We start from the raw sequence: 72,089 nt of genomic DNA on the forward strand, positions 1-72,089 counted from the left end.
AGTGTGTAGGACCAGTATTTGGGGTCTGAAGGACCAAAGCTCAGTTTCCTATTCTGTCTGATTTACACTGAGAACTTCCAACGTGTAAGGACTCCTAAACATTGCAAACCAAGTATTTGGAAGAAATCATAACCCATACTTCGTACAGCTCTGGGGATAAGCTAAGCCATTTAGGGAGAAAAATGATATGGCAGCAAGAGACAATTCTCTTTTTAAGTTGGTTATATATAGAGATCCTAGAATCATCCAGAAACATTGAACGGTTTGGGTTGGAAAGAAGATTAAAAGATCACCTGGTCGATCATAGAGATGAATGTGGTACAGATTGCTTGAGAGTTGCTATTTCCCATTCTCTCCTGCTAGCTGTATGAGCAAATGTCCCATGATCTAGCTGTGTGATATAAGTAGTTTGCTGTAATTGTTCTGCTTTGGACATCTAAGTACTTTGTGTAAAGTGTAACTGCTTCAAGAAGAGCCATGTGCTCTGACTTGGCTTCAGAATTTTGAAAATTATAAACTACAGTGCTTAAGATGCACTAAGCCATAAATGTTTTGATATCTTAAAGTGCAAAAAGGTAGCACTCCCTAGTGTGCAAAAATATCTTAAAACATATATCAATTTTGGTATCTCATCTCTGATATCTGTCACATCCTAGATCCTTTAGCAGATGTAAAGGAGAAATATGACTACACAGAGCTCTCCTGAATCTCTTTGGTTTTTAATTTAGTCTGCAGGTTAGAAAATGCACAACTTAAAAATAATATATAGGAGAGAGTTGTCTTCAGAGGCTTTTCAGTAGCAGAAGCACATTGCCACCAGAAGACATAAACACCAGGCATTATTTCTCATGAAAAACTTTCATTTCCATTGCAGACTACACCTACACAACCCAATGGAGTGTTACTCAGAGAATTATTTTTCCCAAAACCAAATGGACATATTATAGCAGACCAATAACAAAGCCATCAAACTGCTTCTAAGCTGGAGCAGCTTCACACTTACTTTCCAGGGTTGACTGAATGCAGGTCAACATTCTCAGGTGTTTCTGAATCTCAGTCCATATCACAGTTGCTGAAGTGGTCTTGTATAAATCAGATGGGAGTAGTTTTCCTTCTAGTGTTCCCATAACTCTGAGAAGGGTGTTAGTTCATGTGTATAATTGTAGACCTCTAAAGTTTAGTTTTCTACATCTAGGTGAATCTCCTTTTGGGTTGTGTTTTTTTTTTATATTCAGTGAGGAGAAAAAGAAAATTTTATGTTCCAATTTATCTCATCCAACTGAAATAGTTCAGATGGCTTGCCAAAATATGCCTTTTTCTGTCCATTTAAAACAAAGAGAGCATCTGTTCAGCAGCAGATACTTATAATGTACTTAGGTTAGAAGACTCTAAATTTAGTTTTCTGTGACTAGGTTTGCAGCAGTTGCATACCAAGGACACATCACTGTCTTGGTCCTGACTGTTTGAATGCTATAGGGAGAATTCCCTGGGGCACTGGAGATTGAATAGCACAGTGGAAATTTGTAGATGTGAAAGAGATAATGTAATAGTGTGGATCTGATATTATGGGCTGGTAATGCAAGAAAGCAAATAAACAGAACTGCAGAGAGTGAAAAGGTTCCTATGTGCTGACACGCCTGTCCTGGCATGTCAGTTTAGCATTATCTACCCTACTTGCTTTTTTCACCCTATTCTTCAATTCTCCCTTCCAGAAAGAGATTTAGGTATCTTTTTATCTCTGTGAGACTGTACTTCAGTTACCTTCATTAGTAACTTATTCCATATGCCTCTCTCTGAGAGTGAAGCAACTCGGCCCAAGTCCCTGTTTCCTCATTGTTACCTAATATTTCAATTTAGTCCTTTAATTTTCCCTTTTAAGTAGTTATAACAAAAGCCCTCCCTTTGATTTCTTTTGTATTTCCATTCATCTCCCTTTCTTAACATGGAAAATTTCAGCTATAACCCCTCTCAGGGGTTTTGGTTTTTTTCCTTGGAGAATAAGACCAGTTCTCACAGATTTTTTTCATTTCATTAAAATAAATAAATAAATAAATAAATAAATCTGTACTAACATTGGAAAAACACCCATTTTTTTTCTTTATTATAGTGAAAGATTCTGATCTTGCAAGACACAATCTTTAATCAGATGACTAATGCAATTAACACAATATATAATGAAAAATGTAAGGGCTTCTGGATAACAGCCTGGAGAACCCAGAAACAGGACATGCTCTCATGTTAGGCAGTCATAACATATGTGCTTCTCCAAGTCACATCACAAGGAATACATGTAATAGCATAATATAGATAGACAAGCAGGAAAGAAGAAATGAAAGGTCTGGAAAACTTTGACATTTCTTCTTGGAAGGAAAAGTTATTTTAAGCATTTTTGCCATTAGACCTGGTGCTAATGGTAAAATATCAAATTTTCTTATCTAAAGAATTATAGTGAGACATTAAAGCACTGGGGCACCAGGATAAGTCTGTCTCTCTCCATATATATAGTTTTGGCAAAAAATATGTTTAGTATAATTATTTTCATGTACTTTCAAAGAGGATCAAAAATGAAGAATTAAAAAATAGAAAAGGAGACAGGAATAAGAAAATTTTTACTGCCTGATTCTCTTTGGTCTTACACATAGCTTTGATTTACACTGGCATCTCTCCAATGGGTTACTGGTGATTTATATCTGCATTTGTGAACTTCAGGCTCTGAGAAGAGGCTGTTATGGTTAATACACTAAACTCAAATTCAGAAAACCTGATTTTAATTCCTTGTTTTGCCAAAATGTCCTAAAAAGAACAGTCTATTAAGAATTATGTTTCTGAAAGCAGATATTTGATTTGGGAGCTTCCTGATCATTTTGCTAAGTGGTTTTGATAATTAGTCCGATTATTTTTTCTTGAAATACACTTGGCTAGAATCACAAAGAGGTTTTTAGACTTGCATCTTTAGATGCAAAAATCAAAAAATTGAATTCCTCTTGGACCACCTTGTAAACTGCTCCTAAATTTGTAAGTATTGTAGGCCTGTTTCCTTCATTTTAACACGATATTTTACAAACAACTATAGTTCTTCATAAGAATCTGCCTCAACTTCAGCTGTCCTCTCCCCTCTTCCATGTTCAGTTTGGAGACCAATACCTCCTGCCCTGTAGGGTTGAATCCAGTTAGTGTTCTTCAACATACTTTGAATATGGGATTGTGCACAAAATAGCAACAAAGATATTGCATTCCCAGGCTCTGCCATTAATGCATAGATCAGGGCTTAGGACACTTGCATGAAAAGTAGAAATTCTGAAGCTGACTTTCTTTTTAAATATAAAGAATTTTAACTTCAATTGCCACATTCTTTTTTTTTTAATCTGCTCTGCTTTACGTAAAATAATTAAATATTAATTGGACCCAAGACAGTGAGCCAGTTTACCTCTAGCCCTTGCTCTATGAACTAGTAAATGTGAAACAAGATTCTTTTGTTCTGACCTAATTAATATTTAAGTATTCCATGCAAAATACAGCAGTTTCTACAGGACATAGAGGCATCAGCCTTACAGTATCTGGGTCATGTCAAATACTCCTAGAGGGTAGGCACAATGAATCCACATTCCTGTAGGAACTATTAAAGAATAAAACACATTTTAAAAACTAAAAAAAAAGAAAATAACTGCAAGAATCCCTCCAAGAGTCACATATAAAATGGTGTGTATCTGTGTCCCAAAGCCTGTCAAACTCAATTTTATGTGGCTGTATTTTGAAAACCAAAATCTGAATAAGACCCAGATTCTCATATGACGAGATCATGCTTGTCAACCCCATGCAGAAAGAGACCTTAGAGACCAGGGTAAGGTCATGTCATTGGAGGAGGGAAGTATAAAACATAACCTGGTTTTAATATTTCTTAGAGTCCATATTAGGTAGTCACAAGCTAGGGGATCTCAGACATTAGAGCATATTAAGGATGCTTATATACCAGAGGTGACATATTTTACATGTATAACCTCCCATGTAATTCACAGCTTAAGCAATAATCAGATCATCTTCTCACACAGTGCAGAGAAAAAATAGAATATAGAATTCAGAAAACACAGAACTTTGAGCAATGAAGTGCCTACAGCCAAAAAGGAAACCCTTAGGAGATGAGGATAACATAAGCAGGGAATCCTTTCACACAGAAAAGAGAGTAAACCACTTTCATAGTAATAACAGCACACAGAGCTGTCTGGTATTAGGTCAGATAGCTCAGATTCAAATCTGATGTACAATCTGATGTTCAAATCTTACAATAAACTATTTTTACAAACAATTTGAACAAATCAAGGTGTAGCTCTTGATGAAATTTTCCTGCAATAATGTCTGAAAGAGAAAAGAAAATCACTGTCAGGAACCGGGATACCTTCTTGAGAGACAAATTTAAATCCCTACTTTAGTAAATACTTAAACCCTTCATAAGAGGTGAAAAAACTTCAGCACAGACTCTTGAATCAGAAATATTTGTTCTGACAAAAGGGCAGGACATCACTGAGAGGAGGACATGAACTAGAAGTCCTGTTCTATGACACCTGAGCAAACTCATGTTCATGGTTCTGGTCTATGGCTCAGCACGTCTACACCTTCAAAGAACACACTCAGAGAAGCTTATCCCTGAACACATATGGTAAATTGCCTACGTGAGTTAATTATTTTTCCCATTTCAGTATAGAGGAATCAGGAATATGTAGTTGAGGATCCTAGAGAATGTTCTCCTTAAGGTCTCTGCATCCCATAAAGTAAGAACGATGCTTTGTTCAACATTTTTCTCTTCCAGTTTCACTTCTTTCCACCCTCTACTTCCCAACAGTAATGTTGTGGTATTTCCAAAGCTTAAAGATTGTGACAACCATTTGCTATTGTAATAAAAATGCTAACAACAGGATCATCTCCTTGAGTCAGTGATTCTCCTCTTTTCTGACTCGTCTAGGATTTCCGTGGGCCCAAAGTCACATAATTAATGAATTTTCTATCACAGCTTTTACTTAATTTGGCAACAGCTGATGAAATTTGACTATATTCTGTGAGCTGGTTCTGTTATGAAGTGGTTCTATAATGTTTTTATAGAAAAAAATCTTAGTTTGTTTTTCATTATTTAATTGTACCATGATTTATATTTAACACCTCTGTTTTCCATTGTCAGTAAGACCCAGTACTTCCAAATGTTTCTTTAACTGAGCAGAATTTTATGAACAGTACAAAAAAGCTCACAGCAAGCTGGTGTTCATTACTAGAAGTGCAGAATTTTAAGATTGAATTTATAGTTTAATAACTCACTGATATTTTCACCAGGAATGAATTCGCTGCTGGATATCCAGTTAGGTTTTTAAATTTAACCCAGTCATCAGAAATAACTACTTGCTTTTCTGAAGTTAATTTGATTTATAAACTACAGAGGACACACACACACACACGTCCACACTTTGTATCATCTTACACAAAGTGCAAATGACATGTGACATGACACTGCACAGCGTGTTACTTTAAATCAATATTGTCAGACTCTAACAGTTCAAAGCAATGGCTTACAGGGATTCCAGTAACACACATTGTGTATTGTTTCTTTGACTTCTGATACTGAGCTCACAGTTTCAAGCCTTCACCAGTGATGGAGAAAAACAATAAGGGTGTCCCCTACCAGCAAATGAAGTAATTGACAGCAATATCTTCTCATTGATGTAATCCACTTGGCCTACATAATACAATATTTCATGCTCCAAGATACACATGTTCATATATACATGAAGAAATATAAACATATACATACATGTCTACCTTTAAACCTGTTAACCAGCTCCACACTGAATGAAACAGTTCTACAAACAAAACCTTTTAATCTAGTATAAATACATGTAGCTGTGCTGTATCCAACAGAACTGTATCAGGTGACACTAAATAAAGTTTTGGCCCAAGTCTTCTGAGTTTGATTTACACAATGTAATAGCCTCTTTTGTTATGCCAGCTGCTAGGTTTCAACTCGTGTAAATAATTACTGATTCCACTGATACCCTGATGAAAATATTTGGGGTTGAATATTGCTTAATTCTTGTAAACCTGAGGTGACAAAGAGCAGTCTCTACTCATGTTTCCTTCAGTTCAATGTTCTTAGTAATGAAGTAGGATGGGTTAAATCAAGGTATAAGTGAACTGTAACAACTGAATAATCCATGTAGGAACAGCTGTGGTTTTAAGCACAATTTTTAAACTGCTGAGGAATTTAATGTAATGTTCTATAAAAAATGGAAACAAATTTTCCTTTCAAATATATATAAAGAAATGTTCATTGACAAATAGAAATTATCTGATTTGAAATAAACACTTATTTATTTATTTAGATTTACAATACAATTTAGCAACTTAAAGACATGTTAGAAAAATTTTTAAAAATTAAAATGTCAAAGAAACAAACCCCACAAAAAAACACAAAACCCAACTTCCACCTTTTTTTCATTCATTTACATTCATTTTTGAGGCTGAGATGAGCTGTCTTTTTTTGGCAGATATAAGCAAGTCTATTGCAAGACTCCACCTTATTCAGTTACTGGTGTCTTTAACATTCTTTCTTCTACAGACTATAGGCATAAGAAGTTTAAGAGAGATCTCATTCAACATGTGATAAGTGCAATTTTTATGAAAACTATGCATGTTTTCCTGATATAAACCTAGATGCAAAACTGAGCTGAAATTGGTGAACATTTTTTATTTGAAAAAAATTCTGAGATAGGTTTGATTTCAGACTGAGTGAAGAATCAGTTACTCACAGAACCAAATTACCAGTACCCTGGGCATAGGTCTACTTCATTTAAAAACCTATTATCTTGAATTTAAATAATTGAGATCCATACCACTTGCCCAAGTAAATGCACGCTAGGAAGACACAATAGTTACAGTCTTTATTACTAGGTAATTACAATCTTTATTGACTTATCTGGAGAAAGCTCTAAACACCATGAGGATCAGAACTGAGGGTTTATGGATACTTATAGTAGACCAGCAGAGGCTGGTCAGCAGGCTGTATTTACCATTGTGGCTCATTGGAGTTCATAGTAGTGTTTTATTTCAATTACAGGCAGGTATAAATAACCATCCAAGAGGAATATAGGCCATCAATTATTTCTCTTCCTCTCCTCAAGATGAAATCCTTAAACATACATTTCCCAATCAGGATCATATTCATTTAAATCTTTAGACTTGATGTGTTTCCACTAATTCCAGTCAATCTGTTTTAGACTTCATTTTTCTGGAAAGCATCCAATATACCACATGTTTTCTTTTTCCTTCACATCAGTTATTCTCATGCAAAGAGGAGATATGAAAAGCCCAGAGAAGTTCCCAGTATCACTTACTTCTTTGCACAGTCTTTTACCCTCCCACACTGCCTGCTGTGCTCAAAATCCCATCTTCAGTTACATAGTTAGCTAAATAGGTTTCCTTTAATCTTAAACTGTTTCAAATTTAAATCTTGAAGGGCATGAAATTGCACCCATTGAAGTCTTTCCAATGTGTAAAGATGTCCCAGCTACAGAAAAACATTACTAATGAAAGTTGGACACAGCTGGGGAGATAAAGGCATTGAACTGTAGGCTGGGTAAAGATGAGTGTTACATGAGTGACTGTGTTCAAATGTAGATGGCAATGTTGTACTTCTTCTGCCACTGGATCTCAGAAGGGCAATCTCTATGAAAAACTTCACTTTATCATCATGTTCTTATGTGCCCAACTGATCGATAGCGAAATTATTTTTAATGAACTCAGGAGAATATAAGCAACACACTAAAGGTATTTTACCCTTGATTTTCTCACAAAGCTTTCTGTGAAGATTCCCCATTGCCAGTTACCTTAGACCTGGAATAATGGGACTCCGAGCCTTTCACCTTGCACACAGTGATTAAACATCTGTATGAACGAGGCTTTAAAATCGGGAACTCCAAACCAGTGAATATTTCTCTGGCGACTGTTGTAAACCAAAAAACTTCAAAACCCCAAAGCCTTAGAGCCTACAGTTCTTATTGATTTTACTTCCTCTAGTCTTAGCCTGCCTTGTTAGAACAACACAGAAAAGTAAAGTACTCTAATGACCTGTATGGTTACACAGGTCAGCTGAGATTTCAAGTATTAGAATATTAGAAAGAAAATGGAACTAAGGGTTCATTGCTAAGGAAAGCATAAAGGAGAGGCAATAAACTCAAGAGTAAAATCAAGAAGGCAGAAGTTTATACTGAGTTTGAGATGTGAAACAGCAAGCTAAAAAGGTTGGGCAGTCACATCACAATTCAGGTAAAGGAAAAATCTTGTCCACTCCCTCACAGAGAAAGCGGGCAAAGACTGATAAAGATAAAACTGAAGGATTCACTGCCTCCACCATGATCGTCCTGATTTGAGACAGGACAGAGCAATTTATATTTTTTTTAGTGCATTTACTTTTCAGTTAAATCTTTTCTAAGTAACTGCAGTTTCTAAAGTTGACAGCATGTTTTCCACTCAGCATCTGCTTCTATGAGCAATAACACTTAATGTTTAAAGTTAGTGTTGCAGAACGTTATGCAAAAAGGACCTTGCTTACATTTATTCCTGTAGAAACCAAGGTCACTGCTTGGTTCTGCTAAATGTCTGATTGGAAATAAACACTGGAAATAAACAAGAGTATAGGGGTCATACCTAGGATCTTCCTTTGGGGAGCAGAGGACCAGACAGGTAATAAAAATTGACCAAATGAAGCATTCCATCCCAAATGTGTCACATCCTGTATAAAGCTGAGGGACCTCAGTAGTTAAGTTCTTATTCATTCATGGTCACCTGCCTTTTATCCCCGAGTACAGTTCCTGTCTTTCACTGAGTCCAGGAGTTCAGTCCAGGGTCTGCCTTGCAGCCTAAATTTTGTGGTGAACGTTTAGCAAGGTAATGGTTTTGTGTATATTTGCATGTATTTGTACCCATTTCATTATTTTCCTTTTCAGTATTGTTTTGTTACGGCTGTGCAATTTAGTTCCTAACCCTTAAGTCTCTCTCTCACTTATTTTATTTCCTCTCCCTTTCTGGAAATGGAGAGAGGTTAATATAGAGCAACTGTCATTTGTTTAATTACCAGCCCAGCATTAAACATTAATAATGTCAAAATTCATACAAAAGAACACAGGAAGCAGAAGGATTAAGCTGCATGATTACATCAGACAGTTATAAAATTCACTGAAATACATGATTTACTGTGTACTTGCATCTCTGGATTTCCATAATTTCATTTTACAAATTTCAAATAGGATTATCATAATTATGTTAGTTAGGTTATTTAGCAAAACCAGTAGCTTCAACATCAAACACTAATCTGTCTTTTCAAAATCAAATAGTAATTCCTTCCTATAAATAGACAAGCTTCAGTGTGCATGAAAGGCATTTTCAGTATACTGATGCTTTGTCCAAATGACTCAGACTTCTGGACCTTAAAAGAACCAAAAAATATTATACAAAACCTTGACATACAAATCCAGATCTGAAATTTATATACACAAAATTTCAGATCACCAGTTAGACTGGAGGTCTCAGGATTACATTTGAAGTACTATTTCATACTTTCTGCTATGTGTATCTTTAAATTCAACATTTTTACTTTTTTCATTTTTCTTTCTTTCTTCACTGTGATAAACACAAGAGTATCAAACAGACATATCAGCATTTTGTATAGTAAACTGATTCTGGAACTAGAGTCTTAAGGAAAAGTAATTCATATCATGAAACACAATACTTTCTGAAGAACTGATGCTGCTGCTCACAGCTTGAAAAATGTAGTAATTTTCAATGGTCCATTCAGTAGTTAATGACACTTACCAGAGCTCTATGGTACTATTAATGTTCCAGACATTTAGCTTAATTTTTTTAGTCCTATGAAACATTTTCACATGCTTTCTAAAATAAAATAATAAGATCCAAAAGCAAACACTTGGCTGTATCATATAACTGACATCACATAACTGATAATGCAGAGAGGTGTTTAACAAGAATTTTAAGCAACTGGAGTAGAGTTATTCATATGACTCCTCCTCTCCAGCTAGCTTAACTCCAGAGTGAAAAGTAAGATTTTGTACCACTGATTCATAGTTGATGGATTTGCTCTCCCCATTTTGTTATGCTATGGTACATTTGGAAATGGAAACCTTGCAAGCCCATTAATTTCATATCACTGTTAGGATTCTTATACACCTCTTTCCCAGAGCTTGTATGGTGGGGTTTTTTCCAGTTAATGGCATATAATAAATATTTTCTGAAATATAGAACATTTCTGTGGTTTTATTAGGGGATGTTTAAAAAATATACAGCTCTACAGCATTTCCTGAAGGATTTATCCTTGATTCTCTTCAATGAACAAGTAATGCTGCTCACAAAGCTGAAATGTATTACTGTGGATTTTCCAGTGGTTTTAAAACACCTTTTCTCCAGACACTTACTTTAAAAAACTATTGAAAGAAACACGTCCTGGACCCTGTATTTACTTCCGGAAAGCTGGAAGCAAGCATGTTGCTTTGGTCACCATTTTTAATGCTCAAAAATAGTCTTTTTTTAAAAAAAAAAAATCTGAACAGAAGCAAAGTTGTCCATTCATTTCCATAAAACCAATTAAGTTTGTAAGAATAACAATTCAAAAATGTATTTTAATAAAATAAAAAGAAAAAAAAATTCTTACATAAATTTTTCTCTTGGTATAATTCAGGAATATAGAGATGAGCCCAAATCACAGAGTCATGTTAGTGCAGAAGGAACCTCCAGAGTTCATTTAGTCCCACACCTTATCCAAAGAAGATCTAGATAATGTGAGTGCTCTGGAGCTTTTGTATCTTGGTGTTAAATACCTCAAAGTGCAGAGTCTGCATAGCATCCTGGATTTATTTCTAGTGTTTGACAATCTTCCAGACTAAAAAAAAAAATAAATTGAAATAATATATATAGATATATAAAACATATATAAAATAAATACATCATTCTATTAGGTATATTTAGAATTCCTATGTTTGAATAAACCAATTTACTTTTAACAGGTCATATGTTTCACTGCTAGTTTCACTTTTATGTTAAACCTATTATAAATAAGAAGCATAACCCACTTTGTACAAGCTTTAGTACAAAGAGGAAGCAATGGGAACTTTCAGCATCTGTAAATTACACCTAATTAAATTACACTCTTGCCTTGGATCATGAAATCAGCCTTGTTTTTTTGCTATGTCATGCATAAGCTGTTTTGTTTGGGTTTTTTGGTTTTATTTTCAGATCATGCGCAGGTGAGACTCATATAAAAATCTTATAAAATTCTCATATATCATATATCTCTTTCTCATATCCTTATTCTCATATATCTCATATATCCCTTTATTTTCTGTAGAAGTGAAGCTCTACAATGAGTGTCAACACAGCCGTAAGGGGAACAATTGTTTGTTGACTGTTTCATGTTCTTTGGTAGTCGACAAAGTTACATGCAATAAATAGAAAGGTCTGTTCAGACCACAGAATTTTATGGTCAGTAATTGAAAGCAACATTGTTTTAACAAGAAGTCTTTATCTGTGTCTATCACTACCATAATAATAGAAACAAATAGATTGTAGAGAATCAGATGATAAATTTATTTAAGTTTTTTCTTTAAAAATTGGAAATTTCATAGGGAAATTGCATTATAAACTGATCTTCAGTTTTTAAAAGGAAATATAATCTTCCCAGAATATACTTTCAGATCCTTGGGCTCATGACCCTGTGAGGAAAAAACAAATTCTGTACTAATTTATTAAAGTATAAAAAGAGATCTAAGAAAGTACTGATAAAAAAAAAATGTTAGCAAAATTGATGCAGATAAGTTAATATATATCAGCACAAGATCTGGTCAAAATTATTTCCTACAAGAATTACAGTAACTTTTAAAAGGTCAAATTACTCTCTTCTCCTGGAATTGTATGGAAAATGTTGTGACATTCAGAGAAAATTCTTGGAGAGAAATTTGGTATTTCCTGATTCTGGATAAGCTGTTAAGCTCATAAAAAAACCCATTTCAAGCCAAACATAGTAAATGTAGAAATATAAACACATAACTGATCTCCATTTTCTTCAGTCTCAATGAAAAAATTTCAGCTCAGATGTCCATGAATTCTGATTTGTTTCTTTATCCTGGAAGCTTTATCTGTCCATCTGTTTACCTATAATCTTGAAATATATATTGTATAATATATTTCTGAAGAAGAGATTGAGGGAGTTCATGTTTAGGAAATAATTAACCACTCAAAAACTAGGCTTGTGATTGCCAAGGTTAATATTTCTCATTAACTTGGTTTTTGGTTTAAAAAATTTCACTTAAATTGTAGGCTCCTTAAAGCCAATGGGATTGTTGGCATTGTTTTCCATAGCTCTGGAACTTCAAACTCCCTTTAAATATATCTTGTAAGATTAGAATCTTTCACTAAAAGCTACTTCTATCTAATTGAAATTCTACCTTTTTTATTATGATATGTTCATTTTTATCTTTTGCTTAGGCTTCAGACTGCCTTTGGGATACATTCTCAGAATTACCTTCTATTGCTTCTTGTGAGGTGACATGACAATAACTGGTTTTTCCATTGATTGCTCTCTCTGTATTAAATACGTGTTGAGATGGAATGATTAGAAATAAAGCCTTGTGTTTACCAAGAACCTAAGGGACGCAGCATTCTGCCTCTTTCAGAATTCAGTAGCAATTATGCACCTAATTCCTTTAGGTTCTTTTGTTTATTTCAGCCTCCAGTTGGTAAAAAAGCAAAATTTTTTGGCCTCCACCACAATATTCTATAAGTCAGAGTACTGCAAAGCAGTTCTTTCAGTCTTCTAAGTTCCATAATTTCATCCATGTGCCTCTGATCAGTGTCTGTAGCCTGACTGAGAACTGCAATGTGTATCCTAATGTAACTGTAGGATGGGATTTCAAGGCCTATCATGCTTTAAAACTTCACTGACCATCAGATGTTCTCTGGAACTGTTTTTGACTTCAACAGGTACAGGGATAGATTCAGAGCTGACGTTACAGTATGTTCAACTTAACTCCCTCTCTCCTTCTTTTATTTAACCTTTTTTCTGTTTATTTTTTTTTACAGCTCATACATTTAATTCCATAGCATCTATATGGCAGGTTCTTAGCTCTGGGTTTCTGCAATCAAGTGTTCCCTGAAGCACTCTAAATTCAGTAATGCTTGAGAAGGTTAGAACAACATTGTAACATCAGGGCCCTCTCATCTGCTACTCTCTTCTATTTCATTCCTGTTTGTATCTCCATCTTGACACACCAACTTGCACTTCACTGCCTATTTGTAAAGACAAAACCCTCCAACAGAACAGCTTTCTGTCAAAAAACACTGCTCCATCAAAATAAAAAGTTTATAACCAATCTCCCAGCTAAATATGGTTTGATTCATGCCAATATTTTTAGAAGAAAGAGATTCTATCTTACATTTAGTGTAACAAATAAATATATATGCTTCATATAGTGATTTATTGATCCATGGCTCTTGTGCATTTTAGAATAAAGAGAATTGGTCATGTATAGATTTTTGTTAGTGTGTTGTTACATAGTTAGGACAAAAAGTCTCATTAGAACAAACATATGGGATACTCAGGACAGATAATCAAGCAGAGATTAATAAGCAGAAAAGTTTTTCACTTGCAGTTCTAAATTACTAATAACATGTGTTGAGCAGAAATTTAAAAAAAAAAAAAAAATACAAAAGAAACCCCAAACCCACATCTATACTTTTATAGTGGTCTGTCAGCTATAGTCAACAGATCAGATGTCCTGGGATAAAATTGATGTTCTCCATATTTTTGGCATGTCAGAATCTTATTTATAGTGACTTGAAATTGAATCAAGCATGGCAAAAGGACCCTGAGTCCCTGTATCGTATTTCTCCAATTTTATCAGAGTAAACAGCAATCTCTTTTCAAGCTTATGATATATTTCTCCACAAAATACATCCTGGTCATTGAAAACTTCTTCCTTAAAGCACAGACTTTTTTAAGAACTGAGCAAGAGCAGACACTGACAGAAAAAATTTTAAAAGGATCTACAACTTTACTGAAAAATGGTACTTAGGCAGTGGTACTTTTTTTTTAAGGGACACACACATTCTATCCCAAAAAAACTGATGTCACCCAAGACGAGCTGTTATTGCTGATTATGCTTCCTGCCCAAGATTCAGAAAAAATGGAGCAATCAACTATTTTGTCTTTCTAGGCATCATTTAAATTGACTAAGATAAGGGAGACACTACAGGTCATGCAGTAAATTCTGAGTTTTCTGTCAAGCCCAGCAACACTGATGCACATTGCAAGGAGCACTCCCTCTAAAGGGTCCCATTAACAGGGGGATTGCCCTGTCAAATCAAAAAGGTCAATCATGAACCTATAACAGGGAAAATAATGTCAAGAAAAATTATTCTAGATGTCAGTATGTCCCACAGGAAATCTCTCCTGGGCATAGCCCATGATTTTTGAGCAGGAGAAGATATAATAGCCTGTGATAGGATACTTTACAATTGACAACAGTGGCATAGAGATGGACCAACCCTGTCTGCTTTCAGTGGCCTCATTTAAATTTATCTTTAAATTAGGGACTTGTGACATCTGAATAAGTATCATACATTTTTAATAAAATTTTTGAGAACCTCCCTGTGAAAAAGCAGAGGATAATTATTTTTCTTATTTTACTTTCTGACTACAGAGCATAATATCTTGGTGTCAGGTCTTTCAGTCAATGCCTTCTTTCAAAAGCTGCCATTGGTTCCTATATCATCTGTATTTAAAGCAGGAATTTTGCAAACACCTGGAAAAATAAATCATTAAATTGGAAAAATAAAGGTTTAAAATTAAATAAAAGAGACTGACCTAAACCACAGTGAACTATTTTTCCTTCCCCACAAAAATGTAAGTGTGATTGGGTTTTGAGTCTCCCAAAGCTCATACAATCCCTCTTTACTGTTAAATTCTTTCATGTGTCAAAATTGTTCTAGTATCAGTTGAACCTGTTCGAACTCCGCAACCAAAGAGCCTTTGGCAGTCTTGACTTTCAGCTCACATGAGTGAATACACCAAATAATTAGTCTGTTATTTTACTTCTACATATTAAAAAAATCTGGGTTATGTCAAACAGTAGTAAGATAAATTTCTCCTCTTTGAATGATTTTGGTTCACATTCTCTGTTTTGCCTCAAACCGTCTGTGTGCAGAGAAAATGTGAATTTTCAGTCTTCAAAAGATCACGGTGATCATGTACATTCATCAAACATGAAATGATATGACAAGGTAAGTGTAGGTGTCATTGGAATACCTGACACTTAAGATTATTATTTTTTTCTCCCCAATTTTTGGTCAAGACTCGTGCTCTTAATACAAACAGTCAGAATATATTGCTAGAATTGTCCACTTGAGTAGCACTGCCCACTCAGGGAATACTTAAATGAATCAAGTTAAGTGTTAGAATAATAATTTCCAGGAGTAAAATACCTTTTTTGAGTGTTCCACTATCCCAGTCCTGGAATATATAATGCCTTCCATTAAAATAAATTCAAAGAGTTTTAGGTGGGGTTTTTTTGTTGGTTTTTTTTTCCCTTTTATATTTTATTTGGCTTCGTGTTTTTTATTTGTTGGGGTTTTGGGCTTTTGTGTGTTTGGTCTTTTGATTTTTATAAATTACACAGTAGCATTCCAGCTTAATAGGTCATTAGAACTGCATATATTATAGAATCATTGTATGGTTTTAGTTGGAATGTACCTCAAAGATCATAGAATAATTTGAGTTGAAAGGGACATCTAAACATCATCTAGTCCAACCCCCCTTGTAGTAAGCAGGGACACCCTCAACTAGGTCAGGTTGCTCAGAGCCTCATTAAGCCTCACCTTGAATTTCTCCAGGGATGAGGCCTCAGCTACCTCCCTGGGCTACCTGTTCCATCTCTCCACTACCCTCATTGTAGTGTAGAACTTTTTCCTAGCGTCCAATCTAAATCTACTCTTTTCTAATTTAAAACCATTGCCTCCTGTCCTACCACTGAAGGCCTTTGCAAACAGTCCATCTCCAGCCTCCCTTTAGGCCCCCTTCAGATACTGGGAGGGTGACCTTGGGTCATATTCAGATCAGGTCTCCTCCTCCTACAAACCTCCTACTAGACCAGGTTGCTCCAAGCCCCATCCAGCTTGGCCTTGAAACACTTGCAGGGAGGAAGCATCCACAACTTCCCTGGGCAACCTGTGCCAGTGTCTCACCAATCTCCCATTGAAATATTTCTTCCTAATCCCTTCTCCTATCACTACATTCCCAGCTTTCTTATAGGCCCCCTCATGCTTAAATCTGTGCAGTGGAAGTCATCTGCTCATATGATCACTATTTTGGAGGAAGTATTCACAAGTAAAAAGTCTGGGGAGAATAGATAACCACAAGGCCTTTGATTGCATAAGTAAGATGAAAGGTGGTGCATGTGTTTAGATTCTATCAGTGTCAGAAGTAGAAATTCTTCAATATTTCCAGTGCCCAAATTCTTGAAGCAGAAGCACAGGTTGCTTCCAACAAGGTGACACAAGAAAAAAAAAAATCTGCTTAGGAATAAACTGCAATAAATACATGTTTTGGATGTGTACTTACATTTGCATACATCAACAGCCATGTTTAGATACATATAATCACATACATATGTATGTACAGGCACATATCCATTGAATTATTATGCATTCAATCTTTAATAATGTGGGAATCTGTACATACAAACATAAAAAGCTGTTTTCTGTAGTAGTCAGCCTCTGACAGTAAGCAATGAAGGGATAAAACATAACCTTTTAGGGTTTTTTCTAACTTACTTCTTTAATTTTTCCTATCATTTTTTTCCTTTATATTTTCTTTCTTAAGATATTTTGCTCAAACATAAGCTGTCTGCTAGTATCTAAACAGGACAGAGACATTTTCAAGTAAGATGACCAGTGTGCCAAATCAAATAATATTTATTTTACCAGGGGAGGGGAAAATGTCAGAAGCAGAGATCTGTTTTTACATTTAGAAGATATCCAAACTGCTTAAAGGGAAGCTGTGTAACCTCCTGCAGTTTTCTCTGAACAGAACAAACTGTGTCACCAGTACCGTTGCATCCAAAAGCAATAGTTTTACCCCTCTCTTCCTCCTCTTGACTGCCTCAGATTTTTCTCTTCCTTGAAATGGTTCACAGAGAAAGCAGAGCAGTTATAAATCAGTGAGTTCTCAGCTCCCACTCAGATCAGCTGCTGACTGAGTGTCTTCCTCTGAGAGCACAAAGTACATTGAGCACCTCTGAAAACCTCCTTTGGTGCATCACTGAAGACTGAATTTCTCTCAAAATCAGTCTGCTATGATAGGTTTGCTTGGAGACTTTGACCCTAAATGTATGGAACTCTAATAATATCTTTACAAAGCAGCAGCCACTAGCAAAGCTTCTTCATGTATTTGTTCTCTCAGGAAAATTGGCCAGCAATGTTAGTTCACTGACATACAATTTCCAGATGAAGTTTTTTGAACACGAATGTACCCAGAAATACTCCAAAATATAAATTATGGGAATATTTGGCTCTTTGTCCTCATATTTCTACTAACATTTCAACAAAACCAGAACAAAACCAAGCACATAAGAAAACCAAGTCAAATTAGCAGCATTTCATTTTTTACAGTTATCTATATTATTTTAAAAGGAACAGTTACTTCAGAAAATCCTCTATATTGGCTTCATTCTCCAAGAAACATTCAAAAATAATCTGAGTACATCATTTTTTTATATTGTGTCTACTAGGAACAAGGATTTCCAGATGCAATCTAAAGTGAGTAACATACCCTCATCCTCACCTATGTTCAAGTACCTCTAAACTTAGATAAGTGAGTGATGGCCCTGTATGGTAGAATCTCCGTATTTCTTTACATGTGTTGGAAAAGAATCCTTCACTTCTATATCTTTATGTATCTGTCACAAGGTATAATGATAGGATTTCTAGTGAACACTCTGCAGATAAACATAGTTTAATTCAGCATATTTACATCACATGAATTTTTATTTGTGATGGACACTTTCCTTCTCATTATTATTTTGCTATTAGCTAGTTTGGCTTCCACTTCCTTCTTGGATCTTTATTTCCAGACAATTCAGTTATGACAGAGATAATCACTCAAACTGATCAGTAGGTAGGTATGGTCAATACACTGTGTTGGAATATAATAAGTTTTACTGAGAGGAGATTAACATAGAGATGAGGATTCTTCTCTCATGAGCTGGTATCCTTTAATAATATAGCTTGCCTGCCACTGCCACTTCAGCTTCATCCCAAATATTTCCTTGCCCTAATAGATTGACTTTATGGCTCCATAGCCAACATCTCCAGGATGTATTACTATCTCTACTGATCTATGTAACTTTTAAAATAATACATATTTAAACCACAAAAGATACATTTCTAAAGAATGTGGCTAATGGAGCTGTTTGAAACAGAACCACAGTTATCTTCTGCTGCCATGAACCTCCCCAGTCACAGCTCAGTGTTTCAGAATACCTTTTGTTAGGCATCTGTATGCCTGGAAAGAGTTTTTCTTAAAGCTTGGTACTTGGGTATTGCTTGATTGTGTTTTTTCTGATTTTCACTTTTTGTTTCAGGTATCTATTTATCCTGCTCTGGCAATTTCTTAATCTATGTTTTAATGTGCTGTTTTGTTTGTTGAAATGCCTGTTTTGCTTTAATAGAAGGGATTATTTTAATAACTAGGCATATAGAAAAATCAGCAACTTAAAACTATGATTTCATATGTTTTTAATGTTGCTTTCAGCATTCATGGAGGTTTTAATTGAAGTTTATGTTAGCCTATAAATAATTTTTTTGCAATGACAACACCTGAAAATTAGTGATTTTTCTTTATTTAGGTAGTCTGGAGCTTTGCAGCCTTGTTTCCACAAGCTCAGTGGCACAGGGCTGAAGCTCAGCTTGACTGGCAAAATTCCCAGGTCCCTACAGGTGCTACAGCAAGAACTGTTGGTAGTTCAGTGGGTGGTAATTTCCCTCCTTGCATTTTGCACCTTTCTTAGGACTGTATGAAAACCAGGAGGCAACCTACTGGTGGGTCCAGCTCAGACAAACTGGAAAAACTGAGTGCTGAAAATGGAGTTCATTATACTTTTTGGAAACAGGACCAACACACAAGGTACCTCATAATATTTCCTTATGAACTGAGAATCCTGACTAGTTCTAGTTTCATTGTTCAACTCTGCCTTCTACAGACAGATTAATTGCATTAGCTTATATAAAACACACAAAATGATGTAAATATTGAAAATTTTTCTCATAATTGTAAAGAAATAAAGAAGTCAACTGTCTCATATAATCAGCTATGGTTTTGGGATAAACCCATCAAGTTCTTTTGATCCATGTGCAATGCATGCGTACATCAAGCACTGAAATCTGTGGTCTTCTCTGATGATCAAATGTTTGCAGTGTGCTGATTCTGTATCAGTTTCAAACAGTATGAGTCACATTGTGATTTGCTGACACTTGTATATAGTATTGATCAGATTATTCCTTCTGTGCTCAGCTTGCCAGCAACTCAAAAGTTTACTTAACAAGTTTCTGTGCATCTGAAGACAAATGCTTTTCATGAGCTTTGCATCAGTAGCCCATAAAGCCCTAAATTTTAACCTTTAAAGTTGTCTTACTTCACAGCTATGCTGTATGGGTGCATTTCTGCCTTCCAGGTTCATATTTTATTATATTTTCCACTTCTTTAAATTCCCTCTTTTCTTGATAAATACATTTTATAAATTAAATCAGTGTGGCTTGAGCCAGCACATATTAAAATGCCATTTGAATCCATTCCAAATTCAGGTGCTTATAAAAACAAATTTGAGGAGCAGCCATAATTTCAATCCCTCCTATGTTATGTGGGCAATTTAAAATTATGGAAATACTTCCAACTTTATAGGCAATTTGAAATGGAAAGCAACCATAGTCCTGGGCATATGCTCTGCATATAGGGATTTTTCAACTATAAATGTTTTTAAAAGTAATTTCCATGTGCACCCATTTACCTGGTTCTCTATATGTTCCAAATGAAAATTGCACATTTATATTTAAAAATCCAAAATACTGCCTTTATTGGACTTCTAGCTAATACGGAAAACATCTGTACTATAACTACAATCTGTCTGTTCAATTTGTACTAAATTCATGAATTGTATAATGCATCTGTATATTTACTGTTCTTTCCACATAATAGAACACATTTTTGGGAGAGAGGAACAGAGGAAGCTAAGCACTCATTGGCTCTATAGACAATAAAATACTACAATATAATACATACTCTTTTACTTATGCCAATATATTGCTATAAACACACAAATTCCTGACATATAGACAGATGTGCGTCTATGTCATACTTAGCTTCTCTTTGTTCTTTGCCCACATGCACATAATCTCATTTGGCCATATCTTTTTTTTTTTTTTGCCACAATGAATCTGTTCTTCCCAACTCATTGCTAGAGTAGAATTGCTTCAACTGTGAATTTCAGTGGTAGAACTTAATTTTAATGATATTGATGTTTATTCCTATATTAAATTAATAATTATTTTCCTAATTTGCATCCTAAGCAGTATATAAATATGAAAGGTTGCATAATTAAAAATTAGGAAACATTTCCTCTGTAGTAAAAATACTTGTTTAGCAACTTTTTATTCTTAATCAATATGGTTTACATAGATCTTTCAATTGTAGTAATGAGAGCTGTCACTGATGATAAACTATAGTTTATCTATAGGTGCAGGAATGGCTTTTCAGATCACTTCAACATGGAGTTACCACTATAGGCTTATATATATTAACAATTTTTTGCATTCTAGTTTGAGGTATGCTCATTCACATTCACATTTTCAGAAGCATCTAATCAAAAACAGAAGATTTCAAAACCAGAATTGGTATGAAATATCACAAACCACCGGTGTCTTTTTTTTACTAGCTGCCACCATACTTAATATTCCTGAAATAAGCAAATTTTACAGCCTTCCTTAATTCCTAAAAGAATTTTTCAAGAATCATGAAACACACACATACATTGATGAGGCACATTTCAATGGTATGAAATTGAAGAAGAAAAATCATTGTTTATACTGAACTATGTTATTATTAACTTTTACTTCAGTGGATTAAAACACTTTAAGGTTTTTACTAATTCAATGGATTCAAACTGATTATATTCTATGTCACTTTAAGCAGCATAAAGATTATTTGGACAAAAGTGATTTCAACAGTCCTATCACTAAGATTTTTACCAATATATCTTACTGTGACCCAAAAATTTCTCTCCAGATCTCCAATAATTCAATGTTTTTGCAGATCACCCTAAAAAATGAGTTAATGTAGAGTTCTAGATGTGATGAAATAGAAATAGTGAAAACAGAGCAAGTGACAAAAAGAACTGACTCATGAAGCTGGTATTAGAATTAAAGACAGACAGATAATGTAACTGCTTTGGACACCTGTAGAGACAATTAATATGCTGAAGCTGCCAACGTCTCTCTGCTGACTCTCAAGGAAGACCAGATGATGAGTTAATGCAAAATTACTAATATTTGAACATCTAAAATTGGTGTGACCTAAATGCCACTTACATACTTATGAAAGAAATGTGAGACATGCTTATGATTTTTTAAAACCACAGTCAGGCTAAAAATGGTAAAGTCTTGGTGAAAGAAAGGGAAAGCAAGAAGGAACACTGCAGTGATTTACTCAACCACCCCATCCCAGACAGCCCTGCTGTGCATGAAGGGGATGATTCAATCAGTGAGTCCCAATGCCAAGGAAAACAGCCCTGTTCAATCTGAGATGAAAATGGGCTGTCATGAAGTTGGGGAACAGCACATTTCAGGAGGTGGATAATATCCATGCAAAACTACAGAGGCAGGAAGGATACTTTAAGACATTTGGTAGATTATTCATCATCACTTTGTTAAGAAGTGAGTTGGATGATTTGCTTTCAAATGCTGAAGCAAGAACAATTATGTAGTGAGGATATTCAAACAAAAAAATAAATCCCAGTGACTTGGACATAGAGTCCCACTGGATTTTGCTGAGACCTGAGTGCGGACTATTTGATCACACTGGTAGTGGAAAACACAAGTCTTTGTTACAGGTAATGTAGCAAAAGAGCATTTTTGACATGATGGCCAAGGAAAGTCTGTCACTGAGGGAAGGAAGCAATTTGGATAGTTTAGGAGAGGAAGCACTGGGTAGTCACTATATGAGATGAAAATAGGAGAGGCAAAGATTGCTGAGAAAGTTTAGACCTGCCCTGATCTGCCAGTAAATATTTATATCAGTATACAAGTATTAAACCACTATACCAATATTTTTATCAATATATCAGGAATCATATGAATAACAAAGTGTATTTATATATCTCCACAGCAGTACAAAGAATCTCACCTCAGTTCAACAGTTAAAGTAGCTGACTTGGTTGTCCTTAGTGTATTACTACTCTTTGCAGACATGGAGGTGGAAAGGAAAATTCATCAGCAGAATGGCAGGACTATGGAACACATGCTGCTCAAATTGACTTAAAACTAGGTCCAGACTTATGTACAAAATAAACACGTGCTTATGCAGGAGCCTGAACTTTATTGTTGAAACTGCTAAAATAAGATTAACTCTATTAGCTGCTCCGCAGACTTTACTACAATCTACACTGAACTAAAACACATGTGTCTGGGTGACCTAGGGTCCAAGCACCTGCAAACTTATTTGCATTTTATTTCGTGTATTTATTATGGTTTTATTCTATTTATTTTGATTGGGTGGCATTTGTTTTTTCACAGAGCCCCTGTATTTTAGAGACACAAGTAATATATACATAAATGTTTCATTATTATTACTGTTACTATTACCAGTGTCTGTAAGTTCAGGAAGTGGTCTGGAGAACTTTCCCAGCTGTTAAGCAGAGTTTATATCAGTGGTGAATGAGCACGAGAAATGAGATAGAACAAAAGTGACATGAAAGAAGCAGATGAAAAAGTGAAGGGGAAAATATCAGAACTATCCAAATAATAGATTTGACACTTTCTGAATCTGAAACAGAATTCTCTGCCACGGGGCAGAGCAGTCTGGTGAAGGATTGGGATTGAGCTGCTGATTATTATCTTAATTTTTTAATGTCAACAGCCAATCTAAGCCTCATTAACATTATTAGAGAGAAGGAGGAAATAAGGGGCACATATGTCAGCTTCTGAGGCTATTCCTAAAGCTCCCACACATTATTTCTATACTGCTGAAATATTATTTCCTCTGAATGTGTTTGAGCCAGCTGCTTCTCTTGGAGTCCACATCTAAGATAAGATTTTTTTCTAGCAGAGAATATCAGAAATTGAGTCAACTTGAAAGGATGGCCATCTCTTCCTAACACAGGCAAACATTCACATAAAACTTGGTTTATGGGACAACATCATGGTGAAATGAGAAAAGTGTGACTAGATACATGGGAAAAGAGAGGAGTGTTTGAAGACATTACTACAAAGCTGAGTCTTCCACAAGCTTTTGAGGCCTGCACTACAGTTGATTATAAAGAAAACATCTGCAACATGCTTCCAGGGCTACAATTAAATGCCCTTTAAAGGCTAAAACTAGCGAGTCTGTGTTCACCATGTCAGAGTTAGAAATTCAGGCAGTATTGCTGAATCTGAGTGGACAATTCAGTATTCTGAAAGTAGTCTTTTTCTCCCATTCCTGATTGTTTTCTGAGTCAGTTCGTTTCCTTATATCCAGTGCCTTCTGAAAATTTTACTACTGTGGAAACAAATCAAAGGCACGGGCTGAGAAAGGAGTCACAGATGTATCTAATTTTACATATGCTATTATTTTAAATGGGGTATCTCATATGTTCATCTTGATATTAAATCTTTTGCTGAGTGAGGGCCACTGATTGTTAGCATACTGAAACTTTGAGACTTTTTCTAGTAAGGTGTTTTTTGAACCATGTTGTACTTTGACCTAATCATGCAGTAATTTTTCTTGTTTTCTGGCTTCAAAACTTGTTTTTCCTTTATGAAAACTATTAATTTTCTCAATGAATTTTTCTTTGAGATTAAACAAATCTCTTAATATACTGTGATTTCATTTGTATGAAAATCCACTTTAAAAATCCCCAAAGCACTGACAAGATGCTAAAAAGTATTAGTAAGTACTTCCATCTTACACCCTACTTCCTTCTCTTTTTACCAGAATTCCTCTAAAAAATGAAGCAAACTCCAACAAAGACTTAAATTTGAGTGCTTTTTTTCACTAGAAAAATGTTTAATGCAAGAAACAGAGAAAAATATGCTGAATATAGATGTATTTTTTCATATCTTTTTAATCAGCATTTATTCATACTTGGAAAAACCACTTCCCTTTTGAATGTTTCCCTAACATTAAGGCCAGAAACTTTCATCAACATTTTATAAGCATGACTGAAGATAAACAGCATACTTCTGATGGAATAAACTCAGTTACAACTTCAAGGAGATAAGTTTATTGCAGCTGGATGTGTCGATAAAAAATTGTGTCGAAAGGAGAAATAATTTGTATATTCCACTTAGAGGTTCATCAAAAAGGTGAGTTGGCTGGCGTTTGGATTTGGAACAAGATACTCCCAAAGAATTTTGAGGATTATTTGCTATTTTGAATGCCTGCTCCACTGAAGTTCATGGAAGTTTTACCATCAGTTTGGAGAAAACGATTTTCTGCAAGGTTATTACTCTGCAAATCTTGGGTAACTTGGGTCATGGTTTTTATACAAGAAAAATCATATGGGGTCATATTGAAGGTCCATCCAGTCCAGTTTCTTGTCTCAGACATGCCAAAAATGGACATATAAAAGGGGACAGAGTATCAACAGGAAAGGATATAGTGAAACTTTGCAGTTGTGGTCCTCCAGCTTTCAAGGATAACTCAGAGCTTCCAGGACTTTAAATATAAGAAATTGTATCCTTGTGGTTTGGGGAACATTGTAGAAACAATGCCAAAATTTATAATGATTGAATCCAGTTTGGTTTTGGTTTGAGTTTTGGGGTTTTTTTTTTTGTTTGGCTGGTTGGTTTTTGTTTTGTTTTGTTTTTTAAATGCATTTCAAGATCCCTCAAACTATTGGAAATATGCACTCTTTTTTTTTTTTTTTATACTTGATCACAGAAAGCACAGAGATCTCTCTCTTGTAACTTATATGTCAGAGGAATGCACTTTCTTGCAAGTCCCTGTATTTTCAGGTTTCTAGCAGTAGCTGAAGTACTTCAAATATATAAAAAAAAAAAAAAAAAAAAAAAAGTGTTGTTTGGAACAGTGCCTGCCTTGCTGCAAGAAGGAAGGATCAGAAATCTCAATGGGAAAATCATGCTTGTTAAGGTGGTTTTTTTTCCTCCATTTGTAATAAGATTCAGGTATTTTGAACTTTTCTTAGAAGTTTCATACTTAAAAGACAAAGATTACTCTTATTCTAATAACAATGTCAGATTACATTAATTTAAGGTAAAAAGAAAAAAAACAGAGGGATCAGAGTTTATAAGGAGATATTATTCTATCATTATTTATGAAGAGCAACAAATACATTGATTTATTTGTAAATAGCATGGATATGAGTCCACTATGGTGAAAAGATGAAGGTAGTATAGATGTATATATCAGATATAGTTTAATTTTTCCTGGAAGCTGTTGTGTACATTAATTTAGAACCTGGCTTTGGAAATAGATGGGAGTTGAAATTCCCACCAGGTCTCTGACCCTGATCATCTGGAAGCCAAATCCCCAGAATCCTCAGATTTCTATCCATATGCCAAGTATAACTGTCAGGCAATTAAACATACAATACTTGGGGGTTTTACTTTTTCTATCTATATATAATTTTACATTTCATATGTAATTAAACTATGAAATAGACACATAGGTAGGACCACAGTCTTCATATTTGTATTCTCCATTGGCTATATCTGTCTTTGTGGAAGAAATGGATCATGGCCATCACTGTGGCCCTGAGAGAGGATGCCACAGCACAGCTCACATCCACATTCCTCTGACAAACCAGGTCCACTGAACATTGACCAAATACTGTCTAGGAGAGGGCAAGGTGAAACAGTCCAAAACCAAGCCCAAGCATGGGCTAACACACTGCAGAGTTGGGCAGGTACAAGTGCCTGAGCTCTGATTTATCTACCAGCATGGTACTTATGGGCTTTTCCAACAGGCTGTAACAACTCCAACTCATGTGGTTCCTGATGATGTTATTAAAAAGTGCTGTATTCAAAGATCAGAAATAATTAATTTAGTTATGTTATAACCTGTCCTAGTGGAAGGCTCTGGTGTGCAAGAGCAGCAAGGCCGTTATCTTCATCTATGTGGTTTAAGAAAGTAACTTCATGGCTAACCTTGGAAAAGAGTATAGACCTTGTCGTCACTTCATTTTCTTTTAGTATAGGAGTGGGTGGCTATGTTTGTTGTGGAAAGCTTGTAAAATTAAACAGTGCAATTATTTTAATCTCTTAATATGTTTGGAATTACAGCTCATGGCTGTTCAAAACACTGTAGTCACCGGGGTTTGCATAACACATATGCCATAGAGTCAGCAAATGTCTACCATATGAGCAACAAATGTAGAATGATAAAATAAATTCACAAGAAGACCTTTCCAACCCTGGATACCCAGGAGATAAGGGAAGTAATAGTGACAGCTGTCTTCAGCAAGAGAAAATCTATTCAAATATTCTTTTTCAAAGGGTTCCTCAAAGTACAGATGATTTATTTTATCATGGGCATGCCAGAAATGCCATGATGTTAGGAAAAATATTAGAAGAGTTATCTGAGACTTAATACTCTGCCATACCATGAGTCAGTTCTTAAAAAACAAATAAATGGATACTTCAGTCCTCAGGCACACCAAGGAACGTAGATACACTTTTGCAGCATTTTCTTCTTTTCTCTAGGATGCATTCATTTTCTATAGTAATATACAAATTAGATTAGAATCAGCTCATGGCATCCATATTCACATAATAATCTATTCATTTCCATATTGACTAGTGGGACTACTTCTGGATTAAAAAGTTCAAATCAAAAGTAGTTAGGTGGTGTAATTATACTAGCTGTGATTAGAAAAGAATAACATTGTTGGGATAAACACAGTTGGTGTTATTTATTAAAATTACATATATCCTAAACTATAATATTCCAGTTGTTTATTATGTAGCATATGGCAAAGATACAGAAGTGTGAGAATCATCATTCTCTATGTTCTACTCAGAGCTAGGATTTTTGTTAAATCTTTCAGTTCACTAGGCAAGCTTCTGTAAAATATTATTTAGAAAAAAGGTGTATGATAAAATTAAAAGGATAAACAGGATATCACTTATTCACAGAAATATTAATGGAATTAATAATTTCTGAAGATAGTAGTTCTCCATATGATTAAACTCACTTCATAAAACATAGTTCTTGTACAAGGATACATTGTGTGTTCAAACAACAGGTATGAAATTAGACCCTATTGCCAGCCTCTGAGGAGGTATTTTGATAATACCTAAGAATATTATCAAAAAGTTCCCAAGTCACTCCCCACTCTACTCTGCATCCCCCAGTCATCCATCTTACACAGATACAAGCTCTTCTGTGCTGTTTTCATCGTGAACCTACTTGTTAATTAATTTCCTTTATTTTTTCCCTTTTATTTTTCTAGAAAGCATCTTTGTCATTAATAATAACATTAACTAAAAGGTCTCTGAGCTTTACCATGAAAAATTCTCAAAAACTTTCAATGTCTACAAAAAGGAAAAGTTAACAAAAATGTAAAAAGATAGTTATCAGTTTTGTGTAAAATGATAAATAATTTCCCACAAAATGCGCAAGATTTTCCAAAAGGTGGCAGAATCTTTCTTTTATTTATCATGATTACTGTGTTTAGAGAGCAACAAAGAATAATCTGAACATCACATCAAGCATGAAACAAGTAACCTCCAAGGAAGTTAAAGACAGATCACTTTCTATAAATTTACAACACAGCAAGAGTGTATAAATTCCAGAAAAGAGTAGCTGAAATACATCATTAAACTCCTTTATAAATCATTTTAAGTAGAGCTCTTACAGGTAATTAAGCAGAGGGAAAAGCCATAACAATTTGAATTAGATTTGGGACTATATTTTACAATCTATTGTGCAATTTCCTAGTCTACAAGAAAAAATTCTGCTTCTAATTTATATTCCAAATGAGACTAATATAGTCTGTAAAAGAAAGATAGCAGCAATAACTTGATAAATCAAAACCAATACATGATTGTTCTGCCTCAGATCTTGAATAAATTTTGAAAGAGTAAATACACAAAAAGTTAATTTTTTTTAAAATCTAGCACACAAAAAGCATAAATCGCAAATGCCTGAAAAATATTATATTGTATAAAATAGCAGCATTAATTAATTAAGTAGTATAGACTTCAGTCTATTCTCAGGGAGAGAGAAGCCAAAACTTAAAGAAAGCAGAGACAAAGCAAAGCAAAACATTTGATTGCTAGAAAGCTTTCTCAAAATAAACATTTGTTTCATTTAAATTTGAACAATCAGACTATTAGAGATTATCAGATATTTGTGGGTTTATTCCTCTGTTTGCCAACTCCTAGGAACTGAACATGTGCTGGAAAGTTATCTCGACAGCTCTGCAGGATCTTGTTTGGGAAGAGGAAACAGAAATACTAGAAGGAAAGTTCTCTGTAATAATTGATTACAACATGCCTATTCTGAAGGATTTAAATATAGTATGACAAGATGAAATGAAAGATTTTTTTCTATCAGACATATAGCCTCTCTGTTTTACCAGTTAATTAAAAAGAAAAAAAAAAAAAAGAGGGGATTTAAGCAAGAATAACAAAGCTATGAATAGATTATGAAGGCTGTTCCTGAAAATGTGCTACATACATGTGTAATTTCATCTAACAAGGTTGTTCTAATTTTAACTCAGTCAACCCTAATGTTTTTAAATTTAATTTAGAATAATGTTTTGCATTAATAGCTTTTTTAGCTGGAAAAAAACAATGGAATTAACATTTGGAATGTCTCTTTTGAGCAAGCCATATGATGCTGCTGATCCAGTCACATGCTGTCTGAGATAAGATCTGCCTGTATAGGGACTGTCTAAGCAAAGGCTTTTGCATATAAAAGATTTTAGGAAGAAGGAATTGAGATGTACTCAGCAAATAAATTTTTTGGCTGAAGCAGGTGGAAGTGGTGTAGGGCTTCAGAAGCTCATCCCCTAAAAAATAATAAGAAGTAGAATTCAAGATTGTAATGAGATCTGGATTTCTGATGATATCTTTTGAAAAAAGGGGTCATTTGTGGTCAAGAGGGGAAGGAGAAACCCAAGCACATCGAGGGCTTGATGCAAATTATGAAGCCAACTCCTAAAGGCAGCTGAAGTCAACAGTGAACCTTCCTGTGGTTTCAGTGGCCCCCAGATGTATATTTGAACATTTACATGTCTACCAGGACTACACCAAAGCTCTTCAGATTCAGTTACCGTTCAGTTCTGGCAAAAGTTGCTGTTAAATCCATCAACAACTAAAATGAGACATTGCTAAAATGTTTTTGGCAACTAACTAGTACACTAAAGCTGCTTTTTGAAACCATCAGCAACTGTAGTTCATAAGGATCCCTTCTTAATGACAGTCACTGGGAAATCAAAAGAGGGAAAGTACGACCAGGACTGAATATTTGAGGAGACAATTTTAGTCTTAAAAAAGGAAGTAGGTTTCTTTAAAATTTTAATGACTTCTAAAACATATGCATATGTATGTGTGTATATACATATATATAGACACACATAAATATATGTAGTATGTATATATATACACACATATATAGCTACATCTATATCTGCATGTCTTAAGATTATGGAAACATTTTCCAAACATTTTCCCAAATTGTAAGAAGTTCCTTTCTCTAAAAAAAAAAAACAAAACCCAAAACATTAAGCACCCTGTAAGTGTGCCAATTCCTGCTTTAAGTAAAAAAGAACCACTGACATTGTTTCCAGCCCGCCAAAATAAACCCACCCTGACTGCTGAGATGTAAACCAATGGGACATATGTGCGTGATAACCCCTTTCCAGAGTAATCCAGACACAATATTAAGGGGTAATTTGAGAAATAAAAAAGTTTCATTAACTATAAATCAAAACACATTTTATGCCTAGGAGGCGATTTTGAGCTTTCTTCTTCTTCCTACGTCCTTCCTGTACCCTCTATTACAATATAATCAATTAGGAATGAGTTTGAACCAAAGTCAGGATGCCAAGCAGCCCTGAACAGCAAAGAAAATTTGAAATTGTGTTTATCCAGAGTCAGTGTGTGACTACGCATTTCTGTCAGAATCTTAATAAATGGAGTTTAATGGATTAAAGTATGTTTGCACAGAATGTAGGTTTCATGTAGGTGAAAAGGCTTTTGCACTTGACTCGATTGGTAGTAGCTTTCTGTACACTCTCCTACCCTTTCTCACTTGCAGAGCAATGTGCTATATCTTCAAGCTCCTGCACAATGGCAATTGCTACAACATTTAATTCACATTTGCAGTTAGCCAGAATGCTACAGTCAGCAATCACAATTCATCTGGAAAGCAACAATGCATTGAGCTGTGATAAATTAATCACCTGGAAACTTGTGAACATGTCCTAAGGAACTTATGACTACCCTTTAGCAGGGCATTTTTTCCACTTTATCATTTTAATAGTTTTAGCCTCTCAGCACTATGGTGACAACAGCAAAACTTAGCTTTTTTCTTTTTCCCTATTAAAAAATAAGAAAAGTTGAGGCACACGAAGGAATAGGACCCCTGTGGCTGAAAGGGAAATTAAGGCTGAATCCTCTCAGACTTCAGTGGATTCATTAATTACTGGACAATTGTTCCTCTCGGGTTATTTCCAGCCACCATATTCGGGCATTTGAGAGGGGAAGGAGAGAGGAGAATTCTATTACCACTAGGAATAAAAAGACCAGATTCAGATAAAATAAGAAATGGCTGAGGTCCTTGCTCAAACCTCAAAGGCCTTCTGAGGTTTGAAAAAGTTCAGTACACTCTTTTTTTATTTTCTTTGTCAGCTGCAAGGGAACTTCCTGAGAGTGGCAGGGACAGAAGAGTGAAAAGTGCTATGTGAACATCTGTGAATAAATTTTGTCAAACATGCAGACTTTTCATGCTTCTGGGGTTTTTTTATGTGTTTTTGGTTTGGGGTTGTTGTTTGTTTTTTTTTAATAATTATTTTTATTAGGTTTCTATAAACAGAAAAGGCAATATCAGCAAAGCACACTCAGATACAATAGATTTCCAGGGGAAGTTTAGGTTAGATATTAGAAAGAATTTCTTTACGGAAAGAGTGATCCGTCATTGGAATGGGCTGCCCACTGAAGTGGTGGATTCTCCGTCCCTGGAGATATTTAAAAAAAGACTGGATGTGGCACTCAGTGCCATGGTCTAGCAACCGCAACGGTGGTTCAAGGGTTGGACTCGATGATCTCTGAGGTCCCTTCCAACCCAGCCAATTCTATGATTCTATGATTCTATGATTTCTGAGCATCAGGCCTCAAGAATGCTGTGGTATATGAACAGCTGGGCTCCTGATTTGCAATCAACCCTTTTGGGTGGACACTGGAATTGCACAATGACTTTAGGAAGGCTCTGCAGAGTCCATGCTTTTAATTGACATCACATGCTTTAAATCTTGCATGATAGTTGTCAAATATATGGAAAAAAATCAGGATAGAAAGAGAGGAGGTACAAACTCAGTACCTACAAAATCTTTCCATTTTACTGGTGTTCTTTCAAACACAAATTTTGACAGTCATAGGAACATCAAAAACACTTCTGGATCTGCCTGAATCAGTCATCTGTTGGTTATACATTTTTCAGATTATTTGCAAAATAATAGTTAAAAAAAAAAAAAGAGCATATACATGTAAGCACATCAATTTTTCAATTGCAGTGTTCCTCTGGAAATTCAGAAATCAAAGGAACATCTCTTAGTAATGTTTGAGTGAAATCATGCTTTCTGAGCATAACATCTGACACCCAATAAACCCCATAAACTGTCAGGACAATAAAGCTCAAGTATTTTAGTAAATTGTACTCTGTTTCTCACGTCAAGGTTTTAAAAAAGTCACACATGTTCAAGGCTTTTCAGAGTCACAGTGAATTTTAGGCTGCACTTGACAGTCACTTTAGTTTATTTAGTAAGTCCAAATTTTAATATCCATATATGATAACTGCAAGAGAGAGCTTGCAACTGAAAGATACTGGAAGTTTCCTAGGCTAGGTAAAATGAGTTACTGCTATCAGCCCACCATCTAGAAACCTCAGCAATTCAATTAACACTAATTGAAATAGTAATTGTTAATGTCAGCTCAAAGACCACAAAACAAACGATCCTGAAATCTGAACTGTTCCCTTATCTCCAGAATTCAAATTTATATCCTGGAAATGCTTAATGACTCAGACATGCATTGGTTGGCAACTTTATTGGAAAAATTAGTGGAAATGTATCAAATAAAACTGGAAGAAGTCATGAATGTATTACATGGTATAACTCTGCACTGGTAGGAAGCAAAGCAAAATGCCCAGATGCTCTCTGTTAATTCAAGACAGATTTAAGTTTCTCTAACTAGAAATTTATAACATAAGCTTCTGCTTCTGAGCTAAGGTTTCAGTTCAGGTGTCTAGCAATTGGCACTTAGTACCATTTTAGGTGACACATGAAATCCTTCCTGGTGTCCAGCTGCTGCTCTAAAAGGTCACAGATTTTCTATGAATCATACATCATTTTTGGCAGCTATCCATGCAAGATTAGGATGTCATGGAGCATCTCAAATGACAGTAAATACCAAGGCTGCAGCAAATGAATCATGCCCACAGTGTCTAGTCTCCTTTCAGGAAAGCAGAGATCTTAATTCAAAGAATCAGTCTATCAGCTTCTGAGTGCAATGGCAAGTGGTTGCCCACAGGTAGGCAAAAAGTGCCACTTGAGATGCCTTGGGATACCTGGTCTGGCCTCTAGATGCCCTAAGAAGACACCCATAATTGACATCTTTCTGCAAATATCACAAACAAGCTTGGGCACCTCAAATGGTACAGGATGCCCATGTATGAAGAGCTGAAATAAGCCCATATATTTCTGAATTTGGAACTATACCTCATCTTTAATGTTACATGAAGTTAATCCTGTCATTTATGTCCTTACTTAGAACTATCTTCTGGCTGTGTTCTGTGGCTTAATACCAGAGATCCATGCAAAAGAGAGATCAGTTTTCTGTACTGTGGATGCAGCAGCCAAAATGAGAATGATAAATGATACTAGTACATGTGGATCTCAAAAGTTTTAGGCTTCAACCCTTAACCTTACCTAACCTAGCCTCAAATCTTACCTTAGAGGTTTATTTGAGCAGCTGACTTGGTTGGATTATTGATGTATGTCTGTTTTTCACAGAATCACAGAATCATCTGGGTTGGAAAAGACCTCTGAGATCATAAAGTCCAGCTCTTAATCCACTACCACTGTGGTTACCAGACCATGGCACTGAGTGCCACATTCAGTCTCTTTTTTAAAATGCCCAGGGATAGAGAACCCACCACCTCCCTGGGCAGCCCGTTCCAATATCTGATCACCCTCTCTGTAAAGGATTTTTTCCTAATATCTAACTTAAACCTCCCCTGACATAGCTTAAGTCTATGTCCTCTTATCTTACTGGTAGCTACACGGGAGAAGAGCCTGACCCTCCCCTGGCTCCAACCTCCTTTCAGGGAGTTGTAGAGAGCGATGAGCTCTCCCCTGAGCCTCCTCTTCTCCAGGATGAATACCCCCAGCTCCCTCAGCCTCACCTCACAGGACTTGTGCTGGATCCCTTCACAGCCTCCTTGCTCTTCTCTGGACCTGCTCCAGCACCTCAATCTCCTTCCTGAACTGGGGGGACCAGAACTGGACACAGGACTCAAGCTGTGGCCTCACCAGAGCTGAGCACAGGGGAAGAATCCCTTCCCTGGACCTATTGGCCACAATGTTCCTCATACAGGCCAGGATGCCATTGGCCTTCTTGGCCACCTGAGCACACTGCTGACTCATGTTCAGCTTCCTGTCAATCCGAACTCCCAGGTCCCTTTCTGCCTGGCTTCTCTCTGCCTGGCTCTCTCCCAGCCTGGAGCTCCCCATGGGGTTGTTATGGCCAAAGTGCAGGACCTGGCATTTGGCCGTGTTGAATCGCACCCCATTTGAACTGGCCCAACTCTCCAGTCTGTCCAGGTCCCTCTTTGGCAGATACACCCTGAACTATCACGGTGAAGAATGCTCAGAAAAAACAAATAAATAAAGACACAGAGAACTTAGGGTTCACTCTTCAGCAAAAGAAAATTCATCAGTGCCCTGCACTTGGCTAAGAATCAACATTTTTTATGGAAAACTGCCCAGCAGAAAATCCGTTTGCACAATTACTGAGAGATGTGTATACACATGACACTGATGTGCTTCAGAAGGACACCATAGGGCAAATGAGTTTCCTAAACTTGTAATTTATTGAGACTACAATCCAGAAAAACATCTGAATATCTTTCATCATTTCTGAGAAAGAGAATAGTCCCTCATTCCTGCAAGAGCTAAAATATCTTATTCTAGCTTATCAGACAACTACTTTGGCTGATCTAGTAAGCTGTTCCACCCAACTGGAAAACACTCTGCACTTTCATATCCTGTGTCGTTCCACTGTTCTCTTTATTTTGCTCATTAATGAGAATGCCTTCAGAGTAGTTTAGATGTAATCAAAATATTGTGATCTCCCCACCTTCAAAAGTCTGGCAGAACATAAAACATAGGTCAATATAGCTGACCAGCCAAAGAACAGATTATCTGTGATAGATAGATAGTGTCATGTTACTCTTGCAAAACAATTCTCTGCATGTGTGAGTGGCAGGAGGGAATGCGTTAGAGAAATAAACTTGCTGAAAAATAGGATGCGTTTGTAAACACAAAATGCTCATCTAGGAGTTGCACAACTGAATAACTTCCTATGGATGCCATTTGAAAACTCACTAATATACACAAAATAAACTTTTAAATGAGGATTTAATGATAAGATGACAAGACATTTCCTAAGTAAGTTCAGCTTCAGAGAATATCAAAAGTCCACAAAGGTGCCAATCTATGAATGAAAAAACATGTGAGTTAAAATTTTTCAGGACAGCAGTGGCTTCAGACATCAAATTTATCTTAACTTATTGCTCACGTAATTGGTGAAAGGTTCAGTATTTCCCACAGAAGAATAAATGGGATAATTCTGGTAAACAATTACAACTATACCAAGTGTTACAGTAGTATTACAGATCATCATTAAATAGACACTGAAGGGGTCTGAATATGAACTGGACCATATGCAAATAAACAAGAGCATAGTGTATATTCATATAGTTCCTTCTCTGGAGGCAAGTAAGAGATTAAGTAACTTAATGAATGATAATGGAACAACAAATCATGGCAGTAAACTTAGTCCTGCTGTAAATACATTGATGAACAAATGTGTTCTTGTCTGGGACCATATTTAGAATGCAGGGTCTCCATCCTCACACTGCATTCATTACTTCTGTTTCACACTAAAGCAGCTCCACTGCTTTCACTAAATGGAGCATTTTATTTTCTTAAATAAATGCCTGACCGTAAAAAAAAACAAATGCAGAGCATAGCATGAGGAGCACAGCTTCCTGTTCTGATTCATCCTTTGATTTCACAAGCCCTATTTCTGTCAATAATCGTATTTAGAGTACATCCATTTCAATTCCCCAAAGTTCTGCATTTTTATGAGTGTTCAAACTCCTGTTATCAAAACAGAGTCTTGACTTGGCTTTGCAGTGAAGCTGACCTAACACACTTGACCGCGGTTCTTGAGAAATTACAGCAGGTAGATTGTCTTGAGCCTGGGAATCCAGGGTTCCATCACCCCATGCTTCAGGCTCATAAGCAAGGCTAGAAATGTGAAATTTTTGCTTTCAGTCCAAGTTTCTTGGAACCTTGCTCACCCTGTGATTTTTGTCCTGGAGATGTGACACAGAATCCAGCATCTCTCAGAATTTCAAGAAATGCTGGGAGTAGAGGGGCAGGTACCATGGGATCCCAGAGTTCCTGCAATGGTTCAGTGTTACCAGAAATGACTGGCGTTTTCATTAGCACATTCTTGAATTCTCATTCTCCAGCTATCAACATGAGATTTCTCTTTTGCATACTGAAGATCATGTTGGGGCCATTTGCCTGGATTTCCTTCCTATGAAAAGCCCAGGAACAAACAAGAACTTGCTAAATACCAAGGTTTCTGGCAGACTGACACAGTTTAGTCTAAACTGCAATCAAATTTTTCTGATTAATCAAAACAGAGTTAAGGATTTTGGGGGTTTAGCAGTCTATATGAAAAAAATAATAATTCTTAGTTCTATTTATAGAACTATTTTGCCACAACTGCATAGCTACATAGTTTTCATGACAGATCTTGATTTCATCAGAATCATAGTTTATCACTACCTAGCAGGTCATGCTAAAATTGCTATTTCCTCCTAGCTATTAGGAATTCTGAAAATCTGCCCTTCTATTTCTTTGTGTCCAGAGAAGTTTCATCAACATCAGAAGTGTTTGTACCAGATACATGGGGAGGAAACACAATCAGTCTGAGTGTCAGGAGGAGACAGTGTTGAACAGAACACTCAAATTTACTGAATGCTTGTGCAGCCTTCACATCCCAGAGTGGTTTCCTCCAAAAGACTGCGCTTTCTTCACTCCCAAAGAACAAGTTTCCTACTCCCATACAGATGTTAATTAAATTGATGTGGAAGTTACTGAGATTCCTCCATGTATTTTAAGAAGAGTTTGGTTAGAAGTATAGACCATCCCTGTTCTGATCTCACAATATGTAGTATCACCAATATGCATAGTAATGAATACAAACCACAGTGTCTTGCTGAAAACAGTCCAGATTAAAAAAACGTCAACCTTACTCAGCTGTGCATCTTTACCCATCTTCTTCTGGGATGGAATTGCTTTGTTTTCATCATAGATGCATGAGACAGATATCCAGATAAAGGATCATACTTTAAAGGCTATATGAACTGTATGCAAAATAAAGATAAAGCCTCTGTTACTTCTAAGCCTGCATTTAACTGAAGCAATTGTAGCACAGAGCCATACAGAAAAAAATAAAATGTTCCATATATATGGTGAGAAACTGTCTGACAGATCAAGCATGAAGACTGGCAGTAAATGGGATAGCATCAGGTTAGTGACCAATCACTAGTGGGGTCCCGCAGGGCTCCATCCTTAGCCCAGTACCCTTCAGTGTCTTCATCTATGACTTAGATGCAGGACTGGAAGGAATTTTAAGCAAGTTTGCAGATGACACAGAATTGGGAAGAGTGGTCAGATTCCCTTGAGGGCAGACAGACCCTGCAGAGACACCTTGGCAGGTTAGAGAGAGGGACACTCACTAATCACATGAACTTTGATGAGGACAAGCACTGAAATTCTTCACCTAGGAAGGGGCAACTCTGGTGGCAAATGCAGACTGGGGAATGAGTGGTGGGAGAACAGTGTTGCAGAGAGAGACCTGGGAGTCCTAGCTGATGGCAAACTTAACATGAGCCAGAAGTGTGCCCTGGAAGGCAGGAGAGCCAACAGTGTCCTGGGGTGCATCAAGCACAGTGTTGCCAGCCAGTCAAGGGAAGTGATTGTCCCACTTTACTCTGAACTGGTACAGCCTCACTTTGAGTACTGTGTACAGTTTTGGGCACTGCAGTATGGAAAAGACATCAAGCTTTGGGAGAGCATCCAAAAGAGAGTAACAAGGATGGTGAAGGGTCTGGAAGGGATGACTTATGAGGAGTGGCTGAGGCCACTTGGATTGTTCAGTTTGGAGAAGAAGAGCTTGAGGGGTGACCTCATTGCAGTATCCAGCTTCCTCATGAGGGAAAGAGGTGAGACTGGTGATGATTTCTTCACTCCTATGACCAAAGAGAGGGCTAGGAGAAATGGTAGGAAGCTGAATCAAGGGAAGTTTAGGTTAGATATCAGGAAAATGGGGCATTTAAGCAATGGAACAAACTCCCCAGAAAGTGTTAACACCACCAAGCCTGCCTGCATTCAAGAACCATTTGGATGTTGCTCTCAGGCACATAGTGTGATTCTGGGGGTGCCCTACACAGGGACAGGAGTTGGACTTGAAGATCCTGATGGGTCCCTTCCAACTCGGCATGTTCTATGATTCCGTGATTCTATGAAATGTAGAAAAGGGTGGAAACATACAGTTAATAAAGACAATGTGACATTCCTCTGTCTCCAGTTCAGAGTAAATAAAGCAACCCTTCTCTCTTTCCAACAAATCAATCAAACTGCACCACAAGTACAACGACACCCTATTGTTTCTTATGGATTCTAGAATGAATGTGAAGTTATGTGTGTTTTGCTTGGCACAACTTATTCTTCTCCTTAAATCCCACCAGCCAGGTCCAAAATCTTATCTTTCTCTGTCAGAATCTCCTGCAAATCGTTGCTTTTCAGTTGAATGGTCTCTCTGAAAGCTCTGCCTCGCTTCTCATTCTAGGCATGTGCAGAGATATTGTGTTTTTCTGGTGCATGAGGAACTGCTGTCTGTTTTCAACTCCCTTGCTGTCTACACTCAGCAGTGTCTACACTAGCATTTAAAAAAAAAAAAAAAAAGTTGGACTATTTCCCTCAACCTCCTTCTCCAGATCTTGAAATGTGTTGAAGATATGTGAGAGGATAACACTCAAAGCTAGCAAGTATTAATATTAATGTATTTTACACCATCCAGAAATAAAGAGGCCTTTCTTTTAGACCTCTCTCTACTCCAGCATTCTTGTAGGAAGCTTCAGGAGTGTCTGCTCTGCAAAAGGAGAGCCAGGAGCTGGAGTGATAGACTGGGACCATGATCTCACTAATAGTGGATGCAGTCCTACAAAGCTGTAAAAAAAGAAGAGAAGAAGAGGTCTGAGAACAGTAGTCAGGGTCAGCCAAATAATCCGGTGCTCATCAGGAAAGTCTGCTGCAATGAGACAGATCAGGGGTCAAGCTAGGAATTCAAGTCATCAGAGAAAGGTCAGTATTCCTCAAAGGAGGAATGGTAATGTGTATAGAGAAGCCCAGGCAAGGACCAAAACCAGGGACATGACTGAGTGCAGCTCCTGGACTGAGGAGGCAATATACAAGTCTTCTCACTGTTTTCTCATGCACCTTGCTGTGTTTACAGAAGTCTGAGCCAAAGCTACAGAACTTCAGTGTATCACAACTGACCCTGCACACAGGCAGCCAAATACCTAAAAAGGGGTTACTGTTGATGCAGTAACCTGTTGATGAGCCTGTTGATGCACTGAATGCCTTGACACCTTGATCACCATGCCATTTACTTGTCTTTCAATATGTCCTTCACTAAATGCCCCCCGGGAAGGCCCCTGGCTGGAAGAAGCCCACATCTTCCTCAAAGGGGGTTGGTGAGGGTTAGTACTGCACAGCTCAGTGGCTGTGGATCAGCCCTACAAACTTTGTCACAGGTTTTTCTGGATAGTTTCACATAGCTACAGGGATGGAATAGAGAAACTGAGATTTGATACTGACAGCTTAACATAGTATTTAGGATGGGCTCAAATATCTATTGTGCTGTAAGAACTCCAAACTCAAGGCATGCAGAATGCCCTTATTTCATGGGATGTCAGATCTTTTAGGCTTAGAGAAGGACAGGATCTGTTACTCAACTGCTGATCATAAGTGAGCTGCTTATTAATAATTTGTGACTGCACTGGACCTCTATTCCATTCCAAATTCTTGCTTTCATTTTAATAGGTGATTTAGATACAACCTTGTGGAACTATAATGTGGAACTCGTTGTAAATATTAATGTAAAAATATTATTATTCAAAACCCAATACAGTTATCACATGAATGGGGAACAAAAGCCAGGCTGAACCCATTGAAACATTTGTGTGATTTACTTAATATTCAGGCAAATTAAATTGTACCTACTTGGTCACTACTCACTTAGCAGTTAACTTTTTAAAATGTTTCTTTTGTCTAGTTCAGTAGTAAATATATATTTGAGCCAGGAGTATTGCTTTTATGCACTCTGGTCATGCTCATGATTTCTCTACTTGGTTTCAGCCACGAGTAGAAATAAACAATACAGAAAGGGACTTGTCAGTGTAATTGGTCTGCAACCTATGTATGTTAAAATAAAATAATACTAAAGGTTAAGGAAAAGGTCTGTTTACAGTAGTTATGGCTAAGTGTTGAACTCCTGCAGTAGAGTATGTGAAACAGTGAGTTCTGGCAGAGAAAGTCTTGGGATTTTGTGGGTTTTGTTTAAAATTCAGTATAGTAGAAGTGGATGCAGTTGCATTATTTGAATGAGTCTCCTAGTGCCTTAAAATGATATTTGGTGTCACTGTATGTTTATTTCAGCTATGTTAATTGCACTCAAGCATTTCTTTTTGGTCACATTGGAAAAATAAGAGTGCTGGAAGTCTTCTGTATGCTCATTTCTTCTTCCAATTTCTTTTTTGCTGGAGGCAAATGATTTTCCAAGAACCTTGTCTGTGATTAAAGATGCAATAATTTGTCCCAGAAAAAGCAATAACACCATCCAACAGTATAACATTCCCACTTCTTAATTAAGGTTTTGTACTTTTGTTATGCATTGACAGTAACCAACATACACATAGTTCTGCATAACTATCCCACAGGTTCATTAGGGTCTGTGAATATATGTTTTCCATTTGAAACACATAGCCATCCAAGCCTGACAAGTCATTTCAATGAAATGAAAACTTCCCTAAAAAAAGGAAGCATAGTAAGCCATTGGTGAAGACAACCGAACATTTTAGAAAAACTGAACTTTATGGATACCATCATCTTTCTACATTAATCATAGAACTAAAATGTTCATAACATAAATCTGGGAAATCTACAACAAAAACTGGAAAAAAATTATTATATTAAAAATGGTTAAATTCTGCTCCTAATATTACTCTATGTATACCACAGTTAGTTTGAATAGTATTACCTCAAGATGGCTTTGTTCAGCCTAGAGAAAAGGAGGCTCAGAAGTGACCTTATAGTGGCTTTCCAATATCTGAAGGGGGCCTATAAGAAAGCTGGGGTAGGCCTTTTTACAGAGGTGTGTGGTGAGAAGACAAGGGGCAATGTTTAAAACTTGAAGTGGAGAGATTTGTATTAAACATTAGGAAAAAATTATTTTCTGTGAAGATGGTGAGACACTGGAACAGGTTGCCCAAGGAAGTTGTGGCTGCCCCTGGAACAGTTCAAGGCCAGGCTGGATGGGGTTTTGAGAAACCTTGTCTAGTGGGAGATGGCCCTGACCATGCAGGAAGGAGTGGACTAGGGGATCTTTTAAGGTCCCTTCCAGTGCAAACCATTCTATGATTCAAGGGATTTTATGATCACACAGGGATTTAACAGGACATTTTAGGAGAAAATTTTCCACAATCAGCAACCAAAAGCAAAAGTATGATGTTTAGTTATTATAGCCTAAATAAAAGGAGAGCTGTAGAAACACAAAATTGAGACATTTAAGAAAGAAGACTTGCCATGATAAGCTCTTCATAAGAGTTCACAAGGACAGAGAGATGTGGAGGGAGAATTAGTTGTTAAGTAGATTGAAAAAAAACCTGGCATGTACATGGGGTTGAAACACCCCCTGAAACGGATAACTTTCTAGTGCCTGCTGACTGGTCCCAGCAGTCGAGTGGATGGTATCCAGATTCCAGAGTACTTCTTCTCCCTCATCAGACATCTTCCCCAGCTTAAACATTTCAGCAACTGCATCAGTTCAGAACTGTGTTTATGCTCTCTGGCAAGCAGGTGTTTTGGATACTGCTTCCTCCTCAGTCTAGAAAATTGGAACTCATTTCTCCCAAAAGTGACCTAACCACCTATAACTGAGATTTCAAGCAATCACCATGTAGTCCTCCTGATGAGAATACATTGCTGTGCAGAGACTGAAATAGAAAGAAGAGAAAAATGACAGAAGGCTGATGTTAGCCCAGCTGCAACAACATCAGCCTGGACTGGGTTGGAGACAATGCCTTGAAGTGAAAATCAGGAGTTTCAAGAATCTCATTGCCACCCAACCACTGTTCTTTTAAACCCTTTTTCTTTATGACACTTAAATACCTCATTGGGACTGGATATTCACATGGTCCAGGATACATCAGAAAAAATCATCACCTAGGTCTTGTTGTACCAAGGACAGTGTTTAGTTAAAGCCATGAAAAATATCTTAGGAGACAACTCAGGTGTATTATAGTTTAGGAATGATATGTTGTTCTGAATACATCCAGTGAATTAGGAAAATTCAGTCTTCAAATCAATCTTCTTTGTGGTCCTATGTGATTCTCTTGCTTTAAGAAAAAACTTAGCTGAATTTTATCACTTTAATAGGAGTGTTTTACTATTAAATTTCCAGTAACATTTACAAAATAACATTATCTGTATTTTAAAGAGGTCAGGACACAGAAAGGAATCCTGTTCCAAAATTTAGGAATGAAATAGCCCAGTAAATTGTATGAAGAGAAGGAAAATATCATAGATAAACTTCAACAGCATCATGTGAGATCCCTCTGCCAAGTTACAGGGAAACGAGAAAATCAACCAAATCAAAGACTATCTAGGGAAAAATTCATCCAGAGCAGGACCTTGATATGTAAGTATTTTTAATCGTACTGTAAAAAATTAACAGAAAATATTTTACTTTAGAAACTTCCCAGGATATGACAGATGCTATTAGCTGTACCCCCAAAACAGCTAAGAAGTGATGGAGCGAAACCTTAAGTGTGATCCTAATAATGAATTTCTTTTTCTGAGATTTATGAGTTGTAGCTTTGCCACTGAAATAAAGCAAACTTTTTTTTTTATTTATTTCAAAACTTTTTCATAAAGCTGATTCAGAGTACTGTTGCAGCTTCTAATACATCTCTGTCCTTTAGGGCAGTGATTTTTAAGTGCAGGAAGCTGAAACACTTTCAAAATAGTCAGAACACTTTTACACATTCCCCAGGGTTTCTAAGAAATGTCTTGACTGAGTTGAATGACCCAGTCTGAGGGCTGGTAATTCATAAAGCTAAAGAGAACACTGTTAGGTAGTAGCCAAAAAGGCTCTACAGTGTCCTTATATTTGAACCATGAGCGTCCCAGGAGACTTCATAAGATCTGCCTAGAAATCTGGCAAGGTTAACTCTACCAGATCCTTGGTCAGCTTCTATTAAATTATTCATGACATAATAGTAAACTGAGTATTCCTCTTCCACAGATTTATATGTAAAGAGTTTAGCCATATATCTATCATCTACTTCCAGGTACCCAATATTTATCTTTTTCCTTCTATAATAAAAAAAATAATAATACTAAAGAAAAAAATAGTTTATTCTGCTGTTTTCCACAGCATCCTAGTGATGTGAAACACAAGCAAGTAAGAAAGATTTTACTGATACATGATATCCAACATCTCTTTAAACATCTCCATGTACATACGTTCATTTTTGTACTGTATAAAGCCATCTAGTAAAACGGCTTCTGTGATGAGACTAAAGTGTTAAACTCAACAGAAAACATACTGTAATCAGAGTAAAATGGAATTATTGTCTGATTATGCCCTTTCTAAAAAATCATTGCCATTCTATGCTCCAGGGAGGCTCTGCAAGCCTTTCAATTTCTGTGGATATAAGCTACAGAAGTTAAAAAAATAAACAATTGGCTGCTCCTTTGGCATGGCAGCTAGTGGATACTGAAATAACATAGAGTTCTTAAATGTCTTATTATCAGCTCTTCTTTGGGGGTTTTTTGGGGGGTGGAGGTGCGCTTGTATATTTCATTGTTGTGTTTTTGGTGTTTTTTTTTTTTTGTTTAGGTTTGGATCTTGTTTTATTCAGGGAGAATATTGTGAATAGAAATTCAAAAAGATTGAACCTCAAGAGATTATCTTCCCTGAAAGCAGGGAATTAGAGAGCAGTTTGTTTAAGGCTGTGTCCAGTCCAATCTTGAATATGCCCAAGAATGAGGACTATAACCTTTATGGGCAACCTTAAATACCTATTTATTTGGTCTAATATATTCCATAGTCTTATTATTTTAATGTAATTTAATAAGGATAACTACTTTGGTAATCATATTCAGAGATATGGCTGCAGCTGCTACTGGTGTATCTACTTTGGGGTTTGGTAGAAAGGCAATAGCAACAGCAAAGGTGTTGGAATTACATTAATTTCACTTCAGCTTGATGTGTGTAAGCCTGACCTCTTCTCCTGTGCTATGGAAACATGGTTCATTAACAGCAGTAGACATTGAAATATGAGAAATATTTTCATGCCAACAAAATTCAGCCTCTAGTCAAAATGCAGTAAAAAATATAAGGAGTAGTGCTGTGTTTTGAGAGCTAGATGCTGCATGTGACACTTCTTTGTAGTAATGTTTTTTAAGAAAAACACACTGTATTGGTGAGCTCACTGAGCAGCCCAAGATCTTGGAGAAAATATGTTAGTCCTTGGTCTGTATATTCATACTCTCCAAAAAATTGTAATCTCATCCTCCATGTGAGTGTTGACCCATGTGTACCATAAAAAGTATCCAGCTTTTCCAACAGGATGCACTTTCCTCCTTATCCAGGACCTAGCTTATTTCTGTCAATTAACTGCTGCTGAGTTCCACTGAGTTTTACTGAGAAAGAGTGGCCAGGGAACTCTTTTCTTTGTATGATTAAGCATAGAGAGAACAAATCCTAATAAGAAAGAACAGACATGTCTCATGAAAAACTAAAAGCAAAAAAAGGAGGTCAATTAAAAATAAGACGAAAGAAAAAATCTAATCTGATGGAGTGATAACAGACATTCACATGGGATCTAGCAAAGCCGAGCTCTTTTTTCAGGCAGTGGGGAGGATTAAGCATTTCTAAAATTCAGTTCAATCTAAAGAAAACACCTGGAACAGGTTAGATAAATTATGTTACAAAAATGCTTCTTTCTCCTCATGGACTGTAAATGGTATCTGGGGTGACTAGCTCAGCTAATGACACTTATTGATACAAATGCTTAGAGCTAGGTAAGACAAATCCCACCCTAGCAGTCTGCAAGAGGATGCCTTTTCCAATCTTTTTTTTTTTTCTCTCTCTCTGGGGTAAGATGAAATTTCTGGGAAATCTGTTTTATTTTTCCTTTTGCAGACTTCTGGATTCATTGTCATAGGAAAGTGACCTACAATTACAGCAAAAACCTTTGTGTGTATTAAGAGCTTAAGAATGTTTAGGCCTCAAAACGCTTTAAACATCATCAATGGTTTGCTTTTGTTTCCTAAGATTAAAAGGAGATTTACTTCTGTTTTGTGTTGCAGACCTAGAACCAATTTATTGATTTAATCCTCTCAGTTATCTGTATTGACTTTTATAGGGGGAAATGACTAGCAAACCCTGCCATGCTGCTGATCATGTCCTCTACCATTGGTTCCCAGTGCCTGACCAGAGAGAAAGTGTATGTGGCCATGAAGACCATGCTGCTACCTCTGTGCAGAGACCACACAAGCAAAGGAAATGCATGGAGGAACCTGCAGAAAAACTGCACAGACAAAGAAGCTGACAGTGTTGTCTTCAGTTATGCAGAGTGAAAAAAATAACTTTGGATGAAAGATTACAGACTTTACAAGTTCCTTGTGTGAGGGAAAGACTTCTCTAAAGAGCAGAAAACGGGACTTCTACAATAAATTTAGCCTTTGTGAAGGTATGTAGGGTCCAGCCTTGAGAACTGAAGATGTATTTCCCTTTTTCAGGGAAAATTTGCTATGTAACAAAGAAAGGAAAGCTACATACAGAAAAGGATGCACGTCAGGTTGCTGCTACTGCTGGGCAAAGGGATGGGTGAGTTATATAACTGTGATCCAATAATGATGTTGAGAAACACTGGCTAGTTCTCCCTCAAATGAGATTACTTCATAAGGTAGAATGACTTTGTTAAGAATAGAAAGTAACATTTTATGTTTCTCTTTAAGTTCCCAAGTGCTCATTTTAAAGTCTTTCAAAAACTGTTCTAAATCTGCTTACTGAGAACTACACAATACCACGTACACTGTGTTAACAAGCCATCTGACCTCTTTGAAATATGTGCCTATGTAGGCTAATAATATTAAAGAAAGAGACTCAGATACAAGTGATAGAGTGTTTTATATCTGTGCAGAGAGAGAATCCAATCATTAGGGATGTGGGGAAAGATACAAGGCCGGGTAGACCTGGATTAGAAAACAGCTTCCAGTGGCTTCTGTGTTTGGTGCTGTGGAATTTATTAGCTTTGTTCTTGTAAATTCATGGGAGAGCTGTTAGGGAAGAAATATAAAAACTGAACCCACAGCAATACCAGGTGCACAGGATTAAACTAAATATTTTTTAAAGTTCATATCAAGCAGACTCCATGAAGCATATAACTCTGATCTATCCTTCTCTGGGCAAAAAATTCAGTGAAAGGAAAAAAAAAACTGATTTAATGTGTAAGTACAAAAGGTTTACAATTTTCCCTTCTGTATTTGACATTTAAATTGGATGGACATGGGCCAAGGACTGGAAGAGTAGAAGTTGCATGAGACAAGTTAATATGCATTGGCACAGGGCTTTGTGTTCATGCTTGCTTGCATAGCTCCTGCTGTTGTTACAGAAAGCTCTCAATAACCTGTTGTAAGACTTGTGTATTTTAGCATTCCATGCTGTGGAGAGCTTTACTGAAATGAAATCATACATTTCTCCTGGCATGGCTTTTCAAATGTCTTTTTTTTTTTTTTTTTTTTTTTTTTGCTATAGAAAAATTGTTTGAAAGATCTGATTTGTGCTGCAACTTCAGACCAAAGAAACATGTATGCACACATTTTTTGCTCCTCTCTTTATATGCAATTGTGTTATTTCAATTAAAACCATTACTCCAACAAACTCTTCAATATGGGATTTTCACATTCTACATAAAAATTACTGAAATAAAAATATTCTGTGGCTCTTTTTCTGACCACAAGCTGTATGCCATTATAAAGACCTAATGCTTTGCTATTTTGAAGTTGAAAATATCATCTTTTTTATTAATTGTACTACTTATTCTTGGATCCACTGTATCTCTGTCACCGGGAGAGATGTGTGCACCTACAAGAAAGCTGGCTGCACATTTTTAGGATGTCAGGTAGTTATAGGACAAGTGGGAATGGATCCAGCTTAGAGGAGAGGAGATTTAGATTGGAAATTAGAAAGAAGTTCTTCACCAGCAGTGTGGTGAGACACTGGAACAGGTCGCCCTGAGAGGTGGTAGAAGCCCCATCCCTGGAAGTTTTTAAGGCCAGTCTGGACAGGGCTCTGAGCAACCTGATCTAGTGGGAGGTGTCCCTGCTCATGGCAGGGGTGTTGGAACGAGATGATTTCAAATGTCCTTTCCAACTCTGAAAATTCTGATTCTATGACAACAGGGTCTATTAGGTAGTCACTGAAGATGCCTTCTTGCTATTCTTTGGGCTATTCTTTGGCAATCAAAAAAGCCTGTAAATACTGGTAAAGGGAAAAAAGAAAACAAAAACAGATGTAAAGAGCATCTGCCTGATTCATTACATATATATATTACATATATTTAGTACTTCTTCCATGTTTTCATTCCATTTCTTCCCCCCTTCCATAGAATTTATTTGGAAAAAATACTAGACTGCTTTGTCTTTGAGAACTCCTGGGATGGTCATGTACGGCTTTGGAAAGATACTGTATTGAGAAATTAGTGGAAAATAAGTACTATATTAGGTATCACAGTTCTCCAACAGTTCTGGGTTTCCCTAATAAAATATGTAACACATTCTTACCACTTACATATCATCTTTCTTCTCAACTTTTATTAGGTTGCGTTCACTAATATTTTCATGCATTTTTGCTCCCTAGATCTGCTCTACTGCCCTAGACCTCTTGCCAGTAGTGATGCTAGGTAGAGACAGCTTTGCAGCAAGTTGGATGTACCCAGACATGATGACAACAACAACACCTTAACTTCTACTACCATCTTTCACTTTTGCTGCTGCTACATCGGCCCTTTGTTGCTACTCTTTCTTCATTGCCTCCATTCATGGCAATGCTGAGGTGGTGCTTCAGGGAGAAGCTGAACTGGTCTACCTCATCCCCAAGCATCACCTGGAGGGATGCTATCAGGTTCTGGACCACACTGCAGCAGACACTGGGGCATTGTACAAAGAGATGTAGCTCTCCCCTCACATAAAATGGCTTTACTTTATTCCCGCTGTCTCTCAGGAGCAGTCCTGGCTCAAGTCATGCTTGAATCATGTCAAGGTATTTATGAATGAGTGCTAATTGGCACAAGCCAAATGCTTATTAAGCATGTGAAAAATGAAATAGTATTAGTAGCTATAGTCCTTGAACCTGGTTAGTTTCTACTTTGACAGGCCAAGGCAGTGATGTACCCCTCATTTTTAGTTACATAACCCCCCCAAAACTCCAACTTTACCATGCACACAAATTAGCCTTCCAAATAAGTTTTTTTTTGAGGGAAGGAGAAATGAACAGGTTCAATTAAAAAAAAACAGTCTGAGGCTGGTTTTGACTGGATTTCTTTGTTGTCCACTGCCAAATTAGGGAGTATGGGTGGAAAAGGATAAGCACTCTGCTTTTTCAAAGAAGAAATCAAACTTAAAAGGACTTTGAGAAAAAGAAAAAAAAAATCTCAACTTCAGAAAGGGTGAAATTAAATATTTCTTTCATCCTTTCTTGTGACTGAAATTATTTGCTACAGCGCTATTCTCTGATTTAATTGCTCCTAAATTATATTCATGGAAATTATTCTACCACTTTGAAAAAAGCCAACAGAAACAGTATTAATAGTTAATGGCTACCATTTAATGGTCTCCTGGGAAATTATTTTCTTGAATTCTCATGGTTGTCTGTGGTAATGTAGCAGAGTACCTGGCATATATGGGAATCAAGGTATTAAGACTCCTGTTGTGTTAAATTGCAGACAAAATTAATCATTTCATGTTACCCCACGTGCACTCCATATACAAAAAAAATACTTTTCAATGAAAAAAAAACCTTTCCATTTTGTGAACAGAATGAATACTGCAAAGACATATAGCAAACCTATTCCAAGTGCTAATTTAATCTGGTGTTATTAGCAAATATTTTTTCCTCCTGTTTGCCTCATTGGAAGTTTCTGCAAATCCTGCTTGCTGAGACAATCTTATCTGGGAATTGCGGCTTGGTAAATGTTAATATAGCTTCTTGTTAGGGCCAAATCACTGTCATGTCTGATAACTTTCCATATTATTTGCAGTGGACATGTACATAATCTTGTTTTACCTAGGGTAAACGTTACATCATTTATTGCTGTTTCTCAAGCATTCTAGGTAGTCAGAGCTAAGTCATGCAAAAACAAAACATGGAAACTAAAATTTTGAAATCTTGTCAATGTGTGTCTGTTTCACAGAAAGAGATGCAACTAAAAAGAGGAAAATCTCATTCTTCAAGGTTTTTTATGACGATTCTAATATAATTTTTCGTATTTTAGGATGATCCTTAACTCTGAATCTTAGATGTGCTGTACAGTCTGTGCTACATGGGTGCACATGCATTACTCTAATTCTAATTTTAAATCTAATTTTAATTTCAAACAGTTTAGAGCTATAAATGACAATTTTATTCTGAGTAACAGAAATCTTGACATGCAAAATTGAGCGAAACTCATATATCCTCCCCTAACTTTTAAAAAAAATTTTTTTTTAATTTTTTTTTTTAGTAAGATGGTCTGATCTCCTTCATCAGACTGATTGATACCAAAGTCTAGAAGTCATCTAATTTTCCCTTGGTCATCCTTAGAAGCCAAATCGGTTGCGATAAAAAAAAGTCCAATATGCTGCACATACATCCAGTTACTCTGAGCAGTACTGTCCTCTCCTCTCCTCTTTCTGGCCTTTGGCTTGTATGGAGCTTGCTGAAGGGATAACTATCCTATTACTCTTAACAGTCCAGCAAATCACAAGAACTCTGCACCTTTCTCATCCATTTTATTAGTTATTTAAGTAACAGAAATGTACCTGCAGCACAGTTAAGCAACATCAGCTCAATGCATTTAACAGCAGGTGAAGAAAATGTTCAGAAACAGAGATTTAGCAGAGTCCCAGTCTATCCTCCACCATACTGATGTCTCATCCTACTATATTTTTCATATATATTTGCTTGCCCAGTTTCTTTTATTTTGGTTCTATTCAGCAGTTAGTGGATGATTTGGTACTTGTGAAAACAAAATGAAGAGTGGGAGTGAAAGGGAAATGTAGTGCTAAGTAAAAGCTAAGTTTCATAGCCAACTAACTAGAAAACAATAAAAAAACGCTGAACTCAGATCTTTTGTATGGACTTGTTGCCCTTCCGACTTTGAATGTGAGGTTCACATACAGAATATGTCCCATTCCCCCATTCATAGGAAAACATACATTTCTGCAAAGCATACTAATGGCAATACTCCTCTGTAAACCCATACTTTAGATATCAAGAGTTTTTAGGTTTTTTTGTCTCTTGAACTGACACAGAATTATCTGCTGGATGGAGAAGTAGGAGACTGCTGGGAACATGTATCTAATGTAGCAGTCGTTCTCCATTTCCATACTTATTACCTACTAGCAAAAAGATGTAAAATAAATTCCCATGTGCAAAAAATTAATGACTTTAAAGGTCCCTTTCCTTAATCTATGTCCAAATTTACAATTTATATACAAGAGCTTTTACAGCTACTGTGAACTGGCTTGTGCATGTCTATTCTTGTATCATTATCCCTCAGGGTAGTAAGATTGCAACTGTACTGTTTTTAAGAAGCCATACGATGAATAAATCAATCTCAGTGATGGTAAAAGAATTTTTTTTTTTCGAAGTGTAATTATTTTTCATACATTTCTCACTCCTGACTGATCTGGGACAGCACAAGAGAATCCCTCACATGAGCAAAGCATGTCACATCTGGTATAGGTGGAATACATGCAGTATGGATTCTGCCCCAGACTGATCATCCTTTATGCCAAAGCATAAATTCACCAATGAATAACCAAACCTAGGTTTCTTTACTAAGAAAAGTATATTCACTCCAATGCAAGGACCATTTCCATGCTCACGTGGTCTGTGTGGATGCTAACACAAGAATTCAGAGTGGAAAGGCAAGAATCAGTTAAGACTGTAGATGCATCTTTAGTACCCTGTTTTGCAGCACCAAACTCATGAAAAAAAATAATTACCTAATACATTACAATCACTTTCAAAGAATCAGAAAATCAGAGTATCAGAGAATCACAAAATAACAATCACAGCATGATTGATGTTGGAATGGACCTCTGAAGGTCATCTTCTCCAACCCTTGGACCACTTAGAATCAGTTGTCCAGGACCATGTCTAGATAATTTTTTCAGTATCTCCAAGGATGGAGATTCCACAACCTCCCTGGGCAACCTGTGGCAGTGCTCACTCACCTTCACAATAAAAAAAAGTCTTTCCTGGTGTTCAGATGTCCTCTCCTCTGTTTCAGTTTGTGCCCATAGCCTGAGTCCTGTCACTGGCCTGGTTCCATCATCTCTGTACCCTCTCTTAATGTATTTATACACAGAACCCTCTGAGCCTTCTATTCTGCAGCCTGAACAGCCCCAGCTCTCTCAACCTTTCCTCATATATGAAGTGCTCCTTGCTTTCATATAATTGAAATAACAACCACAAAGAACTGGAACTTACTAAGCAGACATCATGAGATTTTTTTGGCTTCAAAATATTGCTACATTTGTAGAACAGCCAAACACCAAAGGACAGTAGTTTTTAATTAGTCCAGTTCATTTATCCAGCAGTCTGAGTGTGTGAACAAGCTGAAAATCATGTTTTAAAAGTTTCAGACAAGGTCTGTGAACCGCATGACATCTGTCTCATTTCAACAGAACTTCCCCCAAAGCTACGTATTCTTATTCTTATTATTTTTTTTTATAACGGAATATTTCAATACAGGAGGGAAATACAGTGATTTTTACCCTTCACATTAAAACACACATAGGATCTGTATTAGGTCCCTTTGCTTTTGTAACTTGTAGGCAGCCTGAGCTTTATTGTTCATTCTGGTTTGTGCTACTAGGAGAAACTCTTTGCTGACTGGTGTTTTACTGTGTCAGTTTTGGCTTTGTTTATTTTTCCATGTTGGAGTTGTTTATTTTTCCCTTCACACAGCAACAGCTACTAAATATTTAGCCAGGAACATATAAATTAGTCTAAGACCTACTTTGTCAAAGGAGACCATTGCACAAGATCAGCAGTGGGGCAAACTCAGGCCACTCACCCCCTCACAGTGTGCAACAAATGGGCTCCTTTTTTAGATATTCCCTAATTCTACTTCAACAGACATCCTTCATCAGGGTTTTCTTACCAGAGTATTAATAATACTGTTATTGCTAGGAGTTCTGGAAGGCTAAAGAAAAGATGGGTATGATGTAATTGCTTCTAGGTATTCATCAGACAATAACGTATTTGTGCGAAAAGAGAAAAAAAAATACATTAATTGGGAAGAAACTGCTGTAAATCGAGATACAGTTGTGTAGGAGTAGCTTGTTGCCTCTGCTTATGTAGGCTGTGGGAGAGAGAATAGATTAATAAATGTATCTCAGCCTTGTCTGTGGTCTTTTGTAGGGCCAGAAAAGCTAGACAGATGCAGCTCTAATGGATATCAGGTACCTCCTAGTTTGTGTGTCAGAATTCAAGTCAGACTGTGGTTAAAAGGCAAAATAAAGCATTCCTCCACTAGCAGACATTAAACCACTATATAATAATTTTGTCCCAGAGGGCAGCTTGGCAAAATGCTATTAATAAAGTGTAGCAAAGTGGAGAGCTTCCTGGCACAGCTTCTGAATACTGGCTGGGGTTACACAGTTGTAACTGGAGCTGTTCGGAAATGTTGTGGTGTGACTCTGTTCCATTAGAGAGCTAAATCTGAAATCTTCTGGTCACAACATTTGGTGAACATCTTCCACCAGAATCGAGGTTTGGAATCTTGGCCACTCGCTCTATTTAATGGATGACAGAGCTCCAGGCATGGAAGCCTCTGCCAGGGGATCAGTCCAGGAACAGGGGATGCTGGAAGTATTGCATCTCTGGGTCTGCAGCAATGTCATGGGAATCTCCAGGGACTAGAGGGACTCCAGGGACTCCTAGTGACTGGGACACAACAGCTGAGGTATGTTTAGGCACAGGTAATTATGGGCATTTGGCAAAAGTGTCAGAATAAGGAGATAACACCATCAGGTCCAAGGCAAAAGAAGAACCCACTGTGTGGTATGTGGATTTTTTTCCTTTGTGCTGCAGGGGAGTGGGTGTAGCAGCACAGATTGCAACAAAACTGAAGTTTATGTACCTTTTCCTGTTTGGAGGGAACTTGTATTTTGTGTGCATGTAAATCCTGGTATTTTTAGCATTGTTCAGAATAAGGGGCTTATCTCTCATTCCCCACTTAACAGTTTGCATCCATTTTTCTTCTGACTAGAGTTCAAGACTATCAAGTACAGCACTGGTTTGGGTTGAAGCTATCCCTATATCCTCAAGTGACATATCCTCATCCCACAACATGATCAGATTTGTTGGGGGGATAGCAAAGGGGAAAAAATGATAGAAAATTCACTGCCTCCATTCTGCCACTAACCTGAATGAGCTTTTCTGTCACTGCTACAAGAATGCATTTTCTTGCAGTTAGAATGAAGGCAAAATTGTGAAAGAAAGGTTAGGTAACAAATTAACAATCCCATAAATGCAAAACTTGATTAAAAAGGGATACCAAGCACCTCTGTACTTCAGAAGTCTCAGAATTCTAATTCTTTAAGTTCTCCATACTCCCACACCAATGACATAACCGGGCAGTGTACACCAGGAATCTTACACTGTATGTTTAGAATGGACCATTGTGTATTAAAATGTAATTCTCTGGATTATATAAAGCAGTGATCCTCCTGCATGACAGATTCTGTATAAGCTACAGGAGGCATATCTCCTAGATATTGTTTATGTGTTGAAGATTTCACATTAGATAATTTGCCACATCTTTTGGTGAGCTGTTGCAACAGTTCATTTATCACACTGCTAAAAATGCATGCCTGTGTGAATTTCTAGTCTGACTTTGCCCAGGATTTGCTTCTGGCTACTAGATATTCCTGATCTGTTAAGTACCTACTGTCAGAAATCTCTACCTTCCCAGTACCTTGCAACACAGGATATTATGACAGCAACATACCAAAGAAAAAGGGCTATTTAACTGTTTGTGGTACAGGTACCTTGCATTCTGAGTTTTTCTGTTTATTTTCATCTAGCACTGTCAAATCTATCCAGCCAAAGCTCACCATGAACAACATCTTCTGCCTCACCACTTCCACTGCAAGTCAGAGACAAAAAGAAAAAATGTGAAACTTAACACTCTGGATGTATTTGTCTATTTTATCTACAGAGGGAGCTGGATGAACTAGGGAGACTGGACAGATTTTAGGAATTTGAATATGGATGGATCCCTCTTTATGTGACACAGACTGTTCGAAAGGACAGCTAGTACTTAGATACTCCAGTGACTGGCACTCTCAACTGAAAATACAGGGAACACATCCAGCTTGCCTTCTGACTTGCTTTCTGCCTGTCGGCTGTGACATTTTAAAGTGCCAGCATTGTATGTGCACTAGGGAGGCCTGAGGGAACCCAGAAATTTCTGACTGTAGCATAACTGACAGACCCATGAATTGCTTGTAATTACCAAGGTTCATTTAGTTTTCCAGCCTGCACCCATCCAGGCCTGTACAGCAGTCAAAGGCCCTTGATTCAGCTGAACAATAGCATCAGAGGGTGAACCCACAGCACTGAGAGAGTTGACCACAACCACCAAGGGATGCGTGCCCACGTGTGGCTGGCTAAATGAAAGGGAGATGTTGGGACTGGCAGGCTGAGGGTCCAGATGTGTCCCTACAGCCCTAAGGAGTCTAAGATAGGAACGGAAGGAAGGGGACCCGACATGAGCCACAAAACCAAGCAGTGATCTCATCATGTTTACAATGGAAAGTAAACGATTTAGGAGAAAAACAAGGCAGCAGCCTTATTATGAGCATAGTTCTCAGCATTATACGTGAAGAGTACTAAATGTGGTGAGAGAGGGGCTCTCTGCTGGTCTTTGTGGGAGGGTTTGGTAGTGTGTCAAATGTGTCTTTTTATATCAGCACAGAAAAAAATGTTGACCCTGGCTCTCTTCTAAAGGATCTCTACTAGATCATCTTTCAGTGAAGCACTGTGTGTTTGAGAATGAACAGGGATGTCCAGGGCAGGGTGGAGTTCAGAGAATAGCGGGTAGCTGAAAGCAAGTGCCTGATTCCAAAGCCATGGAGAAGCAAGCCAGGAACTCTATGGATCAAGGCCATAGCTAGAGCAATCTGCCTATTGTCACCACCTGCAACTAATTTAAATTCCAGAGGCCAACTGGGACCTCAAGGCAACCCATAGACTTTAGCTATGCTTGACCAAGTCACAGAAAAGCTGTCCTTTTGTTGTAGGTGTTTTGCGATTTTTAAAGTGAAAATTGCTGTCGGGCAGCATCTTGGGAGTCAGCAATCTGAATCAGTGGGCTGTGGAGTGTTGTGGACCAAGGATCTCACAGAGGTCCCAGATGAAGCAGCTGAATTATTTTTTAGAGAATTCTTTATTCACTGGATCAGAGCCTGAAGGTACCTATAAACTGATGATTAAGTATCTATGGAGGAGCCAGACATCTGGGTTTTGTTCTCATCTAAGATAAAATGTCCAGCACTTTAGGTGAGCATCGTGATTACTGGAGTATTGTGTCCAGCTACAAGGGGATAAAATCTCTTCCCCTTCCTCAGCTTTCTGAAAGACCCTTTGTCTCAAGCACTAAATGAAGTATTTTCTTTCAACATGTCCAAATTTATTACTATTTCTTGACTGAAGAAAGTCCAATTTGCAAACTCTATAAGTTCCCTGAACCCACATACTGAGTGAATAAATAATTTTTAGAGGGAGGGAGAGGAGAGATGTCCTTCTCTCAAACAAATTGTGCTTCCAGTCAAGAAAGTCCCCTCAAAACAATCTAATTCAACAGTATTGTGGATATCCTGCTGGTCAGATAAACTTTTTCTACAGTAACACAGAATTTAGTCTGTGAGACTACTGTGACTGTTGCTTTACTGTTTTCATGCTGCAATTTTGTTGACTCACTAGCCTTTTTACTGTCATTCACTGGTTGTCTTCAATAATATTTAGATAATCAGTGCTCCTGTACTTTTACAATCTCTTTATATGCAGAGTTCTTGCCTTATTCTCATTCATAGTATAAAGGTATTTCCTAGTATAACAAGAGCTTTAGCACAACTACAAATGCTATTTTCTAATAAGTAGCAATCAAAAAAAATTTTGAATTATGGTAAAAATTAGACAGCCCTGACTTTCTCAAATAACAAGACAACAAGTTTGCTTCTGTGCTTAGAAAATGCAGATGGAAAACTGGAATCACTGGCAAAGCCCAGTGGCAGCATTGCCCTGCAAATCCAGTTTACTTTGCAGTACTTTAAGATTATGGTGTTGGCTACTAGAGGAAAAAAGATTTATAGTTGAGATGGATAATATGATCAGTGCAGGCTGGTTTTATTACTCACCGCGTGCTCCCATACTCTGAAGCACAGCACTTTAGGAGGCCTGCTTGGGCTGATACTGGACTACATTTTTTGTTTATGATCTGCTCTCCGAGATTTACTGTGTGCTCCTGGCTGGAGCTTGGCAGGCTGTAAACACCGGAGTTGAGGCAGAGAATGAATTTTTATCTCTGCCTGAGTCACTGAGACAGGGTAGGTGACCACAAAGCCCTGGGTTGGCCCAGCCACGCTGCTGAGTCAGTAGTGACATCCAGCAGCAGCTCGTGGCCTGGCGTGTCCCATGGCCCAGGCTCACATCCCCCCAGAATGCTGAGTTTCAGCAAAAATCTAAAGGAAAGGGACCTGACAGAAACCACAGGAGCAGACTTCTCCGGTCAGCACAAGCCCCAAGTGTGACGCACATGAGGAGAGCAGAAATTACTGGTAGGAATATAGATGCATTAGTTTACTTCAGGCACTTACTGTGGGGAGAAATTCATGCCAAGGGAGTAGTAAGTACAAACACACAAAGCGTGCTCTAGTTTGCTTTGTACGATTAATCTCCAAACACAAACATACCAGAGCTATTACAAATTGTAAATCCTGTAGTATGCAGGGGGTTTCCGGCCTGTTTATAGCCTTCCTCTTGTTGGCAAGTGCAGAGAGATATGAAAACTCAGAGTTCAAATCATGAGATGAGCCACAAAAGAGCAAGAACACTGACTGATGCAGCTCATGGCTACAAGCAAGCACAGCAGCGTTGGCTGCATTGATGTTGAAGCAAGCCTGATTCTTCCCTTTTCCATCCTCCCCAGTACGTGATTTGTGTCCAGCCCTTTGTCATACATTTTTCTGTCATCCCTGAAAAATAGGTAGATAGATAGATAGACAGATACCCATCTTTAAACCTATGTATTTTCCTATCTCTCAGTCACAATCCATCCACTCATATGCTTTAGAAAATAAGGGGCCAAAGTATGGACAGGAGCAAGCAGTCCCAGAAAAGGGGAGAAAGTGGCAGGTACTGAAGTCATGGGGCTAGTAGAGGAAAACTCCTATGGAACAGCAGCCTTTTATTCACTCACAAAAATCAGTGCATTGTTTTGGTGGGAGGTACTGGAATTCCCAGTAGGAAGCCAGTATGTCTTTGTGTTAGCTGTTGCACACACATACCGTGAAAAAGATGGTTCATGCTGTGGTCTGGTTAGAACTGCAGACTATAATCAGTCTTGCTTTTTTGGATGTTGCAACAGTAGCTTGGGATATCACTGCCTCCTGGTGTTTTTAGGAACTCTTTCATCAAGTTGGTTGTCCTTCCCACATCAGTAAGTGCCACACAAGCATCCTTTACCCAGATTATTACAACTCTTAAAGCCACTCAGTCCATTTTGCTCCTTTTACTACATCTCAGTTACAGAGGTGATGAACACTATATCATGGACAAAGACAGCTCTAGGTTGTGTCTCCTCAGTGGCTTTCCTATATCAACTAGTGGACATCTGAATATTCTTCAAAATCAGAACAAAATGTCAAGACTTTCGTTGACCTGGTAATTAAAAAATATAAAGTACTTTAAATATTAGGCAGGCATTCACATACACAATATAAACCCAAGGTCTCATATAATGCTTCAGCCCTCTCTTTAAAAGTGATGCTGTACACCTGGAAATCATGAAGATGGTTCATAATCAGTGCCATACTGCATCATTAACTTAATTCCTGTAGGATGTGTCATATCTGTCTAGTGCAGGCACAGATTATGAAGTGAAGAAGCTTCAGGAAACATGTTCATCTTACAGATCAAGATAGTCAATGTAAGTATCTGAAGGCCAAACCTTCACCTCTCACCACTAGTGATCATATCATCCAAATACATATCAACCAAAGAGCTATGCAGCTCTCTCTAAAGCATGCAGCATTTTCAGTCAGCTGATGGGTACTATAAGCAACACTACTGAGTAGGAGCTTGGCTTGGTTCCTCTGTCTGCTCACATGAAGCTAGTGTCATCAGAGATGCTTCACGGTGTACTGCTGGTCTCTTGCTACATCTGGGAGAGATTGCATTTGTCACCTGGTGCCCCATGTCTCTCTGACCTGGACACCTTCTGACACTTTGTGTTATAGGATACTCATAAAAGATCAAGGCAGCTGAAACCCCTCTCAAATATTTGTTTTCTCACAAAAAGTGTCACAGCAGGAGACAAGCAAAAACTTCAGTTTGTGGGTTGGACATCCATGCTTATTGGCACACTGTCTGTTCTAGGAGTGTGGTCCTACAGAGGAGTACACAGTCCATGCCTTGAGGTTTTCACAGTCAAATGTCATGATGCTGCCAGTACTGTCATGAATAAATTCAATGAATGTCCCTGTCTATATGAGAAGCTGCAAGACCAGGAAGAACTATGAACAGTGAACTGAAGACCAGTTTGTGGTTAATAAAATTCTTGCAGCAGCTCTGAGAAGCTTACATTGGAGCATGTATTGATGCCTAGCTTAAAATTTCCAAGCAAGAGCCAAGAGGAGCTGCCTCTTTGCTGTCAACACCAGGATCAAGTACACATTAATTTTTATGTATTTTGTGTGTACATTGGCTGGGGGAAAGAGCTATACCTGACGTGCAGATAAAAATCACTAGCTATGTCTGCTCCGGAGGTGCCAAAGACTTCCGAATTAGCTGAATATTCTGCTGACACAATGTGGTGATCCTCTTGGTGCACAACACAGGCAGGCAGAGTTTATTATGGGGTGTGATGCCTGTGCCATGCAAACACATGGTAAAGGTGATCCTTCTGTCAGAAAACACTTTTTCCAGAGAATATTAGGAGATAAGAACTACCTCAAAAGTACTCTGGGTAAGATGACCAGAGCAAAGCAAATGCAGCCAATCAGCCTTGTATATACATCAGCTTTATTAAAAACATGTATCACTGGGATATATGTCATATCACACCTTTCACTAGTTATTTGAATTTAAAGCAACTCGTGTTAATAAGTGTAATTTGTCATCAAATCTTTCATATTATAAGATCAAAAAGATAAAGCTGATTCTTGCAATGGAGACTCCAGATGCATGCTAGTTGAACAGAAAAGTGTTCAAATGCAGATTATCAAATAATCTCTTAAAATAAGCAAGCATCTTGGACAAACAATTTCCATGTGCTTCTGCTGAGCTGTAACAATGAGTGCTTTTGTCTTATCTACAAAAATAGCCTACAGACCAGATTAGATATGACTTGAATATCTAAACAGGACAAGAGTGAACAGTAAGAACTAGAATTCAAAATTATGATTCCAAAATTCTTTACTTGGAACTGCAGTTCTCCTTTGACCTGAAAGTTTTGTAGAGGCCTGCAGCTTTATTTTCACACGTGTGTTTAGGAGTAGCTGCTTTTCTTGTAAAATATGGCTTTGAGTTCTCACCTCTAATTGGACATCTGGGTTCAGTTTTCTGTTCAGTCTCAGGGGATTCACAGCAATACCTGTTATTTAGCTAGCACACCTTAAACAGATGACTTGACAATGACGAGAGTCTGGGACACTGTTCAGAAAAATATACAAATTTTACATGATAAGAAAGGAACTTCCATTAATAGATTGGCTAGGAGACTTGGTTGAGAAAGGGAGGCATAGCTAAGAATCCCTGTCACTATATTTTATTACGAAATACTTCAATAATAAGTTTTTTAAAATGTATACTAATGATCCAAATTTTACCCTTCAAGTTTTTAAAAGGTGTTGGCTAACTTCAGCCCAAAGCTGCTCAGTATTTATGGACGGGCCACATGACATATTCAAGTGGTAGGGAAAGCCTATATACTGTGATCCTTCTTTTGCATGGGACTTACATGGGAGGTATCTATGTGCAATATGATAAGCAAATGATATGCAATAGGTCTTTTGTCTCTCCAGTGTGATGGGATTGTTACACATGTTGTATAGCTCCTGTAGACAGTCACTGCCTTCACAGTCACCTTCTTGCTTAGTAGAACATTGAGGAAATCTTAATTTATACATGTTTTTCAGGAGTGTGCTAGCATTTATGCATTTATGACAATCTCTCCCAGATGTTTTCTTCCTCATCAGCAGTCCTGGGGACTCTCCAGTACTGTTCCCCTGAGACTATGATCATATGAGGGGCCAGTTATTTGTGCTCACTGCAGCCTGGTCCCTAAAGCTCCCAAAATTTAAGGGAGCAGGAATATACTTTCTACCTAGATACTCTGTGAGGAGGAAAGCAGCAGCTAAGAACTGTAAGGCAGTCAGAAATAGCTTCCTAGACATCTGTGACAGCTATATTGCCCATGGACCAGGGCAATTGGACCAGGACACCTCTGATTCTGTAACCGTGAGACCTTTCTGAACTCCAACTAGAGATCAGCACAGCTTCAGGCAGAAGTCCCCAAAAGTATGACCTAGAAACAAGTTAAAGACAGCCCATTTTTATGCCAAATACATAGCTATAAAACTAAAATATTTTGAGCTGCCCTCATTTACAGACAGAGGGTTCAATCTGGCCTTCATTTAAAGTACATTTTTTTTCCATGTGCTCTATATTTTCCTTAAGAAAGAGCAGACATGTCATCTAGCAATGAGGCAAGTTGCATACTTGCAAGCAATTTATGAGCAAGCTGTGTTATGATATTAGTCTGTCTATAGCTTATATTAAACTAGATTAATAGGCATCCTCAGGCAGTATTCATTTATTTATTTGATTTGGTATTCAGGCTACTTGGGAACTTATTACTTGGAAAATTATCTGTTTAACATTGCTAAACTGAAAGACTTTGCAGTCTTTTTCCATACAGAAGCCCACAGAAAAATATTAATCTGTATTTCCTCTGAATATTGTAAAGACCAACCCAGTGCACACCATAAGAATAATATTTTTATCATTATTATTCTAGAAATCACATGATTATGTGCCATTAATATCCCAATACAAAATTGCAGCTAAAATGCAAGGCAGTTTGAGTAAGTCAGTTCTGTTGTTCCAGCTCATTTCAGTATTTTAATACAACGGCCTCTAAAACAGCGGGGAAAGTGTGTGTTTCATAGTGCACCTGCTGGGATGATGTGTGAGTCACTGGCTGAGTGTTCATTGGAAGCCAGCTATCATATAACTCTAACATTAACAAAACATCTTATTACTGTCATCCCCCATCAAGAATACCAGTAATGTGGAAAGAGACATGCAAAAAGACTAAATATACACTCTTCTTCACTTAGAGTAAAAGAGAGTTGTCGTTTCAAACAGAAGAAGCCAAAATATCTCCAAAGTGATTACATCCCTTGTATAAGGCACACTGTGTAACTTGCATCAATAAATGGAATTTATTTACCTTATAAAAATTACCATAGTGCTATAGAAGCATCAGTCATTCTGCTATGGTAGAGGTTATGGCAGTGTTTCCAGTAAAAATTTCACTTCTCAAAGATGAAGGATTTAGCTGTGCAAATCTCAGAGTTGAAATGAAAGTTTAATTCCATTTAATTTAATTCCATTCCAATCCCTATGGAATTGCCACTATGGTGAGATCTCATACAGAAATCTCTATAAAGATCTTGCATGGACATATTTGCCTTTATATTAAAGAAATTATGTAGATGAAAAAAGGCAGAAGGAGAAAGATTGCTGCCACTCTACTCACTCTGATGCAGAAAGAGCTTGGAATCATAGGGTATGGGAGCCACCACTCTTCTCCTTCCCTCAGCTCCCAGCAGACTTCAGGGTGCATTCCACCCCTTACTTCCCAGCCTGGAAATGTTTTGGTTCATCATGCAAATGGCAGAAAATGGCTAGAGTATTTTGTCTCAGGGTTCTGATACATGGATGGGGACCACAGAGCTTGCCCAAGCCTTGCCACCCTGCCCTGGAGCAGTGGGCTCCCAGGCAGAGGGGCTGCTCAAAAAAAAAAGCTTTTCAGCAACAACAATTTACAGACCATCAAATTAAGACATGTCAAAATCACAGATATTTTATTTTAAAATGCTGAACAACAAGAAAGTCTTTTACATCAGCAGCAGACCTGTGGGATTTCTGTAAGAGAAACTCTACCTTGTGGTAGAGTGTGGCATGGCCTCATGACCATTCCAAGTATATCTTCATTAGTGTTTTAATTCACATCAGGAGTGTAAATTGGAAGCAAATTGCCTATTGTCCCTAAATATTGTGCTTTTGGTTTGGGTAGAGGAGCAGTCCCAAAGCACACAAACTGCTTCCTTTCACTAAGCCACAACTGTTTTCCTAAACCAGAAGGTGCAACCTGGGAATACTCTAATGCTAAGGGGCTTCCTGGCAGATTACAGCTAGTTTGAAGTTTTATCCTACAGATCCTATCTTGGGCTGAATTACAGGTAAGGAACACAGTGGTGATACTTCTAGGTTTCCTCTCTGCTTCCTGGAGGATTTGCTGGAATTTTTTTAACAGTGTTTGTGCAAAAGAAAATTAACATCTTCCAATGCAAATTTAAGCTTCACAGCTGAAAAAAGACAGAAGGACATAAAAGAGATATATTTTGACTGATGTGGCTAAATTACACATATTAAATGCCTGTCAAACACTAGGTTTTTTAATTCTTTTCTCTTGCAAGAAACTGGCTTTGCTCTAAAAGAGAACCAATGCTCTTGGTGCCAGCAAAAAATAAATTGGACTTTTCTATATTCTTTCTATACTGTTTCCCTAAATTGGAGAAAACCTCTTCCATCTTTGATTAGGTTACAATGCTATGAATGTTAACTCTTGAAAAACATTTCTTTGTACATGTTCACATTAAATAGTGGATCAAATAGTAGTTTCACTTAGAATGTAGATGGAGAAAGGCTAAACCTACTTGGAACAGGTTGCCCAAGGAAGTTGTTGATCTCCCTGTAAATTCTTAAGGACAGGTTGGATGGGGTTTGAAGCAATCTGGTCTAGTGGGAGGTGCCCCTGCTCGTGTAGAGAGGTTGGAACTAGATCTTTAAGGTTCTTTCCAGTTCAAACCATTCTGTGACTCTATGATTAGAGAGCAGTGCAGGTGACCTAAGAGGCAAGATGTGGTACCCTCATGCAACTGAGTAACAGTTTAAGAATTGCTATGCCTGCTGGTGTAAATATGGAAACCATCAGAAATTTAGGGATACATCAAAGGTCTGACAAAACTTTATTTGATGAAAAAGAAGTATAATCAAAGCCTGACAATCTGCACTTATGTGGTTGTTGTTGGCCATTTAATAACATGTTAACTAAGCACAGCTGACTTAAGCATCACTAATTGGTCAAATATATATAGCTTGCTTCTCAGTACAGTATAATATAACATTTAAGGGTACATATGTTTTATATCTATCTTCAGAAGTAGTGTGTGAAGGCTGCATATAGGTTATAACACTATATAGCTTTTAAGTTTGTAAAGGTGTTGTATTATGTGAACCGACTATGACACAGGCCCTATTGTGTGGAATTTTCCATAGAAGATTTCCAAATAGAATTAGTACTTTATTCATTATACATACTCAAAATGAGTTGAAAATGTTTCAGATTCAACCCCTGTAAAACTGATACACACTTTCACAAGCTGGTTTTGCAAGCTATCTATCTCTACAAATTATTATGAATAGCAGATAGTCTTTTGAAATTAGGAAAATGAGACAGAGTCCCCATTGAACAAAAAGACACAAAAAAGGATTTTGCTTTATTTTTTGTTAGGCATAATGCAGCCTGAATTATGAACAAAAGCAAAAAACTGTTTGATTAATAAATAAACAAAAATACGCTAAAATAGACTTGGAAGCTGAAGGAAAATTCAACAAGAAAGGTACAGAATTACTGAGCATAAATTTTAGAAGCTGCGAGTTTAGGATTTACTGCTTGCTGAAAAGGATATTTTGAGTTATAAGCAAAAATACTCTTGTAGTGTTACCTTTCTGCTCTGTGATATGAGTCTCCATTCACTCAGGGAATGGGACAATTTTCTAATTATCAGTAAGCAGTTTCTAAGTCTTCATGCCCTGGAAGACACCTGATCCCTTTTTAACACTACGAACTATCTGGATTAATCAAGAGCATATGGTAGAAAACACAGGACTGAGAGTGACTAAACCTGAGTTGTAGTCCTTGTTCTTGCATGAATAGGTGCTCTCTTCAGTTTCTCTTTGCTCTTCTTGCTCCTGTTCTCTGTGCCTCGAGCTCAGGACTATTTTTCTTATGCATGATGTCTGGTGTTCTGGTCCTTGCTCTGCACAGAGCCCAGAGCATGTGCTTTTTACCATTAATAGCAGCAGCTGAGTACAGCGTGAGTCCTTCAGCCTGTCACACTGCCAATGCTAAATAAACCTGAGACTGCCCAAACCTTTTCAAGGATAGAGTGGGTTGCAGCCCTGTGGTTCAGGGAAGATCCCTGCTGGATGCAGACCTTTTCCTCAGAATTTTCCAGGTGTGGGAGACTCGAGACTGCACCAGGTCTGGTGGGAGACAAATAACAGCTTTTTATAGGTGAGAAAATAAAGCCCAAACTGCCTTCCAACTTTCTGCCAGTGAATCTGTCACACAGGCAAGAGAGCAGGGCTGTCATTCCTAGCCATGTGGGTCTCTTCTTGTTTAAGTGCCCTAAGAAAATGGAAATGACTCTTTTAATGGAAATACACCACTGAGGGAAAAATCAACCTTTGCAGCAATTGCTGTGAATTCCACTCCTTCTTAACAGTTGCTGCCTTTGAAATAAATGAAAGAAAATAGTTAATAATGACATGCTACAGTTCTACCAGCAGTGCCACAGCTGGCCAAAGTAATCCAAATGTAATCAGGTCAAACCTAACAAACACACTAAGATTCTGGCATCCTTCTTACCGGCTTGCTGGTCCAAATAACAGTCAAATCTCTCTTAGAAAGGAATAGCAACCCTTACTTTGGGAAGGCTGTGTTTCTCTGAAGATGAAAAGCAGTGGGGAATCTCCCCAAAAGGCTGCATTGTTTGTCCTTTTCATGCATTTGCTAAAACAAACTTCCCACTTGCATGTTGTGTGCACGCTGCTTACACTCCTGTAAGGCCACATGGACCACAGAGGAGTGAAGGAGTGTTCAGTAGTGTTCAGTATTTCATGTCACTGTGGTGGTCTGGTGGAACTGCCTTTTAGAAACTAGTGTATAAAATATGTTTTTCAGAGTTAACTCACTGTTGCCATATGTAGGAGGGAAATTATGGGGCACTAACACTGTGGGGAAGTTTGGAAAATCCTCTGAAAATTGAAACAGAGACTATCTTAGGCATTTTCTTCACCTCTGTAGTTTAGGTGTTTTCTCTTCCCATCTGCTCAGTCTTCAATTGCTTCTGTGTTCTGCCATCTACAGTGCTTATTTTGGGCATCTGCTGGAAAATGAATCTAGAAAAGTATTTGTTTTTTAAGCTAGACAAAACATTGGAACTACATGACTATCCAGTGGCAGGAGAAGAAATAACTGTTTTCATCTGGCCTTTTCCTATTTGTAGATATCATCCTTTTCCATAAGTTAAATATATTAAGAAATATTTAGAGACATTTTTTTAAAAAAACATAGCATTTTATGACTTTGTTCTGATAGAAGCCAAAGTGAAGCCACCACTGAAATTAATAGGACAGAAATAGAAGCACTGTTATCTTAAGCAAGAACATTTTACATTTCCATTTTCTGGCACACATAGAGAAAGACAAAATGGAAATGACCACAAACACATTATTGTTATTATAATCATAGTTGTGAGTTATAAATTATAATTACTAAGCAAGCTTTTTCATTTCTGTACTTCTGGTTACCTCATAGATAACCTGCCAGTGTGTTACAAGAGCAAGCCCTGAGGGAACAGATATTCTGCAAAAGCAATGAAATGGAGGGGTTACTCCTCACAGAAAGGGAGGAATGACATAAGACAGAAGGCTTTCATAGCAAATCACAATAAAATGGATGATAACATTCCCTTTGGCCAGTTCTATGTCCCTTAACCTTATTTTTCCCAGTCATGCTTTCTCCCCCTCCTCCCGTGGCTATTCTATAGCAGCAGAACAACAACTCCTTTCTTTTCCAGGGTATAAAAGTCATTTATACTGTTAGGAGGGAACTGCTTCTCCTCACAGCTGAAATTTCAGTGACATTTCTAGTCTGTAAAGTACTGGCACATAACATTTACCACCATGGTGTGCCACGACCAATTTAACAACTTATTTACTATCCCTCTGAGCTAAAATGTGTGGAGCTTTTAGATGGGTAATGAATAAGGTATCAGGGTGCCCAAAATGCCAGTTTGTCTGGAAGAATTGTGCTTATCTTAATTCCATGCTAATGTACAAAGGACAGCTTAACAGTGCTCCCCATGTTGTCAGAAAGTGGCAGTCTCCTCCAGCTCAGACCTGTTTGGGTTCACACAAAACAATCTAATCCTCTCTGGGAGGACTCCAGCACTCAGGTACTGCTACAAAAGGAACATCTGTTTCCCCTTTCTGGGGCCATTTCAGATAGTTTGGATGGATAGGGTTAGTCCATTGTTGAAACAGAATTATGCCAAAGTCCCCACAGCTGGGTCCAGAAGTGGATACAGAGGATCTGTGTTAGCTTAGTGTTACTGACCTGAGCCCTGCTGAGCATCAGAAACACAGAGATAATGGTAAAGTATCATTACTCTCCCAGTGGTGCATACTGTGCATCTATGGGCTGCAGAGGAACAGATTTTTCTTGGGAAGATGTCTATCATGAAACCTTGACCTCCTGGAAGGAGATTTTCTGTGAAGATTTTACCAGCTTCTTCCAACTACAAGAAACAAATTATCATTATTGGAAAACATGAAGAGATCTTATGGTAGCACCTTTTGCTCTCCTGCTTTGAACATAGTGTTGGGAGATATTATTATCTAGCTGGTCACATGGAAACTAGTACCTGGATTGTCCTCCTGGCTTTCTCTAGGATGTGCAGGGAAATTATTTTTGTAACCATTTGTGTGCTAAGACAATAAGAGCTCTGTTTTTTTCCTGTATGTTTACACTGTTTCCAGCACAACACTGTAACCACAACTTCGATTATAAATGTAAATCTAATAGAAGACAAAAGCTAAGAATCCTTGGAAATATAGGGATGTGTAACATAAAATATAATTTTGTAGGTGAAAATGTTCACTTTAAGAAAGTGAATTCTTTCCCTTTTTATTTTTCACCTTTTGGAAAACTATCTTTTCCATGAGTACATTTCATCTTTTTCAAACATCTGGCAAATGTCTTTTAGGGGCAAACTAAAATTGTAGAACAGAGAAATACAAATAGCATAATTATGGCTTTTCTTTTGTCCTCTCATGAAATTGAAGGGGAGAGCTGTTAGTTAGGGAGGTGGCCTGAGGTCAGAAGGTTATTCCCTTGACTACAAAGAAGAATCTTGGACTAGAGAGAAGAAAACTTGAACTAGTAACAAACTGATGGTTTAGCTTAGTCTCCTAGGAAAAGTGAGTTTATGGGGTCACTTATATAAATCCAGACATTTTTGTCTCATTTTTTTCCCTTTGAATCCATTTCTCAAATCAGTGAGATTTGACACAGGTCTGGAGCTCTCAAAGATGTTTTGGTCCATCAGATAATAATCAGCTGATTAAAGAGAAGGACCATATTTCTCTGCCATTGCATAAGAGACTTTACCAGGGGCTTGGATCCACAAGGAAGGGTGAGACCTTCTGAAGATGCCCATTAAAGGAGGAACTTCCATCAAGGTTCACCCTAGAGATTCTAGCTCCAAAAGATCCCTCAATAAAGAAACATATTTACTTAGTAATAAATTTTACTGTAGTACAGATGCAATAGTAAAAATAAGAAGGTTACATGAACTAAGAGATAGTGTGAAGATGGTGTACAGAGATGGGTGTAGTTTATTGTGATCTGGCTCTGCTTGTCCTTTGAGACGACAGAAGCAACCCCAGAGCACAAACCAGATAACCATATTAATGGAGAGATTTGTTAGAGTTGCTGCCTGCCTTCCAGCAAGGTTTTAATTATCTCAGACAAAGAATGATATCTTTAGGGTTGAACTACATTTATGTTGAGTGGAGCTATTATCTTGCTGCATGAAAAGGCTGATACTTAAACAAAGAATGACATAAGGAATGGAAACAATGAAAACTAGCTCTTTTTTTTTTTCCTGTTGAAATTTCTGGTGTCTAACAAGGGGTGAGTTTTGACTGAAATAGTTTGCTGTCAAATAAGAATTGCTGTTCCTCCTCTTCCTCTTCCTTCTAAAGTTCCTCCAGAATAATCTCTCTTTCTTGTGGACTGCTTTTCTCACTATACTTTTCCTCCCAAACCCCTTTTTCCCAAACACCCTGATCTTCCTGGAACCTGCTTTCCTCAGAGGCAGCAGCCACCAGCACTAACTCCATTCTCATCCCACATTTTCTGTTTCTCCTGGAGCCATTCCCATTTACCATCATCTCCAGTTTATTGTACCTGGAATCGCTGTGTGGGTCATTCCCATTAGGCAAGCCCTATATATCTATTCCATCTATTGATGTTGGTTTTGAAGTGATAACTGTGCTCCAAGAGCTACAGTGACACTGGTACAGGGAGAGAATCTGGGCAGACTCTCCATAGCTGTATGACATCATAATTATGACCTATGGAACTGTGGTGATAATTGTACTGGCAGTGAGGAGTGAGATCAGAAGGAGACAGAAAATGCCTCTTCTCTGCAGGAGGTGGGTTGGAGGAGCAGTAGGAGCTACCAGATTGGACTTCAATTTAGAACTCCATTTAGAACTCCCAAATCTCTTCCTGACTCCCAAGCATCTAAAGTTTTATTCTGCTCAACTTTCTTTCTAAGAACATATTTCTATCTGTGCCATCTATGCTGTGAGATGTGGTGCATACAGCCTGTGGAATGATATAAAACCTCCAGTAAACAAAAGAACTGAACTAGAATTCTCAAATTCAGTGGCTCTGATCCTTGAATAAGGCATTCAAAGCTGGATGCCAGTAGTAAAGCATCAAAAATGCATCTGTGGTTGTCTCATTAAAAGCACAGAGCACCTCCTAGTGCTGTTGAAACCTAAAAAACAAATACAAAAGCCAGTCAGCTCCAACACTTGTCAATCTTGTTAAAAAAAAAAAAAAAGGAAATCACATTCATCACTGAAATCTAAGTTACCATAGCCCGTTAAAGTACTAAAACAGTAAACTGAAGAAATAATATAGCTGTTTACAGAAAAAATTACATTCATTTATACCTGCTGAGGATCTTATCTCAATGTTGAAATAGATTACCAGGCATGCAGAAAAGTTCAGGTGTTAATGAAATAAAATATATAGGTTTCTGAATTCTTTCTTTTGCTCTCCAGACCCTCGAGGCAGTTTTTACTACAAAAAATTTAAATCCCCCTTTAGCTCAGGAAGGAGGGTTGCTTGAGACTGTCCCTGAGGGCATAGTGCCATACATATTTGAATGGCAGATTCCTGGACAATAGAATACGTGAATATCCACACTCCCTTTTTCAAAGGGAGCAAGAGAAAGGTATGAGAGCTGACAGAATACAGCAGGACCCTTTTCAGGGGATTATCTCAAGGTTTGTTATCAATTTAAAACAATCTTCTTTTCCTTTGGGGATTTATTGAGGGTTTTGTTGTTACTGCTTTTCATTATGTCAAGGGTTCATAACATTTGCTGTCAGTGTCAAAAATGGGTAGATTTGCAGAGACTCTGGAAGCTACCAAACATGAAGGTGCCACACATAATGAGAGGCTGAGATTCCTGAGCTTGGGCTGATGTGTTGAGGTCAGGATTGTCCAGTTCAAGTTAATAACATCCCTGCAAGACAGATGTTCATCCCTCCACTTTCAATGGGCATTCAGAGAGGAATAAACATTCTTTATGTGATTTACAGAAGGAAGAAGAAAAACAAAAGTAGAAAATTATGCACTATGTGTGGAAGTGAGATACATCTCACCTCATTTTTGTATCTAAGGCATTGAGTCTAAGACAGCTGTGTCAGTACTTCATAGTTTATGAATAGGCAGGCACCTACAAAGAACAATTCATCTTCTCCAAGAGCAGATGTATATGAAGGATGAAGGGGAAGTCTGTCTTTCATCAGGGGCTACTGGGAGAGTCCAGATGATGAGCTGAGGCCAGATGCATAACCTTTAGACAGCTTACGTTAAAGGAGATGAATCTGTGACTTTATCAGAAGATGAGATGTGATTGTACTGACCTGACACAACAAACTGGTTTCTGAAGAGTATGTGCCCATTGTTTGTTTGTGGGGTTTTTTTTGGTTTTTCGTTTTTTTTATCAAGCTGTTTTCTTTTGATAAGAAAAACACATCAATATGTGATTTTTACTTCCCAGGACTGCTTTTACATGAGTTTCTCCATTACTTTTGGAAAATACCTTTTCTGAGAGCAGAACTGAAATGTGTCTAGTAAAAATTCCTTAGAAAGGATGAGAGAAGAGGGGGCCATGAAAAGAGACAAGCTTGTTATTAAAGTACATGACCCTAAATAACTGCTGCTCTAAGGATCAGTGTTTTGCTGTTGCTCTGAAGTGTCAGCCTTTGAAAGTATTGCAGAACATGGAAATACACGAGGGAGGTTTTCTAGTGCTCCATGCAGTCACGGGAATGGATAATTGGGATCAAAGCTCTTGTTGACCCCAAAACAGTATTAATGCCACAAAATAGAATACCAAGAACTGGAGGGCTTTCTGCCATAAGCCTCATGCAGCTTCAAAGCTAAATCTAAGAAGGACTTAAGGTACTTGGAGAATGATACAGGCACCCTGAACTCTCTAAAACCCCCTTTGCTTGTTCAGAGTTTAAAGATTCTCTTATGAAGTCCATTCACTCCCTAAGCCACCCAAACTGCAGCTATGTACCCTTCTACCAGTCTCCTTTGAAAGATTTACTTCTCAAAGTGCATTTAACACACACAGACAAAACTCATTCTCTGCCCCAGGACAGCTGTGTTAGCCTGGCAACAATAACATCTCCTGACCACTTCTTAGGTAAATAGAGGGGTGGGCAGCCTCTGAATCCTCAGCTGCTCACATGAGACCTCCATCATGTATTTCCAACACCTCACTGGCAATAGAAGCTCCTTGATAATTACAGCTGATGAATAACATAAAAATGCAAAAGCAAACAAGCCAGATAGTGCAGGTATTACTCTCATTCATCTTTGATATATTTCAGCTTAGAACATATTGAGGTTTTGGGGCCTTTAGGGCTTTTCTTCTCGGCTTTTTGAAGTTTGTCTTTAACTTTCATATTCAAAGGTTACTGTCTTGCTGGATATGGAAGGTTGCAGCCATGATTAGTCTTCT

The sequence above is a fragment of the Calypte anna genome, chromosome 1 (assembly GCF_003957555.1).
Source record: "Calypte anna isolate BGI_N300 chromosome 1, bCalAnn1_v1.p, whole genome shotgun sequence".
Classification (NCBI taxonomy): Eukaryota; Metazoa; Chordata; class Aves; order Apodiformes; family Trochilidae; genus Calypte; species Calypte anna.